General features: G+C 45.3%; 1 long non-coding RNA gene across 1 annotated transcript; it reads right to left on the reverse strand.

Annotated features, from left to right (window-relative positions):
- Positions 1-2,160: 2,160 nt before the first annotated feature.
- On the reverse strand, positions 2,161-57,259 carry LOC125173447 (uncharacterized). The gene is made up of 3 exons (XR_007155025.1): positions 57,132-57,259; positions 3,039-3,155; positions 2,161-2,218 (listed from the first exon to the last, which is right to left on the reverse strand). It is a non-coding gene; the product is annotated as an uncharacterized LOC125173447 (long non-coding RNA).
- Positions 57,260-72,089: the final 14,830 nt, after the last annotated feature.

Raw genomic sequence — 72,089 nt, forward strand, 5'->3', positions numbered from 1 at the left:
CCACTGCTAACTGGATTTTTTATTTATTTTTTGCCTGTACGTGATGAGTTGTTTTTCTTCCAGTATTTCTCTTGGCTTTGGTGGTGGTGGTGGTGGTTGTTAGCAATTTGTCTATGTGTGATAATCTTTGTGTGTTTCCTTTTTGGGGTTCATTGACCTTGGATCTGTAAGTTAATGGTTTTCATCAAATTTGAGAAACATGGGCCATTATCTCCAAATATTTTTTTAAATATTTATCTATTTTTGAGAGAGAGCACATGTGCACAGGGGAGGGGCAGAAAGAGAGGGAGACAGAATCTGAAGCAGACCCCAGGCTCTGAACTATCAGCACAGAGTCCAACGCAGGGCTTGAACTAACAAACTGTGAGATCATGACTGAGGTGAAGCTGATGCTTAATTGAGTGAGCCACCCAGGTGCCCCTCAAAGATTTTTCTATCTCTGTCTCTAACCTCATAACTCTCCATTGTGTGTGTGTATGTATACACACATACACACACGTTGGAACATATAATATTTTTCTACAAACATCTGACACTATGCTGACTTCAAGTTTTTTCCCCTCTGTTATTCTACTAGAATAACTTATATCCATCTTCAAATTCATTGATTATTGAGCACATCTGGTGTGTTTCATTTTAATTATTTTCCTTTGCTAGTTAAGAATTTCCATTTGGTTCTTTCTATAATACATTTTCCATTTCGTAGGTTCCCTGTTTGTTGATTTATTGTTAGGACATTTTCCTTTAATTTATTAAACATAGCTTACATATTTATAATGGCTGCTTTGGAGTTTTTATCGAGGAAATCTAACATCTGGATTCCTTCACCCACTGTCAGTTCTATGTGGGTTGGGGAATGCATTTAAAGTTTAAGGCAATTCTCAAGTGTACCTTGGCTTTAAATTTTTACCAGGCTCTTTGGTCTCCCCTATGCATATGTAGTTTTCTAGACAGAAGAAAAGTGTGGAAAAGCTTATCTCAACCTTTACATGACTGTCTCCGTTCCACAATCTCTCCATAAAGTTTCTGAATGGCCTGTCACTCATTCCAAATTGGAATGGCAACCTTGGTCTTGAACAGCTGTGGGTTTTCCCCATCCATTTCCAATTAAGTCTGCCATTTTAGCTGGCAAAGCCAAAAGGTTTTGCTTCCTGTCCCTACTTGAATTAATTGCTTCTGGCAGGAAAGCTGCTGGTTTTTGCAGTCAGTTCCAGGCTGACAAAGCTACTGTTCTTCCTGCTAATCTGGTGAGAGGAAGGGAGGGAGAAAGCAAGGATCAGACCCAGGCAAAAGGACCACAGTCTGGTCCTTCTTACCCAAAGTTCTATAGCTTTTTAAGAGTAAGTGCTTCTCAATTTTTTGTCTGCCTGTAGTCCAGTCCTTGTGACCTGAAACGATTGCTTTTGACAATTTTGTCCAGTTTCATAGTTGGTTGTGGAAAGAAAACCCCAACATCTTCAGCCACCATTACTGAAAGTCCTCCTCTGTTTCCTTTTCTCTGAATACACAATAGTAATACTCAAATTTCTGAGAGTGAAATAAGATCACCTATGCCAATACTATTTCATGATTACTTACTACACTGAGGATGAAGGCATAATATTCAGATCTAAAAGAAAAAAAATTGCATCTCTTCTTTTGGATAAATTAGTCCATTCAAAGATGGTTTCTGCTAAAGAAGACTAAAGAGAAGTTGCCTATGAGTTTCTAACACCAAACTCGACTGAACATTGAGTACAAGAATCTTTGCTCAGTATCTGAGAAAGTGGATATATGGCTGTGAAAAGTTTTCAAAATGGATATAAAGGAAATGCTCCTTTGAAATGTTAAAAAAAAAAAAACTTGATCATGAGTAATTTAATAATGAGAGTAATACAAACTGCACCTATCTTCAATTTTGCAAAAATTACTCAAGATCAAAACTTCAATTTGTTAGCTTATGCATACATTATGGAAATAAAAATGGAACAAAATAGAACAAATGCACTTACCTAGTGAATGTTCTGAATTATACTTTTAATAAAAATGCCCATCATGTAGGGGCGCCTGGGTGGCTCAGTCGGTTAAGCGTCCGACTTCAGCTCAGGTCACGATCTCGCAGTCCGCGAGTTCTAGCCCCGCGTCGGGCTCTGCACTGATGGCTCAGAGCCTGGAACCTGCTTCCGATTCTGTGTGTGTGTCTCTCTCTGCTCCTCCCCCGTTCATGCTGTGTCTCTCTCTGTCTCAAAAATAAATAAATGTTAAAAAAAAAAATTAAAATGCCCATCATGTACAGTTAGGGGAACGTTTTTATTTTTTTAATTTTTTTTCCCAACGTTTATTTATTTTGGGGACAGAGAGAGACAGAGCATGAACGGGGGAGGGGCAGAGAGAGAGGGAGACACAGAATTGGAAACAGGCTCCAGGCTCTGAGCCATCAGCCCAAAGCCCAACGCGGGGCTCGAACTCCCGGACTGCGAGATCGTGACCTGGCTGAAGTCGGACGCTTAACCGACTGCGCCACCCAGGCGCCCCCCGGGGGGGAACGTTTTTAAATGAAATACTAGATTGTGAATAACTAAAAAAAATAGGTAGGGATTAAGATTCACTAGAAAATGTAAAAGCAATTGATCAGCATTGAAACTTTTATGGCAAACTTTATGACCCCTTGAAGTTATTTACATTCTTGAAGGTTAAAATAGAATTAAAAATAAAATCCCTGTGCCTGATAATCAGCTTGGGCAATTTCATCCATAGGACCACTATTAGAAGCAACCTACATTTTTGATGCTTCCATATTTGAACTCCTTTCTGCAATTCAAGGAAACTGCTACCAGCATGATAGTGATCTTAAGAACCTCACACTTTCTTTGAGGCGTAAGACATGTGCTAGTTCCTTTTCTTCAGAATCTCAACTTATCAGAAAAAAAATTCACGAAAATGATTTACATGAAATCAATGCAAAGAGAAGATCACTAGTTGGAAAAAAATCTCAATTACATTCTAAGACCTAGGAACTGGGCTTCTATCCATCTTTTTGAGAATTTTTTTTTTTTTACCTCATTTCTTTATTACAGCATTTTTACTGCGTTGATTTTCTTCACACAAGTCCAGGACAAATTCAAGAGCAGAGATTATTCCATGTATATATGGACTTCCAGAACCTTCTACAGCACCTGATAAAGAGATGCTTGATAATTGATAAAGGCTTAAATGCTCAATTCGTTTGTTTTATAGAAGCTCTAACTGTGGCAACATGAAGAACTACAAGAATATATACACACACTGAAATTCTTAGAAACTGTGGAATAAGAATGACAACAAGTTTTGTTTGATAAGAAAAGGGAAAAATCAGATGTCAGGAAATGAGGGAAAATTACAAAAATCAGCACTGATCATGCAACTTAGGGCATTTAACACCAAGAGCTTGGGTTTGCCGTGGTGTGGGGGAGGGGGAGGCGAAAGAGTTGAAACTAAGACACCTGCATAAAACAGAGGCTCCAAAAGATGCAACACTGGTTAAAAAATGCTGTAAAAGTAGTTTGGCTACCCGGATAGGAAGAGACCAAGGAAGCTTGTTTCCCCTACCTGGACTCTGACTAGCAAATACTCTCCCTGAAAATTTTGGAACACTAGGCCTATCTAGATCTCTGGTATTTGGAGTCTGAATTCTAGTCATGGGACTTAGGAACCCTTACACCAATCAAATAAGATAAAATGATCCTTGACCAGTAATACACCTGGAGTGTATGGCAGAAGGAAACGAACAAATATTCTGGGAATACACTCTGAGAAACGAGAACTAACGGGCTCCCTTCAAGTCGGGAAGACAGCAAAAAATCAGCTTATAATAGAAAATGTAAAAACAAATGATTACAAAAGAAGAGTTAACAAGAGTTAATAAAACCCATCCTCCAAATTAGAGATGATTAAATACAGTTTTAGAATTGGAAAGAGTAAAGGTGTTAAATACGTGAAAACAGAAACCACCTAAGAAATAAATAATAATTAATAAATAATAAATATGTAATAAATAATAAAACATGTTAAATTTTGTAAATGTGTTTGCTCACAGTTCTAGAGGCTGGAAAGTCCAAGCTCAAGTCCTGTAGGCAGACAGATGTAGTTCACTGGCCAGAACCTGCTTTCTGACTTGCTAAATGCTACCTTCTTGCTGTGTCCCTCATGTGGCAAAAAAAAGACGGCCCCCTCTCTGGTGTTGCTTTTTATAAGGGCATAGATTCCATCGTGCAGGCTCCCCATTCATGATCTCATCTCTTATTACTCCCAAAGGCCCTGTTCCCCAAATACCATCACATTGGGGGTTGGGCTTTAACATATGAATGTGCGGGAGACCCAAATATTCAGTCCATTAACACAGGCTCTCTTCCCGTGCCATGGTTGGCTGTTACTGTTTCAGTTGATGCAGAAACAAGACGTTGATGGTACAATCAGTGTGCGTTTATGGTGGGGGGGCTGTGTGGAGCATTTTACCAATTTTTTTTTTCAGGGCATTGAGCATACACCATTAAATTGTAAGCCACCAAGAGTTCGAGGTTATTGCCAAATGACCTAGCACAACTGAATCTAAGACACTATGGAAAGAAAGATCAATGTGGAAGTGAATCAAGTCAATCAAAGAATGAAATAGGAGATTGTAAACATAACGGACAAAATAGAAAACTGAAAATGAAGAATAAACTATAATTCTAACAAATTATGCCAGATGCAGCACACAGATTGTACAGAAGTTCCGAGTCAAAGCATACAAAATACCGAGACTGGAGAGAATAAAAAGTCAGTATCATGTGCAGAGATAAAATTGTCTACTCGAAAAATTGCAGAGTAGCTGCAGGAAAATGAAGTTCCGAAGTTTCAACTTGCTGTATCCAGCAAAATCCAGTTGTAAACCTGTAAATCTATAGCAATTTAAAAACTATAAATACCTTTTACTGTAACAACCAAAATAGAGGGCACTTAGGCATAATTCATTTAAAACATATGTTGGCATCTGCGAACGTCTTTATGGAGGAAATTATAACACTTGACTGAACAAAAAAATCTAAATGGATTCAAATTTGGGAAGATGGTCATATTGATATTTTCCCTAAATTAATACCCAAGTCCCTATAATTCAAATTCTAAAGTTCTACAACGGATTTTTTTATGCAGGTCAAGATGTTGATGCCAAAATTTTACAAAAAAAAAAAAGTGAAGGGTCAAGAATAATTTATCCAGGGGTCCCCAGGTGGCTCTGTTGATTAAGCATCTGACCCTTGATTTCTGCTCAGGTTTGGGAGTGTGAGCCTTGCCCCAGGCTCCACGCTGTGTGGAGCCTGCTTGGGATTCTCCCTCTCCTGCACTCTCTCTCTCTACCCTTCCCCTGCACATGCCTGCTGGTACCCACCCCTGTTGCCCTCTGCTCCTCCCCTCTATCACCCTCAAAATCAATAAAATTTTTAAAAAAACCTTAACCCAACAGAGGCATGATCCCTAAAATGGTATGGTATTGACACAGGGACAAACCATAAAAATTAGTGTGTTTAGAAATGGGTCTACACATATATGAAAACTGTGAATATGAGAAAGGACATTTAAAGTTGGTTGAAAAGGAAGGACTAATTGCCAAATGACACTGGGATAATTGGCTGCCTGTGATTCATGAAAAAGCCAAGATGGGAGAAGAGTTAGCCATAAAAGGCAAAGCAAATCTCTGAAACTATTAGCAACACCAAAATATCTAATGACAGCAGGGGAGGGAAAGTGTTTCTGTATCCAACCACGAAAAGCAAATCTAAGAGATTAATAAGAAGAGTGGATCAAAAATGAACATACCTGAACAAAACCAATGTATTTGAAGTGGCAAGACAAGTCTTCCACAGGGAGAGGACATTTGTCATGCAGATAAAGTAACAGTTGTAACAATGTTGGGAATCCTAGCAGCTTCAGGAGACTTTTGCTCTCCGAGAGGAACAGGCTGCAGTCCTATACATAATCCTTGAGAGACACAGAATGCTTTGCAGCTTGGTGACTGTCCAATCCGCATGATGGACATTCCTTGGCAACTGTTAGCTCCCTTGGAATGGTTTATAATGAAAAGAAAAACCTAAGTCGGTAATAATCACCCGTACCCTTTTGCTGCCCTGTACCTGGACATGCTCTCTTGCTACCTCTTGCTTCTGTGGACCTAGAAGAAATGGAAACTCAGTCCTTAAGCTGTTGACAGTAGATAGAATTTTCCATTCCCTTTATAGTCAGTACTTGGTATATAGCAGGTGCTCATAAATGCTTGTTGAATTAAAATAAGAGATTCCCGCTGTTTCCAGGATTCCCTGCATTTTCCCTCAGATCCAGGATCCCCGGAGTTCCCTGTACCTCGCCATCCCACCAGATACTCATCAGGCTGGACTAGAAGTGCGTTAATAATACCCGCTTTGCTCAGTGAGGGCAAGAAGAGGATCTGGGGGCTCTGGTAACCCCAGGTGTCAACCAAGAACCTGATACTTATTAAGTAAAAGAACTTAATTCATTAATAACCCCACGGCGTACAATTCACACTACCTGCTCTTACTGGTAACCACCCGGGATTAGCCCCTTCCTGGCATACCAGATAGGAAACATGAACTGGGCTTTCCTTGCCACTGTCTTCTAGAGCAATATTCCAGGTCTGCTGCTCCTGGCTCCCTCCCACTGAACTTCCCCCCCGCCCCGGACTGAAGACCACCTTTGCAAACTGTACTCAGGTTACCTTCCACCTTGAGGGACCCACCTCTGTGTCTAATTCCTCAGCCCTTGATCTCAGATCCACCTGGAATCTTTTTCATCCTCATTTTGCCTGCAGCCATCCAGGCAGAGTGCTTTGGCTCTAGGGTGAGGTTTTACCATTGGGCCACCTGGATTTGGCAACCTGCCTCCCAGGAAACTATCACTCAGAGCCACTTGACTGATCGGCTCCTGCTGGTAAGAGAAACCGGCAAGAAAACCAAGAAAACACACGGAGTCCGTCACACTCCAATCGAGCCCAAACGGGCAAGTTGCTGACCCCCATGGAAGCTGCCTGGACTCTAGGAGCCAGGCCCCTGTATGGGGCAGGAACAATCTGGTGGTGGTCACCCAGTACCCACCCAGTAGGGCTTCAACAGTGATGGCCAGTGCTAAGGCTCATGCACTGGCGGGCAGAGCTGGGCTTGGTGAATTAGGCCTCGGTGGCGCTGTCTTTGGAAATGGATTCGACTGGGTGCTGGTTTTATTTTGTTTTCGGTAGCTGAGGTTCTGACACTCCCAGCTCCTAGCATTTAACATTCCTACCCTGGGCAGCACCCCTGCCATATATCACTTACACTCCCTGCTGACATTTTATGGGGATTTTACAGCAGCAGGTGTGTGATAGGAGCCATTGTCAATCATGGCATTAAAATGCTCCACCCTTTCAAATGCCTAATCAGCGGGGTTGATGGGTTGCAGCTGGCTGCTAACAAGCCAGGGTTTGGAGCTTTCAAGGCAAGACACCCCCCCCCCCCGCCCCACTTTGGGAAGGGAGTGGGTGGGAGGCTGGGAAAAGGGGCAGCGGAGGAGCCCCTTCAAAGCCGAGGCCCTACAGTGTCACGGTGGGGGTGACCAAAGGGAAGTCAGCAGAGCACAGGCTGCCTTTCCTCTGCACTAGTATTTTTTGGTGTCCATCCCCAGGGGCCCAATCAGGTGGAAGCATCCCTATGCAGTGACAGGGAGCCTATTTAGATAAGATGGAGTCACCCATGAGGGTCTTGATGAGGCTTTTTTGTTCATGGGCCCATTAAGTGAGAGAAGTTAGGGTCCAGATAGGCTGTGGGATCACCAGGTTAGTCTGTGCACTAAATTGAGCTCATTTGGCTTGCATCAGCCACCTTCTCTTTTTTTTTTTTTTTCTTTTTGGCAAAGCTTTTGGGGACAGTCCGACAAGCAATGCCTGTGGCAGTCAGTCCTTGGCCCTCCTCAATGTCAAATGTAATATCAACACAGCCTTAATCTTTTTGAAAAAGTTCTCCAAATGTACTTTGAGTGTCGCCTCTTGATCCAGACCGCAGTCTCAAACCCCACCTATTTGAAAATCTGGACCAGAATCAGGGTACCATGCCTTTAAGCCAAGGAGCAATGGGTGGGGTATGGCTTTGGCCCTTGGTAACTACTGTAGAATGTCTGCCTGTCACTTCACGGAGACCTGCTGAATAAATTTGAGTCCCTATCAACCCTGTTGTTGCCTCTCAGGCATTGGCTCTCCATTCTGTGTCTTCTGGGACTTCCTGTCTTTGCTTCCTCTCAGAGTGTCTACTCAGTAGATTCTATGCATGCTTGCTGGTGACCTGCCCATGACCCCACCCTCTGACCTCAAGTGCATACCAGGTTTTCATCTTTGAACAGGCTCTGGGCTCTGGTGGCTCAGAGGAATTTATTAATCTTTGATCCTCCCTCAATAGTGTCTGGAAGGTATGGGCTGTCTTTCAGGCATACTTGATCTGTAGTAACTCAAATACAAAGGGGACCATCCACCTGTACGTTAGCAATGCTTTTAGCTCTATTACAGCATTTATCACATAGGACCCAACTTCAGTGAGCTTGCCGTCTAGTACGGGAGCAAGAGCAGTAAACCTACCTTGAGGAAGTACATTTAAAAAAACTCCACAAGGGAGGTGTGTACAAAGGGCAGAAGAAAGGGACAACCAAATATGGAGATCCAGTAGAGCATGGGCTGAGAAGAGGTTAATTCTCACATGGTATCCAAGAGACTTTGCTTAGGACACATGATACTTATAAAATACCATGAGGACGCCTGGGTGGCTCAATCGGTGAAGCGTCTGACTTTTGGTTGCAGCTCAGGTCATGATCTCGTGGCTTCTGAGTTCAAGCCTGCATCGGGCTTTGTGCTGACAGGGCAGAACCTGCTTGGGATTCTCTCTTCCCCTCCCTCTCTGCCCCTCCCCTGTGTGTGCATGCTCTCTCAAAACAATTTTTAAAAATATGCTATGAATACTAGTCAAACTTTGACTCTCGAAGGAAGAGCTAATGAAAATCCGGGTGGAGCCTAAGCTGTGGATGATTCTGAACACTAATGTAGGGACGGTGTTGAAGGACCCCTCCACAGGGCACAGAATTCCAATCTTTTCCCTTGAGTCTATTCAAAGTCCATCTGTTTGGAGGTCTTTGCTGTTCATTGGGTGAAAACCAGGGCAATTGCCTTTGACCCTTCTGTCCACTTCTTGTCATCTCTGCAAGGAAGGAGCCCAACTCCATGTAATAGTCAAAAATGCCAAATTTCATTGTAAGTTAAAACATCTTTCATAGATTGGAAGGGATTAGTGTCTTTCTATGGCCTGTCTCTTGCTGCTCTTTCTCTCCCAAGCTGGCTAGCCCAGGTATGGGCAGGTGTGTGCAGGGTCACAGGGGGAGGAACCAGAAGATAAAGCCTTCCTACATTGGAATGATGGTGGTCGTCCATGGATGTCCTGGGGGATGAGTAAATGTTCACAACTGACCTTCTCCTCTAAAGGGCTGCTTCTGTGAATCCTTCAGTGATCCCCTTTGGGGAACATTTGAGAACTAATACTTCTTGTTAAGAGAGTTGTAATCTAGCAGCACAGAGGTGTACATAAAATACCCTGAAACTTAGCTAAAAACAAGAATCATTACCTTACATGGTTCCTGTGTTTGGGAATCTATGACCAGCTGAGCTGCATACCGCTGGCTGGGGGTTTCTCAGGAGGCTGCAGTGGAGCCATGGGCACAGGGAATAAGTCACTCAAGGCTTGACTAGGGCTGGATGTTTCCAAAATGGCCTAATAGAAATGGCTGTTGGTTTGAGGCCTCAGTTCTTAGCTCTGTGAAGTTCTCTTTAGAGCAGCTCCAGTGTCTTCATGACATGGCAGCTGGTCTCTTAAAACCCCCCTCCTCCAACCTCAGTCTGAAGCCCTCTTGGGTGAGGCCCCTTTTAAAACAGTCCTTCATCTGGTTATTCCAAAGGAAGGCTGACCCTGGGGTGCCTGGTTAGCTCAGTCAGTAGAGCTTGTGACTCTTGATCTCAGGGATGTGATCCACTCCAAGTGGTGGGAACAGGCTCTGTGAAACAACTTAGCCTAACGTCTGAAGCCCTCTTGCCCTGATTCCATCCACCTTTTCCAGTCTTCTCTCCTGCTATTCTTTAACTCGAACCCTAATTTTCAGGCTACCCTAATTGTATGCTTCTCCATGATAGTACGCTAAATGATCTCTTTCCCATGTTTTCCCTCTTTTAAAAATCAACCTGCCCTTCTCCCTGGAAGAGATGATGGAGCATAGCTTTCTCACTGGGATTCCTATAGTCTGAGTAAAACAAGGGGCAGAGTTGGGGGGGGGGGTACTGGCGGGTGGAACGGGGTGGTGTCATTCTAGACTTGATACGTAGAGACCTGAATACAATCACCTGCAATGCAGCTTACTTACACACCACAGGGCTTTACAAACTGAATGACCCTCCTCCTCTCTGGGCCTCAGTTTCCTCATCTGTGAAATATGAAAAGTCCTGCCTAGCGGGCAGAGCAGCTGCAAGAGAGTGATGGTAAAGTGCTTTGCAAATCGTGAAGCAATCCCTTAGGCTTGTGTTTGCTTATGCAAACGTAAGGGATTGTCATTAGTATTCAGGATCCTCTTAGCTGATGTGTTTTTGCAAGAGTTTGGCTACAAACATGATTAAGATATGTCCCAGCTGAGTCGCCTCTTCCATGGCAGCTCCACGCTATAGCCACAAAGGGGATAGAATAGGCCTTGTGTGATTGCTTTTCACATAGTTGGAAGCCTTTCAAACCATCAGATCTTTTTTTTTTTTTTTTTTTTTTAATGAACTCTGCTTTATTTGCTTTAAATCTAGTTCCATCGGTGCTGGAGAAACACTGTAAACTGTGGTTTCAAAGTTACTGGTTTTAAAGGATCCATATCCTATAAAATCTTTAAAAACATTCAAAAATTTCAAAGAATTGATGAGATCATAGACAATACTGATGAATCACATTGGAAAGGTGAATTGAGGCACTCTTGATTAAACAGGAAATGCTTTTAACTGATAATGAAGTGTGAAGCTTTCTTCTTGGTTATTAGAAAAATAAATCTTAGATCCGGTCAATTAGGAAATTCATGAGAAAACAAAGCGGAAATAAGCTATAACCCCAAACTTTAAGGGGAACGTTCTAAAGGGAGGGACACTGGAAGAGGAGCAGTTGGGAAAGAGTGTGATGAATTCACTTGGAGCCCATTGATTTCAAAGTGCCTGTGAAAGAGGCCATGTTGTAGTTTGGATAAACAGAGCTAAAATGCAAAAGTGATGAGTAGAGGTGAGACTCAAACATTTAGATGGAGTGAAACCCTGGAAGTAGAGATAATGAACAAATGGAAAGAGTGCCAGCATTTAGGGATCAGGACAAAGATGAGTATCCAGCAAGAATAGTCGAGAGGGCAGTTGGAAAGGTTGTAAGAAAGTCAAGTGACATGGGGTGTCCCTGAGCCAAAGTAGGAGTAAATCAAGATAGAGGTTGGTGGTCAGCAGTGATAAATGGTGCCCTTAAGTCTAGTACGATGAGAATTCAAAGTGGTTGCCTGGATTCAGCAACATGAAGGTAACTCTGGTGACAACGATTTGGTGGAATTATATGGCAGAACCGGACTGGAATGGGTTGAAGAGAGAAGGAAAAATAAAGTGAAGACAGAATGTAGGCAATCTTTTCAAGAAATTCGGCAATGGATAGAAAGATAGCAGTACCTGGAGGGGAATGTGGACTCCAAGAGTCTTTTATAAATAGGAAGAGACTGGGGCCTGCTTGATGATTGACAGAAGGGGTCCAGGTGAGAGAAAAGTTAATGACACAGGGGAAGGACACAGAAGATTCTGTCAAAGACGACAGAAGAACATGTTTGCCAAGGCCCAGATCAGGATCGCCAATCATTCCATCTGTTGGTCAAGGAAAGCTACCTGGAGAAGGTAACCCCTGCATTAAGCTACATCAAGGATGAGTGAATTTCTCCAGGCAAGAGAAGTAGATGAAGAAAAATAGGGCATTCCCCATCTAGTGCGGTTCTCAATTTCACGACTGGGGCCTCTCAAACTTACCTGGATTGAATGAAGAAAGTGCTCCTGAGTAACATTTGGTGGGGCTGTTAGTTTTCTAAACTCATTTTTACAAATAAAACGTGGGTTTGCTTACATAGGCTTATATTGCGTCTGTAACCAAGGCACATTTCTCATCTGGGTAATTTCCTTTCCTTTCCTTTAGAAAATGTGCAGCCAATGGTAGCAGGTCTTAACTCCCGTGTGTCTGCAAGTCTTGATATCATGTGATGGGTTGCCTTTCTCCCTATCACATTTCCTCTGTATTTCAAAAGTGAATCATTTCCTTATAATCATGATGCTGCTCAATTAGAGCCTGCCCATCTCAGCTGAAAGGGAAAAATTGGCCTTTGAGGTGGTCGGTCAGGTCTGAACTCACTTGATGAAAGACCTATTTTTCAGTGATCAGAGGTTGGGGGTTGGGTCTGGATTGGGAAGACTTAAGACGTATATATTCTGGGAGAGGCACTATGCACAAGGAGGGTTAGCTATTAAATTTTTGCTTTCAAAGCTGTTGTATACTAACAAAAACTTAACGTATGACAAGAAATACAAGTCACAAATAATATATGGAATAATCAAACCCTCTAGTAACTTAAGTGCTTGTTAAATTGAGTAACATTTTCATGATTCAATTAGGAACAATCTTTTAAAGTACAAGTAACTAAAGCAAGTAACTATGTGGTAAAAATACCTTTGATCATTCTTGGTATTAGAGTAAATTAAGCTAATTCTTTTGGAAAATAATCTGGAACCATGAAACGAGATAGAAAAATATGTATCTCGATCCAGAAATTATTCAGGAAATTTATCTGTAAAAAATACCTCCCCCTCCGAAAATAACTCAAGGATGGATATGAAATATAGCTTGCTTACACAGGGTACAAATGGTATTCTAGTTTTCTATAACTTAATTTCCAATTCCAAAACCCATTTCTTTAATAGTCTTGGAAAGTTGAAGTTCTGCTATTGGGGTTTTCTTGAATACAGGGTCATGGTAGGGTTCCAGGATTGTCCATAATGCTGAAGATTCCTAGGACTAGGATGAGGTTGGCATTCCATTACCCGCTGTGGATAACCCCAGAGCTCTGCCTCTCTGTTGCTTCTCCATCTTGTGTAGAGCAAAAGGGTCACTGAGAAAGTTCCCAACTGTGTCTCCACAGTCCCACACGATGCCTAAACCCTCATAGTAGGACCTTGCTACCCTCCTAGTTCTTCTGTCAGGGAGGAAGACCTTGGATTCCTGCTTTATTGATGTTCTTGGTCATGTAGTTTTCTCTCTCTACTTTTCCTCAGCCCAGGGTGTGTGGGAGATAATGTTCCCCACCATCCCCCTAACAAGGAGAGCAGGAACCATGTTCTTGTTCTGTTTTCCAAGGCACTCGGCCTCTCTCCAGATGCCCTGGTTGCTCTCTCCTTTCATCCCTCCTCTACCCACACTCCCACCTCAAGCCTTTGAAAACAAAAGTCAGGAAGAGAAGAATTTCCTAGAAGGCTGTGCTTTTAGCCCAATCCCAGGCTGCCTCTAGTCAGGAATAAGAACAGTTGACCTGAGTTCAGGTGAGGGGCCATGGACAGAGAGGGGGAAAAAAAAAATCTCAATATCCTGGTGAAGAGATTAGAAACAAAACAAATTGACAACAATGGGGTCATCATCATATAACCAGAGCAGACTTTTTTTTCCCTTCAAAGATTACCTGAGTTTAATCTTCATAATAATCTTTGAGCATCATGTAAAGATTAGTGATGATTGTGAAGACCAGGCATCAACCTAGAATATTATTTAATTCTATATCCATAATGTGATTGTACACAAACATATTCTATTGCAAAAACCAAAAGTCGCCAGCAAAGATGGCAAAATCTGAGGTGTTTGGGTGGCAGGCTTTGGTGAGTTATCGTAGTAAGGATTATGGAACAGTGTTAAGAGAAATAGTAACCAGAGGGGAAAATAGTTCTTTCCAGATTTGGAATGAGAAATTAAGAAATCCTTGTGGATATTGCCTCAGAGGGTATTAGCAAGATGCAGGTCCAAGAATTCAAAGCTATTCCAGCCACTGCCATTGTTAATGAGTTGGGATTGCAATGACAGTTTGTTTCTCTCTTGATTTAACTTTCTCTAATTCACTGAGATCTATTTCCCTGCCTCTCCAGATCCTATTTATCTTTTAGATACTGGAGAAGTTCAGAAGAAGAAAGAATTTGGAAAGAAATAGGCAACAAGCCTTCTTATAAGAGGTGGGCAATGTCTGGCCCATATGCTAGAGCATTTGTTTCCAGGCAAGGGAAAATCATTTGCTGGATACTGTCTATATTCCAGACACAATGGTAGATACTTAACCATTATCATATTATCACATTTACTAGACTCTATTGGTTCTATTTTACTGATGTGGAGCCCGAGGCCCAGAAAGGTTAAGTGATTTGTCAAATGCTACTCAGTGACTGAATCAGGATTCAGTCTCTAGTCTGGCGGAGCCCAAGTCAGAGTTAGTTTCCATGACAATAGACTTCCTCTCCTCAAAATAGCCTCTCATTGGTGAGTCCATTCTGTCCGCCTAGGGTGAAAATTTAAAAACCTAAAAAAGCTTCATTATTATTAGGAACTGACAAAGATACCAAGTAATGCACTGTTACTAAAAAGCAGTAACACTGTAGGCCGGCAACTCCCAAAAGTACAGTCCATCAAGTACTTCTTAATAGAAGTATTCCCTGGTCCAATAACATGGACAGATGTGATATCTATGTCCTCCTTTTGGAGATTCATAGTCTACTAAAGGCTCTGCATAGTTGGGAGTGGGGGGCCTCCCTCTTTTTCAATCCGGTGTTGCCCAGACTGATATAGCCATAGAATAGTTTTCATCCAAATACCATTACAGCCCCTGGCCCAGTTGCACAAACCTGTGCCAGAGACTATGGAGGGGTCTCCAGGGAGAAGTTACATGGCAGTACTTTGCTGGGGAAGGAGGGTATTCTGTAAGGCACTGGGGACACCTGGGCTCAGTGACCTCATGGTAAGAGAGAGGTTTGTTCTCAACTCTGAGCAGAACCAGAAAGGCCTCAGCACGGTGGAGACTCCAGGAGCCCTGACTAGACATTGGCATAGTGAGAGCCTGCAGCCTTGTGGACATTAGGAGCTAGACAGCACCATGGCATGGCCAGTGGGACTCAGCAGTGGGGAGAGGTCTTCCAGTGGCTTCCAAGCTACACATCTCAGTGAAGGCAGTTAGAATAAGAGTGGAAGCCCTGGACCTGGCCCAGAGCAGGCACACGATGTTAAATGGCATGATGGAAAGTTTCCTGAATTTGCTCAAGTTCCCCCCTAAGCCCTGCTGCCGGAACTCCAAGAAGTACCTGAGTATATCATCTTGGCCTTGGCAAGAAAGAGACCACAAACTCAGCAGAGTTTAACTGAATAAGAACTTAACAAAGGGACACTACAGAGACAGGAACCACTTAACTGCGGGAAGCTTTTTCCACCCCTGGGTCTGAAAGGAGAAGAGAACAGTGTTGTCAGAGCCTGGTGAGAACCAGAGCCACGGAAGGGACCCCATCTTACAAGTGTGTGGGGGCAAGAGAAGAGCCAGCCCAGAGGTAAGATATTTGGGATAGGCTAACAGGCCCACAGATGGGGCAAAACTGCCAGCAAATTATAATTATTATTAAGAGGTCACAGTGTATGTCCATAAACTGGTGAAGCCTGGAGACACAAGAACTACTACACCGAGAAACTCAAAATCTAAGAATCTCAGAATCTTCAAACTGTGAAACATAGAAACTCGTTGTTAACCTGAAAAAAATTGGGTGAAATTGAGGCTTCCTTCCTGTTTCTGTGGCCCAGTGATTGCTTCCCATTCATTTATGCCAAGCACGCTGAGTTAATTTTTGTGCGTTGCCCCCATTTCAGCCTTGATCAGATGGGACCTTGGGAACTGGTGGCACGTTTATTTGCCTACAGCTTTCCTGTAGATGAGCCCTCCCACCACATCCGAGGAAAGATTTATGCCTTGGGCAGAATGCTTTTACCCCAGCTAAGTAGAAAGAGGCTATCAGCCACCCCCATGAACCATTCCAGAAACACCCAAAAAACTATTGTTCTTGGGGCTTGGGTCCCCATGTCCTTCTCAAAAATGTGCTTGGAAACCACAGGGATGTCTGGATAGTGGCCCAGAATGTGTGGAACGTAAGGCCCAAGATTCTGACCAAAAATGGATGAATATGATCAAACTCGTCCCGAGGAGTAGGCTATGCCTAAGGAGGAGACGAAAGAGTGGCAAGGGGAAGGTGAGGCAAAGCAACTCCGATATTAGCTGTTTCAGGAAGCTTCGACTGCCTGTAGACTGGAGAGACAGAGGTAGGAGACACTGTTTCCAGACCTCTCTGGAAGCTGGAACCTCAATGGGTCTGCCCACTGGGAAGCTTGGATCACAAAGAGAAATGACTATCCACTGCTACGTGGGACCGCAGGGGAGATACAGTCCCTGCTGGAGATGCTACCCAAAGCGGAGAATATGTGGAAGAAATAACCTGGCTTGTCCTCTGTCCTTCAGTCTCCTGCCAAGATCTTTCACAAACTCAATCTGGTCTGAAGTTTGGCAGTTGGCAAGGCATGTTAGAAACTGCATTCCTCTGCAATGCAGAACAGAATGAGGAAAAGGGATGGAATGGAAGATCAAAAAGGCGAATGATCGCACATGATTCTAGGCAGATGTGCACCCCTACACCTCAGAACTGCTCTCCTCAGTATTCCCCATGACTTGGACTTTGCCAAATACTATGCTAAATTCTCCTTTAACTCTGAATAGCACTGGAACTCCTTACGCATCACTTCCTTCAAGTATTTTCTTCTCCTGTCTTCTGGTTTTTCTCCTGTATCATTTGCCGCATTTTTTTTTTTTAGTCCCTTTTGCTGGTTTCTCCCCCATTTTCTCACCCATGTTGAAGTGTTTCAGGATTCTTTCTTTGGTTACTTCCTATTTTCTCTTTGACTCCTTGGCTGGTCTCATCTGGTCCCATGGACTTAAATGCGACCTATCCAGATGATCAATTTGGAATTTCCAAGTTCACCACCACTCCGCCCCTTCTGTGCTGTGTTTGGTATATCCATGTGACTGTGGGAGAGCTCCAGCTAGATGCTCGTGGGCATCTCAAATATGTCAGAAGTTTAAATTTTTTTCTTTTACAAATCTATTGCTTTCCCATTTTCAAAGCTTAGTTCTGTGCCCATACATGTGGAATGTACCGATACTTTAATGAATATTATAACATTTCCAAAATCATTATGAAGTGTTTTAAAACTTGCCTTGAACAAATACTGGCAGAGGATCTAAGAGGTGCTGGACCCTGGGATAAGCACTGAGTAAACAAAAATGAGCCAGACATGGTACCTGACCTCGAGGGAGAGACAGACAAATCATTTGTGCCCACTTGCATGCATATTGTGTATATAATCAGATCCTTCACTTGGCCTTATGTTCCTTGATAACTAGTGTATTGTTATTGTCATTTGAGTTGAAATACTGGCTAGTTTGAGCAACAAGCAGAATCTTGTGGTCTGTTCCAGAAGCCAGGGAAGGTAGGATAATCAAACGACAGAAAGGCAGGGACCTCAGCAGCAGTTTGTGGACTTTTCTCTCAGATGCTATAATAACAAGACTCAGCTCCAACTCTCATTGGCATTAGAACAGTAGAATCACAAAGTGTAAAAATGACAGACAACATCTCTGTGATCCCCAGAGACCCAGCTATAAAATAAAAAATTACTACAGAGCCATTGTGAGGATTAAGGAACATAATACACATGAAATCCAGGACATGACGTGTGGGTGTAGTAAGAGAAGCTAGTGTTAAGGGGTGCTCTCTATTTTTGTCTTATGATTTACTCCAACTCCTCATCTTTTACATAGATGGAAAATAGAGCCTAGGGGAAAGCAACTAAATGTCACCGGTAAGTTTGGAAGGTACAGAGGTGGGACCAGAACGCTGGCCACCAAATTGTCAGGTGAACATTATTGTCAGTCCCAGCATAGCTGTGTGTCTTCATAAGTGTGATTTTTCTGGGGCTCAATCCTAGAATTACCATGTTTGAGGGAATCTTTTTGTTCACCAGTGATGTGCCATATATTATACAACTGGGGACTGGACTGGACCCATCTATGAACCAATGAACTCCTAATCAGAGCCCATTTGGGGGCAACCATTTAGAAAGCCCTATTTTTGCAAAACTCAAATCTGTCTCTCCCAACATCAGCCTTTGGTTTGCCTTCAGAAGACCTTCAGAACATGAATCAATCAAGGCTTGCTTTGTTTTTTAATTTCTTTTTACCATGACCGCTTTTGAGGTATTTGAGGAAAGATCCTCTCTTACTGTGTTTTCCCTTTTCCGTTGTAAATGTTTCCATCCATCCCAAGACCATCTTGTCATCACCCTAGAGTCTGGTCTCCCTCATCCCCTAGACTCTATTAAGTACCAATTCCTTTAGTTCTGTTACATTGCTATTTCTCCAACCATCACCTCTGACCCATCTATATTGCCACTGCTCCGTTGAAGTTTCTGGTCACCTTGCAGCTAGATTATTGCAATCACCTCTTTAGCCTGGCCTCTGTCCTTCACTCTGACACCTTTTAACTCATCATCTATACTTCTAGAATTTTTCTCAAATGCAAATCTGACACCATCACTTGGCTCCCCATTACTTACCAAATGAATTCTAAACTTCTTAGCATAGCATTTGAAGATCTTCATGATAGGACCTCTGATATGTCTTACCATTACTATCCAATAATATTGGAGAGTGACCTCTTGAAGGAAGGTTGGGAAAGCTCTTTTAACAACTGAAGTAGGTAAGGAGAGTGGTCATAATGAGGACATGGGATTAGGAACTAAAAACAGGGATTGGGGGATCGCCTGGGTGGCTCAGTTGGTTACATGTCTGATTGTAGATTTCAGCTCAGGTCATGATCTCATGGTTTTGTGGGTTCAAGCCTGGTGTGGGGCTCTGTATACTAACCACGTGGGGCCTGTTTGGGATTCTCTCCCTCCCTCCCTCTCCCTCTCTCTATCTCTCTGCCCCTCCTGCACTTGTGCTCTGTCTCAAATTTTTAAAAAACCAGGCTGAATTTAGAAGAAGCCTCAAAGGTAAACCCAAAAGAATATGGTTGGCAGTTATCTTGAAATGGTAAAGATAAGAAACAGATTTCAGCTTTAATTGACAAAAGAAATGCTGGTAAAACTAAGACTAAGACACAGAGGAACAGGCTGTGGGACCTTGGGAGCCTAAGACGGTGAGTGCCATTTTCAATGAGATTGAAGGAATCCACAGCCAATACAGAGGCAAGGGACTAGGGGAGATAGACCCCTGGAAGGTGCACATCGGTAAAGCAGCCTGGTATAGTATCCGCTTCCTTGGTGGCCACAGGGCATGGTTGGCTCTTACCAAGCTACAAAAGAAGTAAATTCTGCAGATGCAAGAATGAAGTCTTGCCCTTTGTCTGACCTTAGAGTGGGAAAACAGCTTCAAAACAACCATTGTAAGTGACTGTAGAAGGTTGTTTTCATTGTTGTAAAGAAACATTCTACTTTGCTTCAAAGATTTGTTTATCCTTTAATCATGACGGATGCCTCCAGTTGCTGTAACCCTTCTTAACTTACACTTTACTTTTCATTGCCCATGACTGGGAGGTCACCCATTCAGGGAGGAGTATGGGTCTTTATTTGGCATAGGAATGAGACCTAAGCAGGAATGATCCCTTATGTCTCCAAGAGCAGCAGATAACCATATAGTAACCTCACTCGTGGCCAGCTGAGGTCAAAGAGTCAGAGGACTCTATTTAATAACTATCATTTTATAAATATTTATAATTATATTGAAATCTATATCTCAAATGAAGGTACTGTGGTCCAGACAAGTTGAATAACTTGTCTAAGGCCATACTTCTGGGGTAGAAACAGAACTTGAATCCAGATCTGACTCATTGAACTTGGCCTCATTATGTCCTTCAAAGCAATAAACAAATCTAGGAGATTGTCTTGACTCCATAAGGAGCGATGTGGAGAGACCTATAATGTCAAGGATACATAATAACTTACCACGAGACCTGGCTGTTGGTGTAGACTTGGATATGTTCTCTTAAGTGTGATTTTTGAGCAATTCACATGAGGATACTCTCTGTCCTGTTTGCCTGATGATGTTGCTATGGTATTCAAGCACGATCAGTTGAGTAAAAATGATTTATAAACTTAATCTTTATACACATATGCAGAGATATTAATCATGATCGTAATCCCTGCTTATTATGATTGTGATTATTATAATAGCAGAGTCATTTCCTTTTCCTCTGAACCCCAATTACCACATCCATAAAATGTTTGGGTTTCACCAAATAATTTCTAGGTCCCTCCAAGGTCTATTACTAAAGAATCATGAGAATTTTAAGTACAGAAAGTGAGGGGCCATGGTGTAAGAAACACAAGGGAGACCCTTTGGCTGAGACAATTGCAATATAAACTGAAAACTAAGAGGGATTGTCAAATCAAGTGCTAATTGTCAACTTAACAAACTTGATTAATATTCTAATAAGAAAATTAAAAAGTAGTGTAGAAAACCAGTTAGCAAGTGCATTAGGGCCACTAAATAAGATCACAGTTTTGCACAGTCAACCATGAGCACGAAGCCGCAGATAGTGACTTGCATGTGGTGTTCCCATGCAAGACTCCCTACCACCTGCATCCAAAACCCTTCTATTAGGTACGTTCTGGAGATGCGTGCATTTTTAAAGGCTTTAGGGCATTCTCCTTTCACAAAAAGCCTATGTTACCTATTCATCCCTCACATTCCTACATCAGCGGTCTTCCTTAAGGCATTTGACATTGACACTCTCAAATGTCCTGTAACCGTGGCAAGGGTCCTGGCTGAAGGGTATAGAGGGTGCTTAGAGTCTAGGCCCTGCCATCCACTTGGCATGTGGGACCTTGGAAAAGCCTGATCTTAGTCCAGAATTCCTTTCCAGAGAACTTCTCTCTGACTCCTAGGACTCCCTTGACCTTCAGAATGCTCTGCTGCTTCTGGACGCTTTCCAGCCCTCTGAAGTCTGAAACCATTTCTTAGTCCACACCAGCTCATCTGCGGCCAGAGCAACTTGCAGACCATCTCCTCGCAGGCTGGCACCTCCATCTCCATAAGCATCAGGGAATCTATTAGGCACTAGGAATGCTATAGACTGAATGTTTCAGCCCTGAAATGTGTATGTGGAATCCTGACCTCCAGTGTGATAGTATTTGGAGTTGAGGCCTTTGGGAAATGCTTGGGTCCTGATGGCAGAGCCCTCATGAATGGGATTTGTTCCCTTATGAAAGAGACCCCAGAGAGTTCCCTTGCCTCTCCTGCCACATGAAGACATGCAGATAAGATCTTTGAACCAGGAAGTGGCCCCTCACCAGACACCAAATCTGCTGGTGTCTTGATGTGGGGCTCTCGAGTTCCCAAATGGCCCTGGGGCTCAACATCACTCCCCGTTAAGAACTATATCACAATAACATCTGCTACCAATCTGATGAATGTCCTATTACTGTGAATTTCATTATTGTAATTATTGATCGCTTCCTCTGAAGAGGACCTACAGATTTCCTTCCATTCTGTGGTATCACAGAGAGAAATTTAGCTTTTAAAGCTTGAAAGAGTTCTAGTATCAGATTTGCTGACTCTAATTTTCCCACGTGTTAAATGGTGCTGTTGCTTGGGCTGAAGAGCCTGTGAGCAGACACCAATCACACAGCCTGGTGCCGATTTGGGAGTTCAGTGACTGTCACCTAAATCCCCTTTGCATGGAGAGCCGTGCTCTGCAAAGAGCCACCATCAGTACCGGGAGGAGAGGACCTAGTCAGGAGGTGTAGGTCACGCACATTGCTTATCTCAGCCAAGTCACGTTTGACCAGCATTGCTGGGGGCAGCTGCTCCTGTGGTTTCCAAAGGGTGAAGCTTTGCTCCGTGGTTGAGCCTCTTTGGCATCAGGATGGACCCAGCTAAGCCCGGCTGGGTGTTGGCCAGGCACAAAGCAGGCCTAGCCTTGCCGACCCATCAGCAACCCTCTTCTGCTCCAGCCTGATTAGAAAGGAAGGAAATTGACCTCCAGGCTCTGCCTGAAGGAAAACTCTACTTTCTCTGACTTTGCAACAAACTTACAGGGAAGCCCAAGTATGTTTTGGTGTCAGACTGGCATACAGTAGGTTTTCAACTTGGATCTTTTTAAAACCTTCAACTGTGCTAGTTTTTTGCATACTGCTTTAGTTAATCTTTACAATAACCCTTTGGATTTAATATTAGTGGATTTTGTTGATGGAGAAATGAAGGCTCAGAAGGGAGGTGGGCTTTCTAAGAAAGCATAGCAAGCAAGTGGTAGACTTTGGGTTTGACCAATGACTGTCTAACTCTGTGCCCTGTGCTCTTTCTAATATTGCACCTATAATGTAAGGGCTGGGGGAGAAAAGTCAATTTAGTTAGGTTCTGGAATATCCGAGCCTCATGATAAATACACCTTGGTTGATGCAGATGAAGAGGTTGCCCACTCGCACAGACCAAGTAACAGATAAGTCTCTCGGCCTTCATTAGGAGAAATTTCCTATCTCTGAGAATTCAATGTCTTATTTATTCACCTTTTGCCAGGCACACAGAGTGTTAGAGGCTGAGAATTCTGATCCAAAAAGCCTAGTTGAAAGACTTGAATAAATTTGAAATACCCACAGGGGAAAGAGAGGAGAGATGGCTCTTTGGACATGGCCTTTCACAGTCCCGATTGTGATGATGATGTATTCCTAAGTGCTGTGGGAACACAGGACAGCACGGACCGCTCTCTCCGTGGGAGTCGGAGCTTCCTAGTGAAGAGGCATTGAACTGAATCTTAAAGGATGAGTAGGAATATGTGTGAAATGACTTGTCCCTAAGTCTGGGCCCTGTGTGGTTGGATTTTAGCATCTGTCATTAGGATGCAGCCCTGATGGAAGGCGTGTACACTTGTTGGCAATTCATGACCCTCTAGAGTATCAGATCAAGATGTGAATGAGGAAAATAAAGTCCAGAGAAGGAACCTGGCTTGTTCAGGGCCAATGGACTGAAAACTCCTCTTCTAATTCCCAAAACAATGCTCTTTACCACCCTTCCTTGGAGCCGGGCCTATTTGTCTCCTGCCTGGCCCAGATTCCCAGGGTCTCAAACCACATGAGACCTAGAAAGGGAGTATTACTCATTTGTGTTACTATCTGACCAGCATAGTTTCCTGGCCACGAAGCCTCCTGGCTTTGGGGATGTGTAACATGTGCTCATTTCCCTGCAGGGTTCAGCTTCATTTAAGCTCAAACAAATGAGAACTGCTCCAAAAAAATGTACAGTCCTTGACCTCTGAGCTCCTCCACTTGGCTGATGGCCTTGGGTGAATTCTTCCCCCGTGAATCAAAGTGAAGAGCCAAGTTGTATTATTGTAGGGACTTCAAGCTTGATGCCTTTTCCCTGTCTGGAATGGTCTTCGATTCCCTGCAAAGTCCTACCAAGTCTTTGAGGCTCAGGCCAAGTGCCATTGACTTAAAATGCTGCCTCTACTCCCCACCTCTCTACCATATTCAGTGCATAGTTACTGTTGCCTTTTCTGAACTCTTAACATTCCATCTCTACCCATTCGATGCCCTGCATATTTTATTTATTAAATGTTTATTTTTGAGAGAGAGAGAGAGAGAGAGAGAGAGAGAGAGAGAGAGATCAGGGGAGGGGTAGAGAGTAGAGGAGACCCAGAATCCGAAGCAGGCTCCAGGCTCTGAACTGTCAACATAGAGCCTAGCACAGGACTTGAACTCAGAAAATGTGAGATCCTGATCTGAGCTGAAATCAGTGGCTCAACTGACTGAGCCACCCAGGTGGCTCTACCCTGCATATTTTAAGCAGGAAAAAAAAAAAAAAAAGAAAAAGAAAAACACAAATTATGTCTCAACCACCACGTCCTTCCCAATATTTTATGCTCTGAAGTATATTCCCGATATTATATGCTCTGCCCCCAGCAGCCCCCATGACTTTTGATATCCTCTGTCTCAGGGCAGGAGCATATTGGCTTATTACTACCTTGGGGTACCATTCCTACCTCCCTTTACATTGTTCTCCTATTGTTTTCCTTCTTTCTATCCCCATAGCCACTTCCCTGGCCTGCTACTGGGCCTTAGTGGAGGCTGAACACTTAACCGAGTTACCATGCAACCCAAGCTGCTCATAATGAACTGGATGTGTTTCACGTTGACTAGGACCAAGCCATAAAGTTAGGCACAAACAGCAGCACTCTATCATCCAATGGCAGTGGTTTATTCGAGACTGGGCTCAAATAAGCCCTGAAGGCACAAGGAAGTTCCATGAAATGGTCCAAATGGCCATGGTTACTTTCTCTCTCCAGCCTGTACCTATGCCTTGTGAGGAGTATTCTACCATCAGCTGACACCATCGTCTCCCCGCAGGTGACTACAGAGGCCTCCAAACTTGTCCCCCTGCCTCCAGTCTCTTGCACCTCTAGGGCCCTCAGGGACATCTGATCAGAGCCCAAAGCCACCTCTGCAGGAGTCCTTTAAGGACTAATGGCTCCCCTAAGAATTAGACCAACTTGGCCTTCCAGTCTATAATATTTCTGGATGTTTTAACGTTACTTAAGTTACAGCTCCCTGTTAAATTTGCTCTTACATGTAAATGCACTTCCTGTAGCCCTTTATATACAGCACTGACGTGCCATCATGCCTCTTCCATGTAAGTATTCCCAGATTTGGACCCATGGTCCCTCTCACGCTTTTTTCATACTTCTGCTATCTCGTTGGCATGGTTCTGTGCCTGAGGAACTCAGAATCTAATGTAGGAAGTTTCACACTATGCTATGATGATACGCATATCATCATAAATTATAAATAGTAACCAGCCCTGGGCATTTGCAGGGTTAGTGTATTCTCTGGTCTCAGGCTAAGGAATTGATACTAAGCTAAGTCATGACTGCGCACAATAATACTATGAGCGCAATACCAGCGGCTACAACTTCTATACAGTGCTTCCTCTGTCCAAATTCTTCTCTGAGCTCTTCATGTATATCAGTGCATTTAATTTCCAGAACCATACCACGTAGTGGGTACTGTTAATATCCTCATTCCAATTCCATAATGCGAAACTGAGTTCCACTTGGAAGCAGGCAGTCTGGTTTCAATAGTCATCACCTTAACTGCTTTGTTGGGACACTTCTCAACTCTCTTGAGTATTAAATAGTAGTAGCAGTAACAGTAATAATCATATAATAGCAGCAGCTGCAATCACAGGAACCACACACACACACTACCTACATAGTCGATTAGAAATTAGATGGGATAATGTATATAAAATCACTTGGGAATCTTTTTACCATGGACTATTCTACTTCAAGAGTATCCTAAACAACCCCTCCCTGAGCTCCGCCTCCCTTTTCGACCCACAAAAGTTCAGACAGAGGTCTCCCAAGACCCCTGTGGTTAAAAGTTTCAGCGAGAGCATGTTAAAGGTGGATCTGTGGCTTATAAGAGCCATAGGAAAGGACCAGAGTTTCAATGATGTGAGTTCCTCTGATAGACGTTCAAGGACGCACTTGGGTCTGGCTCCTACTAACCAACAGGCAGTCCTCAAACTTAGAAGCCTTCTCTCAAAATGGAATTTGTGTCTTCATTCCAGGAAAAGGCTCTGTTATTGAAAGAAAGGAGCCCGGGTGTAGGGGGCCTTGTGCTAGACTTTGGTATATAACTGGCCCCATTTATTGCTTACAATGTCCCAGTGATGGGGGTAAGACCATGGCTGTTTTATAAATGAGGACACTGGTGCTCAGAGAGGTCTAGTATGGTACCCATGGTAATAAGCATGTGGCACCAGTATCTGGAGTCATATACGTAGGACCACAAAACTTATTTTTAAAGAATGTACATAGTATAAAGCTTTATTTCTTAAGAATATAAAATGTTTATAAAATTTAAAAAAATAAGATGGCTCAAGAAATACTAGGAACTTGACATTTCAAGTCTCTGGCCCTTAATACAAGACTGCTCTTGGAGGGTACAGCTCTGTAAAATCTTTAGAGCTCTGAATTTCCTTCATTATTTCATCAGGTAAGATGGTCACAGGCCTCAGTGGGCGTGGGTGTAGTGACAGCAGTCAGATGTGTTCTTTCTAGGATCAGCCATTTCCAGAACTGGAAGGGAAGGGCAGATGGCAAAGGGTGGATGCAGGAAGTGGAACGAAGAGAAAGTCCAGTGGAAGGAAACACCTCTGAGGGGCCCAGCAGTAGGAAAAGGGAGCCCAAGTAGACCTTTAGCTAAATTCTCTCAATTAGTTAGAGGGAGATGAGTTAAAGGGATGGGGACGGGGAGTAGTTCAGGCTACATTTTTAAGATTGAGGGAAGGAGCAAGCAAAGAGTTCCAGGCTTGGATTTCTTAGGATTTCCCAAAAAGTTACCAATACACGGTATGGGGACAAGACCTGAGTCTAATTGTAAGAACATGAACAGAATTCAAATGCAGGGGCAGGATGAGCAGAACCAGTAACTTGATGCAGAAATCCTACGGTATCTCCAACAAGGACCCCTATGGTCCCGTGTCTGGGGACAACACATATAGGATTTTGCCAAAAGCTGACATCTGAAAGGACACCAGAGTGCACCCAATGTAAACGTTGGATGTACACGGCATTTGAGCGGAATAGCAAATAGTAGTTTGGGCCTTGAATTGAAGAAAGCTAACACTTAGAAAATGTCAGTTGGGGGGCAGTTACAGAAGATCTTGAATGTCCAAGAGCCTAGAGTTTACTGTGTGGGGTCAACAAGTCTGGGCGATTTTAACTGGTAGAAGATAGAGAAGACAACACAAGGCTCATGGTAGGTGTTTGGTCGGGGAAGAAATGAATCATCCACGGACTAGTGCTGCAGGCTCCCACACAGCTAAGGAATGAATGGCAATATTGAAGCTACATGACATCTTGGAGACCCAGTAATTTCCTGATTTTACAGCTAAGGAGACCAGCCTACAGAGTGGAACTCCTAGTCATCTGTGCAGAAACGAAAACAGTGCCCACTCCAGTCTGTGGTACTTGGAGATTTTAAAGTTAAAAGAAGAACAATAGAGTTCTCCAAATGTTGACATTGTTGGTTATAAAAATAAGTGGGGGGAAAAGAATCCGAAAACTGTCCTGGGAGTGGGACTGAATAATTAAACTCAAAGCCAATTTTCTGACCTAAATTTGCAGAGTCCAAGGACTTGACCGTGGGTCACCCTTGGCTCTTATCCCCGACTTCTGCAGGTCGATTTCATGCATATTTGATCCCTTGGTCTGTAAGACTTTTAACCCATAAATTGCACAAAACATAGCAAAGTCAAGCAAATATTTGTAATAGATTTTCCGTTTTGCAGACTTAGCCAGGAAATACAACCTGATTCCAGGAAAGAGCTAAACACCAAATCCAGGGAAAGGCAAAACCCATATGAAGATAAATCCAGCCACACTACCAGACACTGGCCGACATGCCTCCTTTCTCTTAACAGGGACCTAAATGAGGGAGTGAAAAACAATGTCTAATACCGGATTCTTCCGTGGTGCCAAAGACCCATTGCTCATTTCTGTTTTGTTACACACCAGTGTTGTGGTGAGATGGATACCCAAAGTGCAAATGGTGGGACCGGAGGGCTCACCGGGAGACCACATTGGAATGAGTTTTTGAAAGATGAAAAGGCCCTTTTTCAGACAAAAGACAGAAATGTTTTCCAACAGAGGAAACAATTTATGCACAGACATAAAAGAGACTATTGGGTGGACAGCAAGTGGTTCAGTGTAGCAAGAAAACGAGGAGATTGAGGGTGTGGAGAAAGAAAAACATTCCAGGCTTTTGCAAGGGCATTCAGGTGTGGGAGAACCCGAGCATCAGAAACGGTTCCATGTGGGGTGAGTCTAAGTGCCAGAAGAAATGGAGAGGGAGCCATGGCTAGAGAAGGGAGCCATGGCTACAAGTACCCCTCAGAGGAGTCTGGCTTGTATTCAGCAGGTAGCTAATGGGGGGCCACTAACAGTGTCTCTGAGTGGGGTTGACACCATTCATTAGAACTGTGCTTTTGGGGAAAATGGATGGGAAAGTAAGAGATGGGGAATAGAATGGTTAAAGTGTGTGCCCAGCTAAAACGCTAAAAGGACACAAAGGAGGGCCTTGTTAGTGCTCTAGATTGAGTTCTACCAAAGGACTTTCCCCAGGCTTTCCCATCTGCACCCACATCACCCTTGTCTGAACACCCTACCGCTAACATGAGTCCTGTTCACTGGACCTCTAACGACACTACCAACTGTAGATTCATTGCCCCTGGGCAAGAATGGGATCTGAATGGCCTCTCTCTCTCTAGCATACGGCAGAGTCAATCCCGTGGGAGCATTTGAGTGAATGCAGGCTGAGGTGTCTGAATAAATCGGTGAATGAAAGGAAATAGGATGCAGCTGTGTGCCCCACCCACATACTCTCCTTCCCTGTCCCCCCTTCCCGGTCCTAACGCTGGCTGGGTAAATAGGGCAAAGTGGTTTCTTTATTCATTCGTCGGTCGTACGATATTCATTACGTTTAAGTGCCACTTGGTTCCCATTCAAACAGGAAACGTAATCAGTTGGCTGGGTAACTGTGAGATGTGCTATATCCTAGGACCAGGACACCATGAATGCATGCCACATCATTCCTCAGTTCTGCCCACACCCTGTGAGCCAAGACAGATCTGATACCGAATGTGGCTGACTAAAGAATGGACACAGTGGGTTTCTCGAGACTGGCATGTACTTGGCTCAAGGCCCTAGGCATAGGATCCTTCCAGACAAGGAACTGTGCCGGATGGTAATCACTGCCCTTTCACGTCTAGTGTCCATCTGTATTATACAAGGACACTGCTGAGTAGGTCTTACCCATCCCCAGGTGACAGATAAAGGACCCAACACCTAACATGTTTAAACCCATGGTTCTCAACCCTGGCTGTAGTGGGAAGTCAGTTGGAACTTACGCGATTCTGATGACCATTAGCCTAGGCTGTTCCAAACAGTTTCTGGGGTGAGACTCAGACATCCGTACAAGGTGACATGGCTGGTGTGTGGAAAACGCAGGACTGAGAGTCGGCCTCTAGAACCATCCCTAGGAGCTTTCAGTCCAGGGTATAAACAGGAGCTGGGGGCAAGGGGAGGCAGAGCAGGCAGCAGACAGGGGAACGGCCATCTCATCAGTTTTTCAGTTCCTATGCTGCTTGCTTTTGATCACGAACCAAAGGATTTATTTGTGGCTTCGATGGTGCCTTAACTCTTTGGGCTCCTCGCAGGCATCCTACTCAGAACACAGCCTCTTTCCTGCCAAGTGCAGCCTTCCTGGCACAGAGGCCTGGCCTCTGCCTCTTTGGGGCAGAGCAAAGGGAGGCTTTGGCAGCTTTATGGGCTGCCTCTCAGGCTGCTGACACAGCCGCCTGACGGATGGCCTGCCACACTATGCTGCTGGGGCCATGCCCCCAATTTCACCAAAGGAGCCCACTCAGGGCATGTGTTTTGGCGGCTTCTTACGAGAAGATTTCTGTTAGCCCATGAATCACAGAGTAGCCATGCTGGAAAGAACCTTAAAGATAATCTAGTTTACTGCCTCCATTATCATCACTCCCCAGACACTTTTCTGATGGGAAAATGGAGGCTTATTTGATAATTAAGTATTAAGAATCATAAAGTCCAACCCAGTAAAACACTTCAATACCAAGAAGTTATTATAAAAATAGATGCTTATTTGGCATCAACTATATCCCGAGACCTTATGTACATCACCTGGATTATTCTAAGGGTCACTGCACTGTATATGCACAGGAGTCATCAGTAGGCTGAGTATACGTTACATTTACAGGATGCTCACGGAACTTCTAGAATAGTGCTGTTTGTAACTTTTGTGGCCATTCCTTGTGGCCCTCTTACAACTGATGACAACCTTAGGAGAAAGCTGTTATTCTTGTAGTGGTTCAGGGTATGACTTCAACAGCCCCTTTCCATCTGGAGCATGAATGGCTCATCACACAAAGATTACCAGCCAAATGGGAAATGAGTTTGTGTGATCACCATATGTATCAAGCAGCTCTTGCTACATAATGAGTCGCCTCAACACTTCAAGGGTTTAAGACGACCATTTGTTATGACTCACAAATCTGTAGGTCAGCTGGCCAGTTCTGATCTGGGCTTGGCTGATCTTGGTTGAGCTTATTGATATACACACATCAACCAATGGGTCTCTTGAGGATGGCTAGTCTATGATGGCCTCGGCTAAGCTGGCTCAGATGACTGGGACTTCCCTCCATTGGTCTCCCTTCATTCAGAAAGTTAGCCTGGGCTATGCATGGAGGGCACAGGGATTTAAGAGAGTGAAGGGGAGCGGGTAATACCTCTTGAGGCCAAGACCCAAGCCTTAGTAATCAGTTCTCCACTTGGAACCCAGTCCAACTACAGAGGTAGAGAAACTGACTCCATCTCTCAAAGGGAGAAGGTTCCAAACCTTGTGGCCCCTTTTTTGTTGTCTACCACACCCTTTAACTCAAAGCCATGGGTTACCCCTGTTAGCATGGTTTAGGTTTCTATACGAAAGCACACACTCTCTGAGATAAACCCACTTACAGGTAGAGTATTGGGAACACAGAACAGAAGATGGAGATTTTTGTCCAAGGCAGTGACCCCACCCACTAGCCAGGGGTAAGAGTTTAGCCTACACTGGTAGGTCAAAGGAGTAGGACCTACACTCCTTAGACACTCCTTTGCAGAGAGAGAGGGGTATGTGAGTGGAAGAGTCCATAGGGGTTCCACTCAGCACTGAGAGGGGAATAGAATGCACATTCTCTTCTCCGTGGGTCAAGGTGGGAATGGGGGTAGAAGAGAGGGTCCCTTTTGGATCAACAGTCCCCAAATGCAGACAAGGAAATAGGTTCAGAGGTTCAGAGAAATTAGGATAAATGCCCAAGAACACGCACTAAAAATGATAAGGTGTTCTGCTCAAATTTTAATACCAAGGCACTAAGATCAGCCTCATTCAGGTTCTGATCCTCGATTGCTTCTAGCTCTTTACTGAGTGAGTCCAGCAAGGCTCTCCAATGAACTAGGAAGCTGTTTTGGTGCAAGCACCTTCATATAAATTAGTGCAAAAATCGCCACCACTCCAAATGACTATTACTATCCTAATAACCAGGAATAGTAGCCTCAGAAGTGAGGAGATGTGTTCAAGATGACATAGTAAATGGAGCAACATGGACCTCCATTTGCATTAAGGCTCTCATCAAGTCCAAGTGTCATCTTGGGTATCGATAAGTACGGGATTCCCTTGTCACGCATTGTATGCAGCAGGCAAACTGGGCTCTTTTTCTCCCCAGAAGACTCTTCCTTATATGTCCTTCCTACTTTCCCTCCACAAGGAATGGGCCAGCAGTCACTTTTTTGATGATGTGACATTTCTCCATCTCCCCCTGCACCTGCTATTCTACCTGTGGGAACCCTACCATTTTTAAAGGCTTTTTAATCTTTATTTTTATTTATTTTTTTTTACATTTTTTTTCAACGTTTTTTATTTATTTTTGGGACAGAGAGAGACAGAGCATGAACGGGGGAGGGGCAGAGAGAGAGGGAGACACAGAATCAGAAACAGGCTCCAGGCTCTGAGCCATCAGCCCAGAGCCTGACTTGGGGCTCGAACTCACGGACTGCGAGATCGTGACCTGGCTGAAGTCGGACGCCTAACTGACTGCGCCACCCAGGCTCCCCTAATCTTTATTTTTAGAGACAGCATGTGAGTGGGGGAGAAAGGCAGAGGGAGAGAAAGAAGCTTAAGCAGATTCCATGCCCAGTGTGGAGCCTGATGTGGGGGCTCATTCCCATGACCCTGGGATCATGACCTGAGCCAAAATCAAGAATTGGAAGCTCAACCCCTGAACCACCCGGGTGCCCCAACCTACTGTCTTTAGCGGACCAGCTGAAACATCACTCCCTCCAAGATCCAAAGTTAAGGTCTGTTCTTTCTTCCTCTCTGACAGGAAGTCTTCTCTCCCTACTTAGGATGTGCTCCTGCATTTCATTGCACACCGCTTTTTGCCATATGCTATTATTCCTTAATTCCTTGTTTATATCTCGTATGCCTTGAAAGCTCGTTGGGCCCCAGGGCTCATCACTATAGCCCCATTACCCAGAATGGAGTCTTGTCATTGAGGAGACAAAGCAAAAAAGAGCAGTATGATTCCGCTGCTCGGGTGGCGGGTATTGAGTAAACCCTCCTTTGCTGCTAGCAAACCTAGAGGACTGCCTGGAGGGAGCCATGGGTCTGGGATCAAGAACAACTTCTGAGTTTCCTCATTGCTCTCAGTCCTCCTCCCTTTTGTCTCTGATGTTTCAAAGGCGTTGAAAGCGCTTTGGTAGAAATCAGTAGTTCGTCAAGCTTGGTTACGACCGTTCTTGGAAAAGAGAAGGGGAAAAAAGTGTGCACAGACTGGTGTGGTAATAATTTAAGTTTCAGCCAAGTAAGATGTGGAGGCCTGCTTGAAGTGACACATTTCTGGCAGCTGGCTGTCCCTGGAAAAGATGAAAGGGAGGACGAGAAGGCAGCATTCTGTAGGAGTGCTCGCCATTTCGGAACTAAGCCACTTTTGTTTCTAATTCTCACAGCAAAGAAGGGATGGTTGTAGCGATTTTTCTAGAGGTAGAAGAGACAAAGTCTTCGCTCCATGTGTGTCAAGGATCTGATCATTCCCAGCATGTGTCTAGTGTTTTCCACTCGATAGCGTTTCCCATCTGTTCTCCGTCTCCAGCAAGCCTGTGAAGGAGATAACCCCATTGAAGAGCAGGAAGCTTGAACTCGTGGCGTAATGCAAATTTTTCATTGTCTCTTTTAAAGGCACTTTGAGCATGGCACATATTTTCTTTTCGATGACCTTTGATTCTGCTTTCAAGACCTCAAGACGGACTTCTTTGAAGACCACTCTCGCCCACCAGGCGATCTAATCCACAGGAAGAGATCCAAGACAGAAGAATAAAAGGAGTCAGATAAAGGCTTTGAGTAAAAGAAACATTTCTGGCCCCAGATTCTAGTCGGGGCTTGCCTGTGACCCACCTCATGACCTTGGGCAAGACCCTTCAATTCTCTTGAGTTTCCCAGGCAGAGAGTTCATCATTTCCTCCCCTCTGCTCCCAACATATTTTCAACACCGTATTATCACTTGGGTTTTGTAACGTATGTATTGCTGGTCTACAGGTCACCTCTTCAGGGATTCTCTCCCCAATCCTCCCACGTAGAGCTGCTGCTTCCACCAAATCCTCTGTCTTGCCCCATGGTGGTTACTTCGTAAGCCCCATCACAATTGAGCACTATTGTCTTTGTATCTCTGCTTACTTGGTAGGGCTGCTGGCAGTCTCCCCAGCTGCAAGGCTGTCTTTGTGAGGACGGGGCCGTGTCTGTTTTGTTCATCAGCCTGTACCTTGGTGAAATCCAGGCCTCAGATACTGACGGAGTGGATGATGCCTCCTGCAGGAGATGGGGGGCGCTCCTTGTTTAGTCGAGGATCCGGTACAGAGCCGGTGCTCAGTTCATGTAGTATTGATGAAAGAGACCCTTAAGTCCTGGCCCATGAGAGAGAGGGAGCAGCTACTTTCTTCCTCGTACTCAAAGTTTCTACCTTTGGGGGATTGTCCACATGGTTGGGTACACCCTGACGGTCCTGAATCCTGAACTGTGAGTGGAAAGGCACCACCTAGTTGTAAATGCACCTTATTCTTCCTGAAGCATGAGGAACAGTGCTCTGCTTCCTCTCTGGCTCTGGGCTCATGCATACCCGCTGTTGCCTGCCTCCTATCTGCCTGAGGTAAGCGTCTGCCCGGTAGGCATCAGCCAACTGTTGTGCTGTGTAACTTGCAATAAGATGAGAAGGTCAGCCAAGCAATCCTCGTTCAGATGGTGGTTCGGGTAAACGATCTTGTGGTTGGCTTCACCAACCCAGACCTATCACTAGGCAGACCTGAGGCGATAAAACCAGACCAGGTCAAGGGTGTGAGTTCAGCACATGCTTAGGTCTGGGCTGCCTTCTCCAACACAGCCTTACCAGTGCTTTGCAGTGCAGCATTTCAGTGCTTGCCCAGGCATCAGTACAGTGAGTGTCTCATTTTCTGTGTCCTCATGGATTTGGATGTTGGGTACTCTGGGAGACAGGAAGGATAACTTTAGGGATTCAAGTGCTAAACTCTTCTCCAAGGCCTAAGAGTGTTTCACTCCCCAGCATGAAGTTCTAGACCCACCTATATCCTAAATATGAAAACTTAAAATTTGGAAACTATGTCCTAGCGATCTGAATAAACGAATGAGAATAAATTCCTATAAGTCTACTCCTTCACTCTTGAGAATCTGATTCTGTATGAGGAGGCCACTAGTAAAGGCCTCTGGACCTTGGCATGAGACCCAGCTGAGCTAGGCTCACTGCTCAACCATTCCCCAGCTCTACAACCTTAAGCTGGGTACCTCACCTTTCCGAACATCAGTTTCTTCAATATATAGAATTAGAAGAAGGTTACCCGTTTCTTAAGGTCGTTATGAAGATTACTGAGAACTTATATGCGGTTTTGGGTGCATAAAAGCAGTTAGTGGATACGTGGCAAAAGAAAAATGAGCAAAGAAATAAAACTTTCAACCCTAAAAGGCATGGAGTGGAATGATGGGGTAGCAAAGAGTCGTTTAAAGCTTTGAACTTGCATCCAGATTCTGGGGTAAATGTGCATAGACACACTTGTATCTGATTAGTCTCCCTGCCTGCTGCAAAATAGAACACAGTCTCTTCCCCCCTGTGGGTGTGCCTGAACCACGTCTGTCTGCCTGCAGTTGACCTAGGCCAAGCCCTTACAGTGGGCGCACCTTGTTTCCATAACCTTGAGGGTAACGAGTGCCCTGTCTTCTCTGAAAGGAAATAGACATGCAAGGCCACACTGCTTTGCCTTAGGACCTTCAGTTAATAGATACCAGTAAAACTAATTGGAGCTCAGTAGTTGTGCAAAGCCTTTGTATTGTAAAATTCTTCCCAAAACAAAAATCAGGGGACGCCTGCCCTGGAAGACACGAGAAAATGATTTTCTAGTTCAATGCCCTCTTTTTACAGATGGAAAAAAAAAAAGGCCCAGAAAGGGGACGCGACTAGCCCCAGGTCCAGTTATATGGACGATTTCTGATGAGAACACAGTTGACCAGAGCAAGCCATGATGCAAGGACTGGGAAACGTCTGGGGATCTGTGCAGAGGGCTTCAAAGAAAACGTGGTCTTTGGTCTGTATGGCTCCTTCGCTGGGAGAGAAGACTCTGCTCTTTTGCCACACAAGGCCTCCGTGCTTGTCCCTTCCCCTTAGGATACCACAGAAGTCCCCTTTATCATTGAGGGGCAGGGGGCCTTAATAGCTTCTTTGTCCAGAAAATCAGTTCCTAGGAAGCCATGAGCCAGGCCTGTTGAGTCCTCACAAGTATCCATAGAGATGGGTATCATCTCCTTGGCAGAGAGGGAGATCGAATAGTGCCAAGTGGCCCTGAGGCTCTAAATCACACAGCTCAAAGCTACCCTGTCCTGATAGGAGGCAGCGTGGTCCAGTTTCTGAAGACCTTCTCTTCTCTTCCCACCCTACCCTGCTGCACCTGCTTCTTGTTTATCTGTCATTCAGAAAATAAAAACCATCCTATCTATGTATTTGCTCTGTTTCTTTAATGGAAAATATGCTTCATGGGGGCAGGGGGATCTTATCCGATTCTTTCGTATTTCTTTAGTCCTTGGGCCATGCCAAACGCTCAGGAAGGGAGGCAGGGACGGAGATCGAGAATGAGATCGAACTAATGACAAACCCTCAAAGGTACATAGCATTTATCTTTACCAATGTTTTTGCTTTCTCTGGATCCTCCCAGTGGCCTTGTAAAAGTGGACAAAGAAGGAATCTTTATTTTATAGATGCACTCAGGACGTGATCCTCTCCTGAGAACTACCAAGTATTAATAACTGAAGGCCATGGCTGCAGCAGTGACCATACCTGCTCCTCCAATGGTTCTTTCTTCACCTGGGTCTTTAAATACTGTCCCTGGCAACACAAGGCTGTAGTAGGGTTCTGCACAAGAGGAAGGGATTTCCTCTGTGAGGCCGTCCCGAGCTCTGTTCCCCAGATGGAGGCTTGAGATGAGTTTTGGAATAGCACGTGCACAACAAAGAGCATGTGCGAGGTACACGCCTCTGAGAAAGTGCGGCGCCTTCCGGGACTCACGTGGCTGGAAACTGAGATGCGTGTACAAGAGCAGATCTGGGTGCTGAAGCCGGACGTGGGTGCACAGGGAAAGGGACCAGACCTCGGGGAGGCCTTGAATCCTTGGATGTCAGCCTGGAGACAGAGCAGCCACGGACAGCTCTATACCAGAGTGTGGCCCCGCCTGATCGTCATGTTAGGGTAGGACTTGAGGGGAGGCAATGTGAAGGGTGGACCCGCGCAGAGCAAGCCTAAGGGCAGCAAAACCGGTTAGGAGGCTGGAAGGGGCATCCTGGGGAGAGAGAATGGAGACTGCCCCAGGACATGGCGGGGCATGGCCACAAAGGGCAGGAAGTAAGGGGAGGCTCTGGCAGTCAAGGTCAGAGTGGGCCTTGCTTCTGGGAGGACCTCACTTTGCCCAGGGTCCCCACAGCAAGTAGGGGACAACCTAAGGCTTCTGTCTCTCGGGGTCTGCATTCTTGTCCCGCAGGGGGAGCGCTGGCTCATACACACCCCTGCCATTGTGGCCTGCATTTTCCGAGCCCCCAGCTATCCACTCTCTCTGCTCAGCCACCTGCTCCTGGCCCTAGGCCTATCTGCCTTTGTTTGCCACCACCAAATTAAAGTTTCCTTCCCCCCTGGGGGAGCTGAGCAGTCAGTCCCAGGAAACTGCACTGTTTCCTCTACCTCGAGGCTTAAGGTGAGCCCTCACCCCCTACTGAGTTACCTCTGTCCAGTCGTTCAACAAATATTTCTTTGACGCTGAACACTGGCCTCTCAGGACCGCTCCTCACTTTATCTTTGAAGGCTTCTTTAATGTTAAAGTTCTAAAGAGATTTTTGAATTCACGGAGGCTCGAGGTAACCGTGAGACTCGCCCAAGGCCACAGCGAGGTGAATTGTCAGGTCAGGCGTTTGCACCGACTCGCAACCCACGGGACCTCCCTGACCTCTTAGCGGCCTGGGAGATTAGGACTTGAACTTAGCTCGCCTCAAACCGGAATGCTTTACATTCTAGGCTCAAGGAGCCGACAGGTGAATGACCTTCCAGGCCCCAGCGGGGAGGGGCGCGCACTGAGCTGCTTCCCCGGCGCCTAGCACCACACCAGCCATCACGCCAACACATGTGTTTATCCTTCCCTCCTTCTGCGGGGATGTGCTTGTCGATGAGCTGTGGAGCACATCCAGAATGTTTTTGGAGCTGTTAGCGATTATGTCCTAAAAAATAATAAATTGCACGCTGTGGCTCTGTGTCTTTCCCTCTTGCTTTCAAAGCAACTGGAGAGCTAAAAATACCTAGCTCCTTCCAGGGCCCTTATCGTGTCGGAGTTACCACCAACAGGAGGGTCCCACTGGCCCCGGAGCCCTTGTTTACTTTGAAAAGCTCACTCAGCACCAGCTGAGAGCCCTCTTGGCCCCCATGCCTCCCGGAGGACGCCTTCCCGGGCTCCTTTGTGCCGACACAGACAGCAGGCTGCCCATTGTTGCCCAGCCCGCCGCCTCCCTGCTCCTCGGGGCCACCAGGTCTGCGTTTATTATTCCAGATGATAAAGCATACTGTCCCGAGGAGTTCAAAGCCCCAAATAACAGGGCTGCCTCATGGGCAGCAAAGTTGTGGTTGTTTATTTCCTAGAGCAGCGGCCAGCCTCTGGCTCGCTCGCTCGCTCTCTCACCTCCCTCCTTCTCTCTTGCTCTCCCTTCTTTCCTTGTCAGGGCCCTATTCCCCATCCTCTTTTCTTGCCTTCTTTGTCTTTCCCTGTGTTTTTCTGCGGGGAGCCCCTGAGGCGGCAGCTCTGTAGAAAGCAGTTGGACATCCCCGGGTCACCTGCTAAGGGCCTCCTTGGCACTGATCGTGCAGAAGAATCATTCTTTTCCATTTTGTCTGAGGCCACCCATTTTCAGTAGACTTCATAAGACAGGCTGATAAACGTCCTGCTTTCAAACCAGGGGATAGACATCCTGGGCCCTGCCTGCCTGGAAATATTAATATATTAAAAAGCCGGTCAGAAATGGGCCTATCCGTATGCAACAGAATGGACCAGAAAAGTAGACAACTTTAACATTCCTAGACTTGTCATCTTGAGAAAATTCTTTTTCTGTGGGCCTCAGTTTCTAATAAGCCTAAAGGGGTTAGGAATCGTCTTGCCCTCTCCTAAGAAGGATTGAAGCTTACCTACGATCGTAGATGGGAAAATTCTGGGTGCAATGCAATGCAATACTATTGTAATATTATGGGTTACCTATGACCCACGGTCATGGTAAGAATGAAACAAGATATGTACACAAACTCCTTCACATGCTGTCAGGCACAAATAAACATTAGCTGCAATGATGTCTTGACACTAGACAGGTCCCCCAAGTAGCAGGTGGAGTTTGGGATGTGCATGCACAGACTGTCAGGGAATGCTCTCAGGGTTCTCTGCCACCCGAAAGAAAAGGGAGGGTGGCAGTGGTCAGAGGAAGACGTGGGCCACAGTGCAGCCTCAAGAGAGGTCTCAGTCACCATTACAGAAAGCTCTAAAGTGGGGAAGGCCTTTCATTTACCCCCAGGTGGGGGGAAGGAAGTCAGGCACTTATGCCCCACCCCCAGAGTTCGGTCACTGGATGTGTGAGATGCCTGAGGAAGACCGGGGAATCTCAGGAGAGGTAGCCCTTTTCAGCTGATGCAATCCTCAAAGGGGAGTAAGAATTGAGGGCTGTCTGCTGGCAGCCCTCCCAGCAGCTGGAGGAATAATTCCTTAAGTGTAGAGGCAAGGTCTGGGTCATGTATCCCAGTGTCCCCGACATCATCATCATTATTACATAAATATAGGGATTTGTTTTGTTTCTTCATGTGGCTGAAAAAACTCTGATATTGGCTAAAGAGCCTGTAATTAGAAATGGGGAAAATCTCTACCTAACCAGCCAGCAAGTAACCACTGATCAGCAACTTCTCAACGGAACACGTCAGACTGATCCAATGGGCCCACAGCAAAGCATCGTGATTTACATGATCTTCCGGCCATGTACTCTCTGTCATCCCCTACTGGCCGATGCTGTGTACTGCCTCCACGGTCCCTGCTTACTCGCCTCTGGTTATATCACCCTATCGCTTAAAACCAATGGCTTCCTTCCCCCTAAGGACACAGTCAGGACTCCACTGCTGCTCTAACTCCTGCTTAGCAGCCTCATTGCCTGCCCCTCCCCCCGTCCCTCCACCTCATGACCCCAGCAGCATCCTACCCTCCAAGTGCGGCACCTCCCCACGTGTTCCTCACGATGAATTCCTACATAGTCTTGGAAGCCCGGCCCAAATGCCCCCCTCACTGTCTTGCGTGCACCTCTGGCACAACACTTAAAGCGCTATTGACGGGCGACTGGCTTGGCTTCACAGCCAGTCGGCCTTAGTTTGAATCTAGTGCACCGTTTCCTGGCTTGAAGCTGTTCTACAAAGTCTCCCAGGGACTCTGACGCTGTTTCCTTATCTGTGAGATCAGAACAATCAAAGGATCATCAAAGGATTGTTGTGAAGACGAAATCGGGTGATAGATGTAAGCAGAGCGCCAAGCGTGGAGTCCATACTGCGCTCTTTGTTGGGGTTCATGCAGGGCAGTGTCCTTTTGGGCATTCTCGGAGCACAGATTGGGCACAGCATAGGTATCTCCCTTATTGGACTGTAAGTTCCCTGAGGGCAGGGCCTGTATCTCTTTGCTCGTGATCGCATCCCCAGTGCAGAGCTCCACGCCTTAAATAATTTGTAAATAAATTAAAAATAAATACCCTGGAAATGGAATAAATGGACTTGAATGGAACTCCTTAAGGTTTTTGAATGCAGAAGCCATCTGTGTCATTTTTTTGAGAAGAGTAAAATGAAATTACATGGTAACGAGCCCTGGAGCCCTGGCGGATAGACTGAAGGAAGAAGGACTGGCCTGCCATCGTGATTAACACCCCATCTTTCTTCTAGTTTCGAGGCGGCTGCACTCCTCAGTGATGCTGGACAAAGTCAGACTAAACACATATACATCACTGTCTCCATGTGTGCTTCTAATGTGTCCGCATCAAACTCGGGAGAAGGCTCCTGGGGACAGTAAATGGGACTGAAACCACCTCAAAGGAACTTTGGACCCGTGGACCTGTCATCCTGTCACTCTCTCTGGAGCGGTCTCAGCACCAGTCCTCGGGGCAATGACTCTCTGTTTCCATCTGATCACTACGCTCCTCCTTCGTGACCTGGGTCCAGGCCAGCTCACCAGCTCCTTCTAAGAAGAGAGCAAATTGTATGGCTGACATGAATTCCACTGAGAAGAGATGGTCACCTCTTGGCTGCTTTCATTGTTCCTCATCAGGAACATTTATGATAGAATGATGGGTGTTTGGAGGAACTCACATTCAGACAGTAATTTGAGGGGAAAGAAAAAAAAAAAAACTCTCACCAACGCTAAGGCGACCAAGAATATCAAAGATTGCATTCTCCTCTTTCACTTGGTATTGAACAAATATTTACTAAGTGTCCACCATGTGTCAGACGTTCCTCTGAGCACTGGAGGTCCAGGGAAATGAGGCATCTACTGTGCCCACGTGACGCTCATAGCCAACCAGGCAGGCAGTGTGATAAGCACTGTGGTCAGCTACATCCCCTTGCGGATCAGAGCCCCACTGCAGGCTTGGGAAGGTTCCCAAGAACATGGTAATTAAGCTGGATTCTAAGGGACTGTCTCAGAGTTACTCGTAGGATAACAGGCAGAAGGTAGAGGAAGAAAGAGTATGCTCTTGTCAGAGCAGATGGTGTGTGAGAAAGCACAGGTAAACAGAGCACTGGTTACGTAAAAGGCCAGGTCACTGTGGCTGGAGCACTGAGTGTGCGGAAGTAGGCAGAGACTTCACAGTGGAGGGACATAAAAGCCATCCTGGGACATCCAGATCTTAAGAGCACAAAAGAGCCAGTAAAGCAAGGTTCTAACCGCAAATTTCACCCAAAAGTCCACTGTAGAGGACCTACCTGCCACATTCACTCAATGAGAGCCTCCCAATTTCCAGATCCACAGTGGCCCTGTGCACACTCTAAGTTGCCAACAGAAGGTAAGAAAGCTTAAAAAAGATTTCTTTTAGCCCTTGTCCAAGCCTGAGGAAGTAGGAGAAATAGACACAGTAATGGACTAGTGTGGTTAATTTTATGTGGCAATGGGCTAGGCTAGGCTGCACAAGTGTTGGGTCCAATACTAATCTAGATGTTGCTATGAAGATGTTGTGTAGAAATGATTAACAATTAGAGCCAGTTGATTTTGAGTAAAGCAGGTTATCCTCCATAATGGGAGTGGGCCTCATCCAACGAGTTAGTTAAAGGCCTCGAGGGCAAAACTTGAATTTCCCAGAGAAGGGAGAATTCTGCCTCGAGAATGTGACACACAAACCCTGCCTGAGTTTCCAATCTGTTGCCCTGCCCTAAGGATTTGAGACTCAAGACTGCAGATCAAGCCTTCCCTGAATTTCCCAGCTGCCAGTCTGCCCTGCAGATTTGACTTGCCAGCTTCTGTAATGAATGAGCCAGTTCCTTAGAGTTAATCTCTCAGCTATATATAGAAAGATGGATGACAGAGGAGAACGCACGTACACATACGTCCACAGATGTGCACACTTGTGCTATCGCTTCTGTATTCTCTGGAAACCTGACCCACAACCAGGATTCGGGAGAGACACTCCAAACTGCTCTCTCTCACGTAACTTCTCTGAGTCCCTTGCCTCATCGGCATAAAGGGGACTAACCACCCCCCCCCTCCCAAAATGACTTTGAGGATTAACTGGATATATAAAGCCACTCAGCACTGTGGCTGGCACATAGTAGGCGCTTCAGATGGTTTCCTTTTCCCTTTTGCTTGATTGATAGGATAGATCCATACCCCACGAAAGGGCATTTTTCTGCTGACACAGGCTGCCCTTGACGAAATCTGATCTAGAATGGGAAGTGCTAAACAAATAAAAAAGAATTTACTCTCCGTAGTATTGCCACCATGATGGATGGCTGCTCCAAAGGCTATTTCTCAAGAGTTCGCCGTAGAGAAAAATGTTGGAGCTTGATTTTCAATGTGTGTGGAAAATAAATTGTATGACAAGGGTGGCGACATTTGGACGGGGAGAGGGCTTAGCCGAGGAATTAAACATGTCAGGAGCCTCAGAATGAAAATAACACAGAAATGGAAGGTGAAGGGGGCATATTTGGAAAGTTTGACAAGTGGCACAATGGAAGGAGAGGTGGCACCTGGAATGGGACGTCGTGGCCACTACAGCCATGCTCGGCCCTCAATAACTCAGCAAGGTGAAAAGGAAAAAAAAAAAATAGGAGCCCAGGTTCTAGTGCTCTGTTAACACAACTGGCTTAAATTATTTTTCCTTGCTTAATTGACCACAGAGCAAACACAGAGCAAAAGCAGGCAGCTTTCTTTTTTTCTTTTTTTTCTCTTTTAAGGAAATCTTTTCCTACTTAATCTCCCAAGCTCCTGTCAGCAAAACTCCCAATGTTAGGTATATCCGAGACCCAGAGAGAGAAAAAGTCTGGAATACCATCACACGCAGCACAAGTGGAAAACCCAGGTCTAAACCCCTGGTCTGTGAGCTCCCAACCAGAGGGCTTCTATGAGGAACCGTAGAGCACTGTCTGGGCAGGGATTGCAAAGAGGTTGTGCTCAGCATACAGACTCTGACTGACTGACTGACTGACAGTGCTTGGTTGAGCGTGAGAGCAAATGCAGGTTCAGCATGAGAGAGGGTCATGATTGACCGGTGACCTCTGTCACAAGAGACCGAGGTTCTGCAGAGAGGCCAACTATTTGTCATTCCTTACCTGTCCGACTTTTCCTCCCCCCCCCCCCCATCATAGATCAGCCAAATGCTGCCAGGTTAGGCCCACTTCCTGTGTTTATAAATAAAGTTTTATTGGAACACGGCTCTACTCATTTATTTGCCTATTATCTACAGCGGCCTTTGTGCTACAACCACAGAACTGAGTTTCTGCCACCGAGACCGTGTGGTTCAGAAAGCCTCAAATATATTCCAACTGTCCGTTTATAGAAAAAGTTGGCCAATCTTTGTTCTAGGGTACACTGATGCCTTGATTCCGGGATTCCAGTCAGATAATGAGGTCACTCATTCATAATCACATACTCACTGTTATGTCTAATGCGTTCCAGATACTCTCTATATGATATATAACATAGTAACATATACTATGTAATATAACCTAGTAATTTATACTATGAAGGGAAACAGTCTTAGAATGACATATATATCCAGGCGTTGAGATATATATATATCATCCTAAGGCTGTTTCCCTTCTTAGGCACAGAATGACTGCCAGGGACAATCTGGTCTATACGCTTCATTGCTCACATCCAACAGGGAAGAAGAAAAATCTGCTCCAATGTCGGGCGGTGTTTCATGCCCAGACGAGCTCTATTAGGACCAACCTCTAAACTGGAGAGGGTAGCGATGTCCCTGAGCTGTGTGGGAGACAGATGAATGCTTACACAAAATCAAGTTTCAGATAAGAACAAGGAGAGAGGGATATGGGTGGTTGGATAACCAGCAGGCCTACCTCCGTGGCTTCTCCCCTTGTGTAGAAAGGTGACAGTGACTTCTCCTCAGGGGAGGCCAGGGCAGAAAGCACAGAGCAGATTGGAGCAAATGTTGGAGGTACAGGGACTTGGTATATCAGGTGTGAGAGTGGTAGGGCAGAGCGAAGGGTCACCCCTCAAGTTTCCGGCACGTGCAAGCCATGATGTGTATCAGTAAGGTGTAACAGTAGAAAGGTCGGGGGTCTGTACTTGGCCTCACTCCTGCCTGCCCATTAGAATCACCGGAAAGCTCTTAGAAAATAATTCTGTCAGGGCTCTTCTCCAGACCAATTAAATCAAGAGCTCTAGACAGAGCCTGAATATTGGTGTTTTTGAAAAGTTCCCCAAGGGACTTGGATGGGTAGCCTGTGTTGAAAACGAGGGTTCTAAACCATTCAAGTAAGAGTAAAGCCAAGAGATTGTCTAACCAATCTCATTGTACGAGTAAAAAAAACCCTGAGTTTTGCCCAATGTCAATTGCCTCACCCCATGTCCTTTCATTTCAATGAGGTGTATTGGGGTGCTCACAGTGTGGAAAGAACTGGGTTTGGTTATGAGAAACCAAGGTTAGTGGAGCATCTCACCCTGGTGTAGTAGGAAGAGTATAGATTCTGGAGTCAGATGCACTGGGGTTCAGTTTCTGGCTCTGCTATCACGAGGTCCCCCATGAATGTCTCAGGCAAAGGAGGAAGAGGTTAACTAAGAGAATGTATACAATGCCCAGAGAGGCCCTGAGAGACACTTGGGAGTTATTAGCACCTTTCCAAGCATGTCTGGGGATGATTTCAAGCAGGTTGACAACTGGGAGGAGCCTGGGCTAGGAAATAATTCTACAACTGAACTGGAGGCCTCTGTCAGGTGATCTCTGTTGGCCAGGAACACACGAATGCACAGGCCGATGGGCTCTTGTCATTTCGTTATAAAAACCTGAACTGAAATCCTATCTCTTGCCGAGCTGACTGATCCCAGAAGAGAGCCCAATCTAAATTTAGAGGGCTTCATAGTTCTCTCAAAAGTCCAGCAATGTGATTTGTCTTCAGGCTCGTAGCTTCCAAGATCCTACGTAGTAGCCAAGCTGACCGTGGCTTCCCCACTTGCTGCGTTTTGAGCAGTGAGTCACTGCGTCTATATAGTCAGTTTGGGAACTGAGAGATAGACGTACTGGAGCCATCCAGCTTTCCATGGAAACCAGCTGTCATTAGGAGAGGACATGAGTCATGAGCAACTTGCACATGTGCATGTATGTGTGTGTGTGTCCGCACCAGGGACTCACTCGTTCCTTCGACGAGCATCACCAAAGGTGATCACAAAGTCACGTGCAGTCCGGAGGAATGATGCCAAGTGAGCAACGAGCCCGGGGACCCCAGGCCTGACTCAACCATCAACAATCTCTGCAAATAAGTGCGCGTCTCGCTTCCCTCATGACTTTCCCCAGGGGACGCCTTGCCTGAAGTTTCCAGGTCAGGAAAAATAATTTTCATCCGCAGGGAAAAGATTCAAGCTCCTTGGCATTAAAAAAAAAAAAAAAAGATTAAAAAAATGTGAAAACAGAAATGCTCTTCACAAATGATACCTGGATTGAAAGTGACATTTGTCTGGAAGAGCACAGTACAAATAGATATGGAGTGTTTCCCATGTGTCAGGCAGTGAGATTGCAAACATAAAACATCAGCGTAAATTCACTCTATGAGTGCTAATTTCTGCATCTCATAGCTCTGTCTTGAATACGTGCTGCCTAAGTGTTGAGTTATAAAAATATTTAATAGTAACAGGAAACATTTATGAATCCCTGAGCTAGACATGGAATTAAATCTGTTACATACGCTACCTCATTGAATAGCACAGCGCCCTAGCAAGGAGGGAGAGCCTAGATCCTTGACCCAAATGAAGAAGCCGAGGCTTCCAACTGAGGCTCATCTGTCAGATTTCACACAGAAAGAGCACAGCCAGTACCATAAGCGCCAGCTGCCTAACTCCAGATCTCCTTGTCCTCCCGGTAAATGGGGGACACCAGAACGGTGAAACTCACGGTGGCAAAGCACAGTCTTGAGCCTGGAGTTTCCTGGCTCCTGGGCCACTATTATTTTGAACTTCTGCCTTAATATGTCCCGTAAAGTCTGAAGCAGGTCAGATGGTGAAAGAGGCTAGCAAATTCCCTGAGCCTTCAGAGTGTTTGGGCATCACCTTTGGTGAGCAGCAGCCCACAGAATGGTGAAGGTCAGTAGTCCAGATCGGCGGTCATAGTGTATCTCTTATTACGTGCTGGGCACCTTACCATACGTCATCATCTACGGGCATCATCTACACTTTATCATACATCATCCTGTCCAGTCCTCAACGCAAGTCTATAAGTTTTTTTTTTAATTTTTTTTAACGTTTATTCATTTTTGAGACAGAGACAGAGCATGAATGGGGGAGGGTCAGAGAGAGAGGGAGACACAGAATCTGAAACAGGCTCCAGGCTCTGAACGGTCAGCACAGAGCCCGACGCGGGCTCGAACTCACGGACCACGAGATCATCACCTGAGCTGAAGTCGGACGCTTAACTGACTGAGCCACCCAGGCGCCCCATAAGTCTATAAGTTAAGTGGAATTATCTTTAGAGGAAGTGGAGACCCACAAAGTGAAATTACTTGTCCAAGGTCACTTAGTTGCGGTATGAAGTATTGAGGAGGGCACCTTTTGGGATGAGCACTGGGTGTTGTATGGAAACCAATTTGACAATAAATCTCATATATAAAAAAAATAAAATAAAATATGGAAGAAAGAAAAAAAAAGGTTTATATTAGAACAGTAATTTTTTTTTTCCCACTATACCAAAATTCCTTGAGGTCAGAAATACACGTTGATAGTTTTGTTAAGTTATCACAGTGCCTGGAACAGAGCAGAGGCTTGATAATTGAAAGTTTATGTTGTTCTTTGACATCAACCATATTCATTAAGGATACGCCTGGTGTTGATAAATGCTTTATGTTATCTTTTCGGTGTTCAAAATAAGCCTGTGAGATAGATTTTGGAAACACTTTTAGGGTAGGGAAACCTACAAAGTGAGACTAAAGTTAATGGTCAGTACATGGCAGATACAGAAATGAAATCCAGATTTGTATAACCCCAGTATTGTGTGTCATCCAAATTTATGCTACTCTGCTTTTTGGAAGAAGAGCATTAGGGCCAAGTGTCTGATTGCTGGAGTTGCCCAGAATCCACGTCCTCAGCGCCCTCAGTGCCCTCAGCAATCTGCTTGAAGTAGTGTTGCTGTACCTTGCAAAGAGAGACCCTGGAGGCTCATGACAGAACCTGGGTTTGCCATCATTTTCCGGGCCATTATGGGGTTTCTAAGGACTGAAGTCAAAATTATTGGAACTTGGTGCTCCTTATGAACTATTTTTATACCTGGAATGTGTTGGGAGCCAGCTGGCTGTTGCCGTAGCTCAGATATCACCTGGTGCTTTTTTCAGAATGGGGTGAATAAATCACATGAACAGCTAAGCCAGACTGTGTCTGTCTGGGTCTGTATCTGATAAGAGGCTCTTAACAAGTGAGCTGTGTTCCACTTGCTACAGAGCGGCCCTGTAAAAGGCAGTGGACATGTGGATAAGAATCACCAGATTTCAAAACAGGAAGATCCATCCAACCCCCTTGCTTTATAGGTAGAGATACCGAGACCCAGAGCCTTAGGCTGGTATATTGGGTTGCAGGATGTGTAAATTAATTCAACTCAATGAAGAGTGGTGTATCATAAATATGGAAGGGTGTTTTATTAAACCCACTTGTAGGACAGACAAACCAGATCACAAGAACTGGAAAGTCCTCCCCCTTGTGGCAAACAGAGAGATGCAGGGCACAGATTCCCCCCCTTCTAGAAAAAACTTGCCACATAACCTAGGAGAGTGCCATCAGCAGGCAGCTTCCAGCTCTCCACTCCTCAGGGGGTCTGCCATAGCTATAGAGGTCAGCCTCCTCCAAGGTCATGCCCTTGCTGCAGTGGCCCGCATTCCACGACTAAGCTAGGCAGCACAAAAAGGCCCAGTCACTCGGACTGACAAGGCCAACACTGAGTGGTAAACACAGTACCCATTGTGTTGGCTAAAGCTTGGTTGGGCCCCTATCACAGGTCAGCTTCTCCTCACGTTACTTCCTTTCACAGATGCTGTTCCTTCATAAACATCTTGTACCCCAAACTCTAAGGATCTCCCTTGGAGAACCCAACCTGCAACACCCTGACTCTCTGGCCAAATGGTATTTTCTTCAATCCCTGGTTTATCTGCTCTATTCAACAGCCCCTTTCCCTCTAAAGCCAAGTTTGACTTTTCTTCATGCACATAACCCATCATGGCTGCACCCCAAATGACTGTTTTAGCACCTGTGGCAGACCATGTTTTTCAAATTAACTACCCAAGTATTTTCAGTCCTACACATCCTTCCAGAAAGTTGCTACTTCCCATCAAGAGGAAGTCTGTTTGTCCCTCTGACGAAGCTGGGCAGGATTTTACGACTGCCTTGGTAAAGAGAATGCATATCATGACTGACATTGCATGACATCTAAGGCTAAGTCATAAAGGCAATATGGCTTCCACCTAGGCTCTCCCTTTAGTCATGCTTGGTGACTCTTGGAACCTAGTCACCATGCTGTGAGGGAGCCCAAACTAGCCCACGTGGTGAGACAACATGGAAAGAAACCAAGGCCTCCAGCTGATAGCCCCAGGAATAACAGTCAGAGGTGGGAATGAAAGAAGCCTGAGATGATTCCAGCCCCCAACCTTTGAATCTTCTAAGACCCCAGACATGGTGGTTAGATATAGTTCTCACTGTGCCCTATGACAGTCCCAGGCTCTCAGAATCGATGAGCATAATGGACGGTTATCGTATACCACTGAAGTGACTTCTTTCCCACAGCCAACCAACTCCACCTTGAAGTCCCAATTCCAAACTCCTTGCAGAAATCGATTGTACCAGGGTGGACACCTGCCTGAGATTCGGCCAACCAGCTGTGGCCATGTGACCAGAAAGGCAAGTGTTCAAATTTAAAAGGCTTTTCCACTTGGGATCTTTTCATCCATTAAGAAATTATCCCATGTCTTGTGTGAGTTAGAGTGTTAACAATGGTGACTAAGACCTGGTCCAGCTAGCATAAAGTCTATGTAGAGGAATCAGATAACGAACAAGGAAAATGTACCACCTTTTCCTAAGGTAGCATGTCTCAGTAAAGACTACCAAGGGAACCTAATTTGTTGGAGAGTCGGGGTGAGGCCAGCGAGAAAATGACACCCCTATCTGCTTTATCCAAATTGAGTTTCAGCAAGCATGCATTGAGCGTCTACTCTGAGTCTCAGGGGCTATGCCAGAGGATATGTATGTACAGATGATCCTGTATGATGAATATTTGAATCTCCCACTAAGCCTTGAACACCCCAGGTCCAAAGAGACGCCAAAATTGCCTGAGGTTGAGCTCAGGCTTGGACCACTGTCTACTCTTCCGACGATCTCCCCCTGACACCAGGCTGCCTCATCCAGCATCCTTCAACATGGCTCAGAACGAAAGGAGTTTTCACCAGAGTCAGAATAATACTTAAATGCGTGGGCTTTGGAGACAGCCTGCCCACATTCTAATTCTAGTTCTACCCCTTACTAGACACAGCTAGTAAGGGGACAACACGGGACAGGGCCAGCTTTCTGAGCCCCAGTCTCCTGGTCAGTAAATGTGGATATTAAGAGTGCTGACCTTGAGAAGTTGTTGTAAGGATAAAAAGAGTTAAACCATGCGATAAGCTTAGACTACTCTCTGACACATGTAAGTGCTCAGTATATGTTAGCTTTTATGATCCAGTTGGAGAGACTGGAGGAAGGTTCCTGGAGGAGAAGAGACATGAGGGTGTGTGGACTTTGAACACCTAGAGTGAGGAAAAGAGATTTCCCGATGGAATTAGCAGTGGGAGCAAAACTAGGGAAATTATGGGACAGTAAGCAGTCCTCTCTCGGAGCTTGAAGTAAACTTGTCGACTTGCTTCTGCCTCTCCCATCAGTGCATTAGCTTTCCATGAGATAAAGAGCTTTGTTCCACCTAAAGCAGTGCCTGGTACGCAGCAGGTGTGCAATAAAATTTTACCGACTAGATTAATGAAGTGTGTGCTGTGTGGTCTTGGGCAAGCTAGTGCTCCTCTCTGAGACTTAGCGCCCTGCCTTCCCAGAAAGGCATAATGACGTCCTCTTTTTCATGGGCTGTTGAGAGGCTTAATGAGATACTCATGCAAATCCTGGCCTGGAGTGGGCATTCAAAACAGCGAATTCCCTTTCCTTGGTGTCCTATATCCAGCAGAAGGTCAAAGTGGAGTGGGATAGACAATAAAAATGTAAAGAGGGAAATGAAGAGAGGAACTGGGGCATACTGGGAAATATAGGGGCATCTTCCTGGAGGCAGTGGATGAAACTGGGCCTCGGAGGAGGGCGCTGAGCTGTGTTTGCGTCAGAACCACGGAGATGAACTCCACGTCCGCGGTGAGCTAGGGACAATGGGTATCTATGTGTGTCAGCTGCTGGGCTCCCCAGGACCCAGAACTGTCAAGGCCAAGACCTTGTGCCAGGGAGATGTGCCTTCCCCTCAAAGCTTTTGAAGTTGTGAGCTCCTGGCACCAGAAACTGACACGGACCTCTTAGTTAAGCCACCAGCTTGCTATGTGAACTGAGCAAGTCACTAAAGGAGCTGAATTTTGGTCAACCGTCTGTAAGATAGGGGGTTTGATAGATGAGCACCATGGGCTCTCGTGTCTCTGACACTCAAGTCCTTGAGCAGACATCAGGCAGCCATCTCGTAAATACATCAACAAATGCTGTTAGGCAATCATTTGCATGTGGTGAGCTCTTGTATTAGAATTTCTACACAAATCCCAAAGAAAGACCTAAAGTCAGGACTGGAGACCTGTTTGGGGGAGTCAAGAAATACAGACTTAATACAACATCAGTGGAAGTAAACTGGCCCTCGGCTGTACACATTGTCTCCCCTTTTCTGGGCCTCGATCTTTCCTTCTATACACAGAGGAAGCTGGGAGGAAGATGGGAAAGCCTCTCTGGGCCTTTCAGATCACCAAAGTTTTATGATTCTCCTGGGATGAAATCCTTTGGGAATAGATGCCAGGAATGCTGACGGGTCCCTCAAAAAGCCTGCCCTCTTGGACAACCTTCAGGGCTGTGGAATCTGGGTCTGTTTGTGGCCACATCAGGATGGCCTCACCACTGACCTCATTCTCTGGCACATCCTCTGTTAATGACAAAGACCTTGGTGCATCCAAAAGACCTGCCCTGGGTCAAGGGTGTAGCTGTAGCACATCCCAGCTTGCTGTAGAATTGCCTAAACCTCAGAAATTATTTCCCTAGGAGGTCTGCCTGTGCCAGGAATAAGGGTGGGTGGATAGCAGTAACTCATAAAATCGGCCAAGGGCGGCAAGAGGGTCTCAGGGATTCCCGGTTCTGGAGTCAGGAAACCCAGGGCTGCACCCAAAGCTCTGCCCCAACCAGATGTTTGTCACTGGGCAGGTGCTTACCCCGAGTGCCTCTTGCCACATCTCCAAGCGGGGATGAAACCTCATACGCCTCACAGTGAGCTTGCGAAGAGCAGATAAGATTACAAATGCAGGTCTTTGGAATGTTACCATCATCAACCCTCAAGGTGGAGACAATGTCGTCGCTGATGGCTCCATCTACAGGGCGCCTCACAATTCATGGAGAGCGTTATTGTTAAGGCACATTCACACCAGTTATCTCCGCCCCCCCCCCCCCTGCTGTGGACTGCCCTATAAGGAAAGAGAGTGGGCCTGGAGACCCGATACCCCCTCACCTCTTATCAGCCCCACTCTCACGGCACTTAGAACATTAAACCTTCAACTTTGCATTTCGGTTATTTATGCACACATCTAATCTCCCTACCTTGAACAGAAGCCAGAGCAGGCACAGGATTTGATTGTCCTTCCTCCACCCACCCCCATCCACACGCTGCCCTATGTATGCTCAGTCCTCCGTCATCAGTGAAAGTAAAGGGGACGGGGATGGGAAGGGACAAAGACCGGTGGGGAAGTAGGGCATTGGTCCTTGCCTTAATTTGCAGGGTATAAGGTAAGCCATCTTCTGTGGTAGCTACTGGCCACATGCAATGATTGAAAGCGAATTAAAATTACACAAAACTTAAAATTCAGTTCCATTGTTGCGCTGGCCCCATTTCAAGCGCCCAGTAGCCACACGGGTGGCTGCTGTGTTGCTCCACATTTCCATCGTTGTAGAACACTCTGTTGGACAACACGGACACCGAGAAGGGAGTGTGGGCTCTGGAGTCAGACAGAACCGGGTTCCAATCCTTCCTCTGGTTCATGCAAACCAGCTCGCCTCTCTACGCCTCGGTACCCATGTTTGTAAAGTGAGGATCGATCATTTTATCGGTGCCCCTTTCCCAGGATTGTTGAGAGAAGTGAGAATACTAATAAACATTAAAGAAACAAATATGAGCAGTCGCTCTGCTCTGATGCCTCCACACGTTGGTAAAGATAACAGGCAGACCCAGAAGCTAGTTTTTACACCATGAAAAGTGGCAGGGCTGAATGGAAGGAACCCAGGCAGATGGGCAGACAACTGAGTCTTGAATTTCAGTTCTACTTTCCAGCTACATGATCTGAATGTGATCATTCTGCCTCTCCAGGTCTCATTGTCTTTTTTTTTTTTTCCGGGGGCGGTGGGGGGGGGGGTGGTGGCGATCATTATCTTAAATTCTCTTCACATCCCTACAAGTTAAATATATTAAGTACATCAGCGCCTGGTAATAGCACATGTTCAACAACTAGAAAATGAAATCATATTGACACAAAAAAGACATAGTTGAAATTAGTTAGTATCTAATTGCTTTCAGGATGGTCAATGACTTTATCATTATTTTATTACTACTAATTAGTCCGTTATAAGGATGTACCTTAAGCATAGTGGGAGGTCAAGAGACTGAGAACTGAAATCCTGTTCTCTCCACAGAGCAGCCAGAAAGGTACCAGGGAGGTATCTTTTGTTATGAAAGGCAGATTGTGACTTTGTCCGAATCAAAAATACCAACATCTTCCCTCACCCATAGAGTAAATTTAAATCACCACCTCTGATGCCCTCCAGTATCTGATGTTCCGAAACGTCCTTCTCAGCGCCCGTGCCCTGGCCACACTGAAGGTCCTGCTCCTGCTTAGACATGACAGGCTTGTTCCTGCTCAAGACCTTTGTACCTGCCCTTTTCTCTGCCTGAGCTTCACTCCCCACATCCTCCTAGAACTTTCTGTTCTGTCTCCTTAAGCCTGTGCTCAAATATCCTCTCTAGGAAAGCCCCCCCCCCCCACTATTTTCTCTCTATCCTGGTGCTTTATGGCTCTTTAGAGCCCTTACAAAATATCATCTCAGCTAAAGATATGCCTTCCTCCCTCACTCCATTCCTTCATTCACTTTATTAATGTAGTGATTAACACAAATGTCATCTCTGTGAGGGAGACACCTTTATCTTGTCCATTGCTCTCACCCTGGGTCTAACACAATGCCTGGGACTCGCTAGGTTCTCAGTACATTTGAGTGACTTTTAATATTTGAATAAAGTCTCTGGGGCCTTTGGAACTGACTTTCCCTTTTCTGATATACACAGATACTGGCTTGAGCTAGGTGGCCATGTTTTCAAATGTACTCATCCACCCATTCAGTCCCCAATTACTAAACTCATACAGTGTGCTCAGAGCCTAACCTGGTGCCTGCCTTGTACAGAAAGCTGATGGCCTTTCCTTAGGAAGTTATCTCTCATTTCATGGGACTCCATCCACAGGAACGGAAACAGCGGATTGCAATACATTGACTTGAGTTGAGGAAACACATGTAGAAACCCAGATGAGGGAATGACTTCTTCCGTTGGAGGGCATCAGGAGAAATGCCTCAGTAGAGGTGAGCTCTGAGCTGAATCTAAAAGAATAGTTGGTTTTTGAGCTCCCATTGACTACAGTTTGTGACCCTCTGAGCTGGGATGCCTGGATTTAAAACCTGTCTCTACTGCTTCTCAGCTGAATGATGATGGCAGTTTCCCTCACAGAGCTGTCCCCAGATTCCCCATCTGTAAAATGGAGACCATAAATCAGATGCCATGTTGGGTTGATGTGAGCATTAAATTGAATTGCCCATTAAAAAATTCCTATGTTTGTGCCTGGTGCATAGTAAGTGCTCAATAAATACCAGTTGTGCAGCCATTTTCTTGGGAGAGCATACGCATGCTGGATGGGCCTGGAAGACGGCTAGTGCTTCCTCCTAGCTGTAGCATGGAACCCCTAAAGAGGAGCAGCCAGGAAGGAGAGGCTGGCTGAGGCCATGCCATGGAGGGCTTTGTGGACAGGCAGAGTTTGGCTTTGACCTGAAGAGAAGCGAAGAGCCATGGAAAGATCTTAATTTGGAACATGGCATGCTTGCATGCATGATCTAGGAAACTATCTGACTGTAGCATGAAGATGAAAGGAGCTGGCCAGACTGGAGACGGGGAGGACACTATCTAATAAATCTAACCCAGAAATGAAGAGAGTCATTAGTGGGGAAAAGAAGAGAGAGATCCTGGGGAAATAAAATTAAGAGGCTTGGCGACTTTGTCACTGTGGGTCTGGCAGGGCACAGGCACACTCAGAAGGATTTTACTTAATAAGTTCATCCTGAGTGGTATGGGCAGGGTTAAGGGAAAGAGGCCCAACCAAGAAAAAGAAGGTATCACCACCCCCAGACCTGAGGGGACAAGGGAAGGGAATGGTATTATAAGAGCCCAGAGATATCAGAAGCCAGAGAAGATGGCCGATCCAAAAGGAGTTGTGCCAGGAACACCGCTTCTACAGAACATGGCTAAACTGGGGAGGCCGGGTAGGGAATAGCATACCCAGCCTCTCTATCCTTCCACTCTTTGATCTTGAGCCAGCACCTCTCACTGGCCAAGGCCAACTGGAAGCTAGAGGTCAGGAGAGCCTGGGTCCTGTGATCTGTAGATGTCAGCCTTCTTGGGTCAATAGCAAGTAAGAGAAGGGTGAAAAATGGATCTAGAGGTAGGGTGCATTGATGAATAGGTTTCACAGTAACCAGTTAGATGCGAGTGGAGACTAGTTGGCGATGGTGGGTGGGGAGGGGAGAGGAATTTGTCCTAACTCCTGAGGTTCCCTGCTAAGGCGATTTGCCCAATTACACGTCTGTGAAATGGGGATTGAGATGCCTCTCCAAGTGAATCACACTTGAGTTTTCACATACCCCTCAACATATGCCCTAAATGTCTGGATCTTTTTTTCTTTCCACCCAACAAATGTTGCCTGTTGCTGAATGCTTGGAAAGGTTTGCCAGAAGAGGATTGGCACTAGCTTAGCATCATTTCGTTGGTACTACAGCTAAAATACAAACGTGTTTATTACATATTTTCAAAGTCATGAACAGATAAATATAAGAACAACCTCTGGGGCAAAAAAAAAAAAAAAAAAAAAAAAAATGGTGGTAGCAAAGAGCACCTCACTCCTTAGCAAAAAATGTTCTTTTTCCACGAACACCACGAGGAGCCAAAAAGCTGTATGGAAACTGTCCCGGACATATGGCCCTGCCCCTCTCTTCCTGACACATCTAATTCCCTGTGTCTCTGATGGGTTCCAGGCCTGAATGGATCTGTGCACACTGGAGCACCAGGCCACAGTGATGTGATTCTCTGAGTGACACTGAGGCAGGCACACCCAGGAGAAGAGAAAACTGCCTGGGGACCCAGGATACTGTTGTTACAGGAGTCGCATGAAATGTTGACAGCAACAGCCAGGACTTCTTTCTGCAAAGTGCTCCCAGGAAGCCTTTACAGGCCTGGAGAACACAATGGTTTTCATCACTAATTAGCACATTTTCCACACTGAGGCCAGAAGCAAGGCTAGCTAAGAGACACTGCGATGCATGGAGGAGACGGGCTGTCAGCCATGGGCAGGCCTCGGCTTAGAACTCTGCCCTGTGGGTCACAAGGAGAAATCCGACCTCCTTGGGAGGTCTTTCAAGACCTTTCAAGATCTGAGGCTTGTTTGTCCAGGCCATTGCCCCAGCGTGTGATTCTAAGCTTTCACCCAACTGAGTTACTAGCATTTTTCTCCAGATCTACTCTACAGGCACTTGAGGCATCAGGCCTCTTTCATGTGCCAACCCCTCTTCCTGGAATACCTTTCTCTTCTTCACCTAGACCTCGCCTACTGTTCTCACAAGGCCTTTCTCTAACTACATCCAGATTTCTCAAGGAAGGCTTGGTAGAGAAGAAGTTGTCGTGCACTCCTATGTCTGTGCCTCCATAGTACCTTGGGCTGCCCTCTCCAGCAGTAAACAAGTAAATGACTTGTGCTGCTCCCACATCAAGACTACGAGCCCCTAAAAGGCAAGGTTGGCATCATGGGATTCATACCTTAGTAGAGGGTCCGTCCCAGAATGACAACACGGGAGCTCGCGGCACTAAGCTGACCGTTCTCCCATTGGACGGTTCTTCTCACCACAATTCTTTTTTTTTTTTCTTAAAGTCTAGAGCTTCTGACTGACACGTATCACTTTGGCTTTCAAATATAATAGTCCCTGCTGGTGCCACATCACACCCATTCACATCCTCCAAAGCTGTGACCATGCCTTACTACACCTTCACCCCACCATATTGTTTATTTGTGTCTGTTGTCATTTTTTTTTCTTTTGCAAAACATTGCTTTTCGATTCAAATCGTGTTGATTTGGATGTGAACTCTGTTAAAACCGAGCCCCAGTTTACTCATCTATCAAATGGGGGTAATAATGTCTACGATGAAGGGATGTTGAGAGAACTAAATGATATATTGGATAGAAAAGGGGTAACATAGATCCTGGCACATAGCATGTCCTCAAATAGTTATTGAATGACTAAACAATGAATGAATGAACTGGGGCTTTGTGTCACATAGGTGGAGTAACATTTTTGACACCTCCCATACTAGTTAAAAGTCAACAAATAGTAGATCTATGCCAGGTACTTGCTGGGATCTTAGGATAGAGCAATGAACAGATAAGGCATGCGTGATCTTTGGTCTGTCAGCTCCTGGGAATATCACTGAACAAATAATGACAAAACACACGTGTAATAAGTTGTATGAGGGTAAACTTACAGGTCCCTCCGCTGCTGAGTTCATCCGAGCCGTTTCACGAAGGACTCCTTGTGGTCCTACGTTAGCGAGTAGAATACTTAGGCAACTCATAACAAAAATTCTTTGCTTCTCATCGTGTTACTGTGTAGGTCTCTTGGGAACATTGTGGAGAAAGTGAGATAGATTAGCCAGACAAGAACATTAAACCTTGAATGTAATATTATCAAGATTGGACAACTAGAAAGCCTCTCCTCTAATCCCTGAGAATCATACTGACTGGTAAAGAGGATGATAAAGAAGCTAATTGGTAAACGCACCGAGTGAGTGCTTCTCAAGTGACAATAGGTATGTTGCATACCTTGCACAGGTGTGATGCCAAATTTTTATCAATGCATAACATTTACATTTAGATAACTGAAATTACATATACGTTACGTCTGCCATATTTCTCAGCCGAAAGGTTTAGCTGAGGAAACCATGTGTCCCTGGTCCAATGGAGTGAAATCTGATGTTTGCACTATCACCATTTCTATTCAGCAAAACACTGGAGGTTTTAGCCAGTGCAATAAGTTGAGAGGAAATAAAAAGAGCACAAGAGTGGGAAAGGAATTAATAAGAATAATATTACACCCAGATGACATTAATGGTATATGTAGAAAATCTAAAAGAATCTATGAGCAAACTGTTAGAGTTAACATGTGAATTTAATAAGACCACTAAACTCACAAGTTCAATATACAATTAAAAAATGAACTTTAAAAGCATTTATGATAGCTTTCAGAAATGTGTCAAATACAGGGGCACCTGGGTGGCTCAGTCGGTTGAGCGTCCGCCTTTGGCTCAGGTCATGAGCTCACAGATCGTGAGTTCAAGCCCCACATGGGGCTCTGTGCAGACAGCTTAGAGCCTGGAGACTGCTTCGGATGCCGTGTCTCCCTCTCTGCCCCTCCTCCCCCACCCCCAGCTCGTACTTGGTCTCTCTCTCTCAAAATAAAGAAGCATTAAAAAAAAAAAAAAGTCAAATACATAAGAATCTAACAAACTCTTTTAAAAATAATAATTCTCCCCTAACTTGTAGGTTGATAATGAGGATTAAATAACAATACCTGTTGGATCTGTATTATGTGCTAAATGCTATATCAGGAACTTCCCATGCATTAGGTGTTTTCTGGATCTGACATTGCGAATATAAAAATGAGTCCATCTCTTCAGCTGAGCAATAGCCCATGTCAAATTCAGTCCATGATCATATGGAAAGTTTATTTTGCTCATAGAAAGAAGCCTACATCATTAGTCTTTGACCCAGATTAAATTTGTTGGGATTAGTATCAGCAGACTAAGGAACCAATATGGTTTCAAGTAGCAAGAAATACCTCACCCTCAGAAGAGTTGAGATTTGGTGACCCAAATACTAGTAGGAAATATTTGCTGGGGGGGGGGGTTAATTTTTTAAGCAAACATACAGCCATACAGCCCTACTCTCTATCCTCTTCTACTTCCCCATCTGAGAAAAGAGAGAGAATGACTCTTCTTGAGCTGGTAGGAAAACTCCACTCCCCCAGCTGGTTTGTCAGTTTTATTTCCGATCTAAATTTCAGAGCTTGGAAGACTGCCTGGCACACAGTGGCCACCCCCCAAAACATTATTGACTTATTGAACAAACATAAATGAATGGACGGTAGAGTGAAGGCATTATAGCTATAATGCCTAAATAGAGCTATCGAAATTATTAGCCTCTGTTCACATACTTCCCATCACTTAAGCAGATGTGTCCCTGGCTTCAGGAGAGAGGCTTTGCTTGACCAGCCCATGTTAACACATAATCTGCAATTATACAGTCCAACATTCCCTGTGTCAATCAGTGTCCTGGCAAGGAACAGAACAATGTGTTTAACTGAAGAAAACTTACAGAAGAGATTATTTACAGAGGTGTGGACAGCGTTAAGGGAACCAATGTGGGGATAGCAACATAGCCAGAGACTCAGGATTGCAAAAAGCTACTGCTACCCCACCAGCTAAAAGGGCAAGGAAAGGGATCAGCATTACTGGAGCCCAGTGATACCGGAAGCTGGGAGACAGGGACTGCCCAACAGGCATTGCTGTTGTACAGGGATGCAGCCATTGCCCTACCCACGGCAAGACAGGGAAGGAGTAGAAAGTCTAAGTCCTCACCCTCTCTCTTTTCTGCCCTTGACTATCCTGCTGTGCTTTATGGCCCGACTCAACTGGAAAACAGGAAAAAGAGCCAGGGTGATAAATTCCATAGAGGTTATAGACTCTCTGGGCACGGAGTGAATCAGAAGAGAGTAGATACGGAGGACAAACAGGAACGGCACGGTCCCCTTCATACATTTCCCATCACAAAAGAGGAAAGTTCGGAGGCCTTGACATTTGAGCCCAAATACTCATTGGTCCCTTGGTCCTGTCTTCCATCGTTAACGTTTTGTTCCCAGTTTTAATCTTCTCTCCCCAACTACATTCAATTGTCTGAGGTCTTACTGGAAGGGCTTTCTGGGCACAAAAGTGGAAAGAGAAGTTTTGGAATCAGACTAGGAATCAAATCTTGGTTCTACCACTTTGAAGTCCAAAAGTTACCGCAATCTCATTTCTAAATGGTGATAGTGATACTTCGGTTGCAGGGTGGCTGAGAAAATGAAATCATTTGACATTTTGACAAATCCTGGGCACTGTGCTAAGAATTGGGGATGTTGTGGTTTCTAGTCAAAATATGCAACCTGTATGTATTAAGGACGAAGGGAAGGAAGGAGGCCTAATACAGGTGAAATCTCTATTTCCCTGCAATTGTGTCCCTGTAATTGTGATTAAGGCCACCTTGGGAATAAAATGCTATGGTAACACTGTCTCTATGATTCCAAATTATGCTCTTAATTTTCTACTCCAAAGAAAAAAAAAGCACATGATTGCACATCAAAAAATGCCTGCCCAGTGGCTGAAGTTTCAGATTGGAGTTAATTTCAAGGTTGATTGGAATGTCAGAGTTAATGATTTTGTCCCCGAAAACTTGGAATTCACAATTATCCTTAAAGACTATAAACAGTGTTGGAAAGAGCCGATTTGTCTTCAACTTGTTTTTTTCCAGAATTGCCTCCCCCCCCACCATAATCTCTTTCTGCAACAATCTCAGCTGCCTGAAATAGTAGTTAAAATCATGGCGCCTGACACTCTCTTGAATGTATAAACGAGTCAGTCTGTTATTAGTGTTGTGATTAAGTCACCAAGATTGTTTAATCAAAAAGTGACCTGATTCTCTCCCCATAGTATCTGGAGAAATGGCTAAGTCTAAGTAAGAGGTAGAAAAAAAAATGTACCTAAGTTAAATAAGTTGGGTTGGAAACTAGCTAATAAAATGCATGCATCAAAGACCGGTGAAAGAAGCAAAGTTCTTGAAAAATGGGAAAGTAGTTGTCACTAGCAAAGAAGGACAGGGAGAGGAGAAGGGGGGGGGGGGAGGGGAGGAACCTAGAGAGAAAGAGGGGAGAGAGGAGGAAGAAGAGAGGAGGGAAGAAGAAAAAGACCAGAGAAGGAAAAGAAAGCAAGCCTGAATCCATTCTTGCAAAAGTTCACAATAACACTAGAGTTAGTAAGAAGAATGGGCTTTCTCCCCTACTGTGGCATCCAGTGTCATCGGATATTTAAAAGACTCCACTATCCAGGGATTATTTATGAACTCCAAGACTGTAAATCTTTTCTGTATGACCTTGGAGCATGGCTTATGTCCTTTGGGACATGTTATATGATACCGCTAAGCCTCCGTTCCAGCCTACTCCCCATCCTTGATGCCTTTCTCTCCACAGTCCTTCAGTCTTCTGACATTAACATGGAATTTCACTCTGGCAGAGCTGGAGGGCTCTTGGAGGTCATTTAGTCCAACCCCGCCATTCTAAAGAGAAACTCAAGTCCAGAGAAGAGCAGTTACTTGTCCAAGGAACCAAGACTAAAACAACAACAAACCTTCTTCCAGTCCAGGGTACCCCCAAAAGATGAGTTCTTAAATGGGGTGAGGGAATTGGGATGAGGGAATCAGGAAATGCCTACATACCTCTCCCACAATTTCTTAACTATTCCCTGTGCTCTGTGATTCCCTCAACAGGAAATAAAGCTCTTCGTTCTTCAGCGAGAAGGAAAAATGTTGTGACGGACCTTTATTGAGCACGTTCTATGTGCCAGATGCTTCCCACCCCTGGTCCCATTTAACCTCCACAATAATCCGCTCCCCCTGGTTCTGTTAGTCCCACTTCCCTTCTCTGAGTTCAGTTTCCTCAGCTGTAACATGACCTTCCTGAGGCCACAGAAAGTTCCAGAAACAGAGTCCAACCATAGGTTCGTCTCTCAAATAGCAATGGTGCTCGAATGGGGGTGGGGTGGATTTGGGAATCAAACTATATTGGGTAACGGAGCACATCAGTTCTGAGCATTGTCTTCAGAATCTCTGCTAAGAGCAAAGGAATGGGAGGCAGGGAGAAGGCAAGGTCAGTGTCATCAGGGTAGGCTACCACCCACATCTGTAACAAGTCCAGCTTTATTGCTAAGCCACTGAGTTTGAGACCGTCTTCTTGCCCACTCCAAAGTCTAACCAAATGTTCAGGGGGCAGCCTTCTTCACAGTGATTTAGGTCCAAGACTCCTCCCATCTTGTGACACTGCCATCTCCAACATGGGACCTCCAAGGCTGCCACAGAAGGAGAGAGGGCAGTGCCCTGCAAGGGAGATACTCCACACCCCCACCTTCCATTGGCTCCCCCTCTCCAAGTGCAAGGGGGCTAAGATGAGGTTCAGCCATGCATCCAGGATAAAGAAAGAAAACTTGGTCGCTGGTGGGTGCTGGCATTCTCTGCCATGGTATGCTGCCTGGAAAAGGCAAACAGCTCTCTCATTATTATCTGATGAGATTACCACCAATAACTATGTGAGTTCACTCCTGACAGGGTGAAGCTCTGAAAGGAGAATTGCATTTGATCCAGGTCACAAAGACTTGAGCTGCAGAGGCAGAAAACCTCAGGTCGGGTTTCAGCCATAAATCCAAATGTCTTCCCTCTAAATTGTAGGTCTCAGCCGATCCTCAGACTGACAAAGAACCAGATCACATGGGGCCCCTCCTTACCTATCAGAGCATCTGCGAGGAGTTTCTCAACACTGAGCTATGGTAATGATTGCACTGATTGAGACACTCCTCCGCTCCTCCATTTGCTTCCATCAGAATCACCACATAAATGCAGCCCGGGAAAGAAGAGTGAGGGCTTTCCTGTCTGAATTCTTGGAATCCATGAGTCAAATTGCTTGGTCTGGGAAGTCTCAGGAAAGTATGTTGGCACAGCCTCCGTGGGGGAAATCGGGCATTCTGACTCCTCACTCAGAACTCTATGCAGCCAAGAGCACTGAGGCCCTCTGGTTTCTGCCCGTGGGATAATTGGTCATTCCCCCCCCGCCCCCCACCGTCTCCCTGTACAAGATAATGGTTTACACATTGGGAAATTAAAGCAGGATCTTCAAAGCCGAAGGGTGGGTTTGTTTCAGTATAGGGTAGAAATAATAAAATCAACAGAATTTTAAAAAAGAAAACACTGAGAAATAGAACACTGATAGAAATCAAACCACAGTCAAGAAAAGTGGTGTTTGGGGTGTGGCTTTGCACTATGGGTCTGAATCTTGACATCCTTTTCCTTGAAACCAAATGGGTGACTTCAGCGGTTCCCGGCTGGGGTAGCTCTGCCCCCTTAGGAGCATCTGTAAAAGTATAGAGGCATTTTTTTGACGGTCACAGTGACTTGAGGACACAATTGACGTTTAGCAGGTAGAGGCCAGGGAAGCTCCATGCCCTGCAGTATGTGGGACAGTCTTATCAATAAAGAATTGTCCCTCCCATAATACCAACCATGGCCTTGTTGAAAATCCCTTGGATAATCTCTTACTGCTAGGAACACAGGTCTTTTTTAAAAATACTTATCTTGGGGACAGCGCAAGTCGGGGAGGGGCGGGGGGTGGGACAGAGGATACAAAGTGGGCTCTGTGCTGACAGCAGTGAGCCTGACGCGGGGTTCGAACTCACAAACAGCAAGATCATGACCTCAGCCGAAGTTGGATGCTCAACCGACTGAGCCACCCAGGTATCCCTAGGACCAAAGCTTTTTAATGAAAAGCTGGCCACAACCAGGTATCCCGTTAGGAACTGGAGATCAGAGACAGAAGCAAACTCCTACATTCAAGGCATTCTGACAGGCACATAAACCAACATAGACAACACAGCACGTCACGGTCTCTGAGTAGGATAGGAGATGTTGCCAAGTGAGCCCCAAGGAGAGTCACAGAGCTCAGCCAGGGAAGAAGAAACCCAGAGAGTAAGATGCCTGACCTGAAGTTAGAGGCCCTGTAAGAATGGTCACAGAGGCCAAAGTGCAAGGGAAACCCAAAAGTGAGAGAGTGTATGTTCCAGGGACTGCAAATGCCCAGCCCTATAAGTCATTGCTTGGAACAGGATTTACCAATAGGGAAACTGAAATCCAACATAATTTGCCAATGGGGAAACTGAAATCCACTGTAATTTGCCAATAGGGAAACTGAAATCCAATATAATTTGCTAATTGGGAAACCGAAAAGGTATGTTGCTGCGGTCCCAGAATTTGGTTCTAATGGGAACCAGGTTGTAAAGGATTGGGGCGTAGCCTAGAGCCTTGGTGTTCGTCTTGGTCAACAACGAAGCAAGGAGGAATAGAGAACCAAGCCCTTCCTAAAAGCTGTACTTGCTGCAAAGAATCCATTTGCTACTTCTTGCTGCTATTGAATCCTTGCCTCTGCCCAGTTGGGTAGCATTAGTATCCCGTCCCACAGGCAGGAACACTGAGGCTCAGAGAGGACAGAAAAGATAGTAGGAAAGCCAGGAATTAAACTCAGATCTGCCTGTGAATTCCAAGTTCGTAAGTGGGCACCACACTGCTCACTCTGTGTTTGCTCAGCCGACTCCTGCTTACCAACAACTCTGCCGTCCCTGGGACCCTGAGAGGCTGTTGAGGTCCCCCTGTTAGGTCTGCTACTGCACCTAGACGTCCGCGTTTGCTTGAAAAGGTTTTCTCCCCTCTCCTGTGTGGTCTGAAGCAGCAAATCCAATGTCAATTCTGTTCATGCTCAATCTCCGTTTAGATAAACCAGTTAGCAGAGTATATGTGATAAAATTCCCTGCCAAGTTATAAACTAAGTAGTCAAACAAACAAACACAAAATCAAATGAAGATCTAATTAGCTTGGTCCAATTACTCCGTTCCCTTCCAGCTAGTCCAGGGTAATCTATCACAAACAGCAAGAAAGAAAAATAAACCATCCTGTTTCATGTCTTTTTTCCTGTTCCTTGGTGTTATCCATCTTTCCTTCTCTCTCTCTCTCTCTCTCTCTCTCTCTCTCTCTCTCTCTCTCTCTCTCTCTTTTGGTTTTCCCCTCTTTTCTGCATTTCTTTGTTCTTTCTTTTCACCTTTCATTATTTTCTTTCTCTTGATCCTCCTTCCTTCCCTACATTGCTTGCTTCCTGTTTTCTCTTTGCCTTCAGGGCCCGAGCGGGGACTCTAGCCTAGAAGATACATGAGGCTCCCATAAAAGCCGATTCCGAAAGTGAGCTGTCAGCTTTTCCCTTCTGACACAGACAGCCCGGAGCTGAAAACCATCTAACATCTTTTAGCCATGAAACTGGATATGGACACTCCTGGGACGCTGGCACCGGAGTGGGTCTCTGGTCGTCTCCGGTCGTCCCTGACCCAGGCTGAGGCTGGGGACCACCTGCTGCTGAGATGCCAACAGGAAGGAGACCAAGGAGCGGGGAGTTGCCTGGTGGCAAGGTGGGCACCAGACCCAAACCCTCCTCTCATTTTTCAGTCCCAGCCCCAGTTACAAAAAAGAAAAACCCATTCCAAGCAGAGAGAAGAAAGCGACAAGTGAGCCAGGTTTTAGCTTTTTAATAATGTGAAAATTGAAGCAATTGAGGAACAGTTGTTGATAAACACAGTTCGTGCTAGGAAAGCATGGAAATGTTTTCTCTGTAACACAGCATAAGCATGCAGGTGGAAATGTTGATTCATTCAAGATAAACCTCTGGCTGTGACTTCCAGCAATCGGAGGGAACTGTGCACAAGGGTGGAGCCTGACCTTGGAGTCCAACTCCATCCATCTTGGGTGAGCCGTGTGACCCCGGGGAGGTCATTTGCTTCCCTACACCCACCTCCCACCTGTCTCTTCACCTGTACAATGAGGCCAGTAAATAAGTAAAGAAGCCAACAAATAGACCTCTCCCCTCAAACAGTCGCCTGGAGAAATCTGTGAAATGAACAACGTTAAATCTGTTTAATGGAAGTGCACAGGACTGGGAACTGACCATTCTCTAGCTCTCCTCCCCACAGTTCCTCATTTGCCTTGTGATCAGAAGGGAGTCCCGTCACTTCTCCGGACCTCCATGTCCTCTCTCTCAAACGAAATCACACTCCCAGGGATGCGACATGGCACAGCCACTCTAGAGAACCATTGAGCATTTGTAATCAAGTCCATCGTGTACTTAGCCCATAACTCCCCAATCCCACTCCTGGGTTTTTTTCTTTAGGAAACTGAAAACTGACCTTCACGCAAACACCTGTGCACAAATGTGCAGTTGGTTGGTCTCTCCATAATCACCAGAAAGTATAACAACCCGCACGTCCTTCCGTGGGCGCACGGATCGGCACACTGTGGCCTATCCATACCGTGGAACGGTGCTCGGCAATGAAAGGAATGACTTTTTGACACACGCAAGAACTTGGATACATTTCAAAGGCTTTATGCTAAGTGAGAGACATCGGTCTCAAAGGCTATGTACTGTAGGAGTCCATCTACCGTTGTTTTCGTAAACAAAACACAGAACTATAGTGACAGAGAACACATCAGTGGTTGCTAGGAATGCAGGGTGCAGGGATGGTGTGACTGTAAACCGTCGGCAGGAGGGAGTTTGGGGGGCGTAATAAGAACTATTCTGTATCCCGATGGGGGGGGCGTTTACATAAATTTCTGCATGTGTTGAAAATCCCTAGAACTGTACATCAAAAACAGAAGGCATTTGACTCTGTCGTTGAAACAAACAAATAATAAATTGAGTGGGAAGAATAAAAATAAATTACGCTTATTTACCCATAACTCTTCGGTGCACAAAGTACTTTCAGTTGGTACTCACAGCTCAGAAATCATAACTGACAGACACACAATGACTTGCCTGGCAAATACTGATGTGATGCTTGAATCCCATCCTTCCGATTTCAAAGTCTGGGGCCTTTTCAACACCCTTCGCTAGGTGATCCTTGAAGTCCTTTCCTTTTGTAAGAGCCTCTGTGTCTGCCGAAGGAAGCTGTTATATATTGTCTGTTTTTGGTTTTGTTTTGTTCTGTTTTTTCCAAGTTCCTATGTCAACCTGCTCATGCTCCTGGGAATGTTTATATTTTCCTAGAGAAAAACAAAGTAGGCCAGTGCACAATTCGGTAAAATGACCCATTAGTGGAAGGCACTTTCTTTGACCGTCTCTTTGAACGAATGATTAGAAAAATAAGTTGTGGTAAATTTTAAAGACTTCATGCATGTATTTGTTCATTCAACACATCTTTACTCAGCCACATCATGGGCTGTGCCGTGACTTGGCACCCGTCATTTCTTTTGCTGTAGAAACAAACTCTCCCTCCATCCCTTTCTGGCTGCATCCTTCGGATGTTGGCTGAAACCTCACTTTCCCGGTGGTTTCCCTGTCCTTCTCCAACAAGCTTGCTTTGGTGTTTACCTGGAACCAGAGCATCCTGCACATCCCTCTACATCGATGCTAGGGGTTTCGGAACAACATGGTGGCTGTCTCTCCCACTAGACTGTGAGCACGAGAAAGGGAGGGACCCGATCTACATCACCTAGCGCAGGACTCAGCACAATGAAGAGGCCTTCATTCATTCATTGGCCAGTCTCTGACATGGCCCTTCTTTGTGTCAGACAGTGTTCTATTGCAGCGCAATAGATGCGCAGTGCACGTCCACGTGGATCTTCCCATCGAAAAGTGAAAGAGACCACGAAGAACCAAATGGCACGTGTCACTCGTACATATCCGTGAAGAAAAATAAAAGCAGGTGAGAGGACAGTGTGATGGCTTCCTGAGGAAGAAACATAGGGGTACAGATGGGAATGAAACAGAAAGACTTTTGCTGTCTTTTTGCTGTCATTGTTTACCCAACAGGCATTTCCTGAGAATCTAATACTTCATCTATTTTTCCCGACCTTCCATGGTCCTTTCCGGGCCCCCAGGGCTCAGTGAGCATGGGCCCATCTGCTAATATTGTGCTTTGGGGCCCTGGTCCCCATGGTGACTGGAGTAATTGGGATTCCATCCGCCTAGCCCAGGGACACACCTCCCGCTCTGCTGCCTCTGACAACCTGAGCAAACTTCTCCTGGGCAAGGGGTGCTGGGAGTAATTTTGTTTTGGAATCTGGGTTGCTGTTTAGATTTTAAACTAGTAACCTGCCAGTCTCCGGCCGTTTGAGAACTTGGCTTCCTTTGACTCATAAAGTGTCCTTTATGCCTCAGAGGTGACATAAAATATCATTCCATCTTTGCCCTGAAATAGTCCCGACTGGTGCATGAAATGAGCCTTTATGGCACATCAAAGGCCCATAACTGTATCCTTTCCTGGACCTTTGATATTTTAATATTTGGCCAATGAAAGTATTATCTCTTCAATCCACAGAGCACTTATTTATTTTGTTGGTTATATCTTTGTTATTGCTTCAACGATGAGAGGGCGAGGCAAGGAGAAGGCGCCCAGCGTCTTGGCAACACCAGAGTTGGACATTTTCTAACTTTTATCTCCAAAAGCGAAAGAACTCAGTGTGCGAACTTTCGTGGTCTTAGGCCTCCTGAGGGAAATGTCAAACAACATCCCCCTTAACAAGCACCTCTAATTTATGCTTCTCATAGGCCCGCCGAGTTCCTTCAGTGGGCTTCCGTGGGCTATCTGGATCTTGAGGGATTGGTGTTTAGTTTCCAACAGGAGCCAAAACTTCATTATTATTGGAAATGCGCTGCTCACATTCAACGAAGAGATGCTGGATACCTGCTCTATGCCTCCTTTTAAGCTGGAAACCCGAGAACCTTCTGAAATCCTTTACCCGCTTATTTACGTACTCCAGAAGTACTGGGCTCTATGTCACATCAGGCGTGAGGCAGGACCCCAGGGACACGCATCGCGAGAGAGTCTACCCTCAAAAACCTTCAGTTGAGTTCCTTTCTCTCCTATCCTCATCTTAATTTTTTTGTTTGTTTTGACCAAGTCCCATGGATTCAGTCTTCCCAAATAATTTTATCCAAATTTCTCACATAGAGAGTTCTGTCTCATCTTTGAAAATTTACTCTCCAGTATCCCCTCCTCTGGAGGGTCTCCTCTGACTGTCTAGAAAGAATTGATCCTTCCTTCCTTACCTTACTTCTTTGCCCCATTGATCAGTGGGTGGAGAAGACCAACATGTTATCAGGGGGCTCCCTGTGGCTGGTGCTTGCTGGCTGACCCTGGAAAATTTTTCTGGTCCTGGTATCTTGCAGTGAGCAAACACTTCAGTAGAAGTGCGACCACTTGATAATTGAATTATCAATTTCAGTGCTGGGTAATTACACACATTTTAAAAAAATGTTTTTATTCATTTTTGAGACAGAGACAGAGCAGGAGCAGGGGAGGGGCAGAGAGAGAGAGGAAGACACAGAATCTGAAGTGGGCTCCAGGCTCTGAGCTGTCAGCACAGAGCCCGACACAGGGCTCGAACTCACGGAGTGTGAGATCATGACCTGAGCCGAAGTTGGACGCTCAACCCACTGAGCCACCCAGGCGCCCCATTACACATATTTCTAGTTCACCTTTTACAAGAGGCAGCTTGAGAGGCATGTGTTATCATACCCCTTCTCTAAATGAGGAAACCAAGAGCCCAAGGTCACACAGCGAGTGAGTAGCAGAACCTGGCTCTGGCCTCAGGTCTTTTAATACAGAGGCCAGCCTGCTTTCACCAATGTGGCCCACCCAGCTCTCAAGCTGAATGCAAATATACCAGTGGAGAGTTCTAGAAATATCTGTTGTGTCTGAATAAAGGCCAACCGTAGGTCAGATCACTGATGGTAGAAAAGAAGATGAAATAGGTGAAGAAAATGTACAAGGAGAGCCACAAAAACCAGGCCTATGACTCTCCTTCAGCCTTCTCTAGCACCATGTCATGGACTGTCACAGTACAAAGAGACATCGCTATCAGGCAGCTGTCCTGGCTTCTGGCCCCAGTCCTGTTGCTAACTTGCTAGGCAACCTTGGGCAAGCCACTTTCCTTCTCTGAGCCTCCAGTTCTCCACCGTGAAGTGTCACAGCTGGACTCTCTGGTAATTGAGTTCCCTTCTTGCCGTGTGTCTTTCTAATGTCATGTCACCAATACCTGGAGAAGTAGCCGGAGTGAAATTGTTCCTAGGCCCACCGTTCCTGCCTGAGCCCCCACCCACTGCCTCACCACCCACTGTCCTTCCCTTTCTGCCTTTCCATTTGGAAAGCCTAGAAACTGGGAAGCCACGTACAGGTGTAGGAGCAGTGAACAAAGATGACTTGAATTCCTCCCGTCAGTGGGCAGCTTTCCAGAATGAACAGACCAGTCAAATGGAGCTTCACACAATGAGAAGCATTGTTGTTGTTGTTGTTGTTGAAGGACTTGCATTTCCCATCATCTTTGTTTATATTTTAAAACGCAAGACTACGTCGCGCAAGAATTCGTTGATATTCGATGAAGGGTAATGCCAACTCTTAAATGTATTTGACTTCTGTCCCTTCCTCCTTGAAAACATGAAAAGAGCGAAGGAGACCTATTGAATGAAAAATTTACTGGTCATTTATTCAGGAATAATTTACTGGTCTTGCAATAATTTCTCGGTTTTAGTATGTCCTCTCCCCTCGAATATATACCCCACACTGTATGCCAGAGACTAGAGGTGGAGAAATTCATGAACCTATTGTAGTAGGTCAGGCCTTCATCGACCTTGGCCTGGACTTTGACAGTGGTGGGGAAACAAAGAGAAGGAGCTAAGTGTGAGAGGTAATCAGAAGCAGAATCTACAGGACTTGGCTAACAATTGGACATACATGGTGACCAAGGATGATAGGATGACCCTCAGTTCTGGTTTGAGTGATGGGGTAAGTAGACGGTGGCACCATTTCTATGGGAAAAAGATTTAGAAAGAAGGGTTCACTTGGGGGTAAAGGTGATGAGTTCAGTTTGGGACACGTTGAATTTGAGGTAAAGCACCCAAATGCAGATGTTGGATATGCTCGGGAAATAGTTGTATACACTAAGTTTAACCCTTTTTTTTTTTTTAATTAAAAATAATTTTTTTAATGTTTACTTTTTGAGAGAGAGACAGAGCAGGAACAGGGAAGAGGCAGAGACAGAGGGAGACACAGAATCCGAAACAGGCTCCAAGCCCCAAGCTGTCAGCACAGAGCCCGACGCGGGGCTTGAACTCACAAACCACAAGATCATGACATGAGCCAAAGTCGGATGCCCAACTGACTGAGCCACCCAGGCGCCCCCACCTTTTTAAAAAATTTTTTAAATGTTTGTTTATTTTTTGAGAGAGAGACAGAGACAGAGCGTAACCCCATTTTGATAGACTGTATTATTGCCAGAAACCACTCTGTTCCTTCCTGTAGGGCCCTTCTTTATCGGACCTGTCCTTGAGAACCATAATTCCCATCCCATTGACATTGGTCTTGTCCATGTGACTTGCTCTGGCCAACAAATCTTGTCCACGTGACTTGCTCTGGCCAACAAAATGTGAAAAAAAAAAATGATACGTGTTCTTTCCAAGCAAAAACTTTAATAAGCAAGCAACAGTTCTGCTTTGTTTCTTTTCTCTCAGCCATGACACTGGCATGTCCCAGGGAGGGGCTGCTCCTTCCGCTTTGATCCGGGGCAAAAAGAAGACCTGGAACAGAGCCACAGCCAATCCGAGCAAGAAATAAATCTTTGCTGTTGCGAACCATGAATACTCGAGGATTCGTTGTGACAGCAGCCAAGCTCAGCCTGAAGCAAGTCACATCCCCACCCTCTCATTTATGGAGGGAGAAACTGAGAGCTGGGAATATAAATTGGACACAAAGTCAGAAAGAGAAATTATCTCCAGGTTTTCAAATCTTAAAATGGGTTTTTTTTTCTCCTACCCTTGCAGAAGTTCTCATGTCAACAGTATTTGTGTTCCTTGAATTTAATACGTTAGAGCTGAATACCTTGGTAGCATGGCCCAGTTTCCTTTTTCTTTTTCTTTTTTTTTTTTTATAAGTAAAACATTATTTTCTTTTCCTCTGCAGAGATTTCATCTGCATCCTGTTTTTTTTCTCTGCGTTTAAAGGTTCCTGCCTAGCATCAAGCCCATTAACGTGAGCTTTCTTTCCCACCAACGTCCCTCTCAGCTCCATAATACTGACTTTATGCACAAAAATTTTTATTTGGGATTAAGGCCAGGTGTGGGAAATTTTAAGACAAAAAGCCATTTAAAAATCGGGGTAGAGTGGAGGAAAGGGCACATGACCAGGAACTAAAAGATGGGAGTTCTACCTTCACCAAAGCTACAAAATAGCTGTGTGATCTTGGATGGGTCTCCTTACCTCTCTGGCCTTCAGTGCCCTTATCTGGCATAGAGAGCACACGCAAGTGGGAGGGAGGGACAGAGGGAGAGAGAGAGACCGAGACCCAATCAGGCCTCAATCCCAGAACCCTGGGATCATGACCTGAGCTGGAGTCAAGAGTTGGATGCTCAACTGACCGAGTCACCCAGGTGTCCCAATATGTGCCTATTTCTAAGGTTTATTTGAAGATAAGTATCTATTCGTAGATGTCCTTTGAAAGACCGAATGGTGAAAGAGTAAATGTGTGGAGGTGGGGGGCTCAGAGGATCAAGTGTTGCCAGG

This window comes from Prionailurus viverrinus, chromosome C1, assembly GCF_022837055.1.
Source record: "Prionailurus viverrinus isolate Anna chromosome C1, UM_Priviv_1.0, whole genome shotgun sequence".
Lineage (NCBI taxonomy): Eukaryota > Metazoa > Chordata > Mammalia > Carnivora > Felidae > Prionailurus > Prionailurus viverrinus.